At 38.7% G+C, this 51133-nt stretch overlaps 4 protein-coding genes across 4 annotated transcripts; 2 read left to right on the plus strand and 2 right to left on the minus strand.

The window, feature by feature from the left end:
- Positions 1 to 12405: 12405 nt before the first annotated feature.
- ccne1 (cyclin E1) lies at positions 12406 to 24425 on the minus strand. The gene is made up of 12 exons (XM_084722070.1): positions 24250 to 24425; positions 23682 to 23727; positions 23375 to 23462; positions 21638 to 21703; positions 21340 to 21506; positions 20827 to 20962; positions 17507 to 17653; positions 17207 to 17302; positions 16805 to 16939; positions 15415 to 15526; positions 14939 to 15096; positions 12406 to 13573 (listed from the first exon to the last, which is right to left on the minus strand). Exons 2-12 carry the CDS (start codon positions 23693 to 23695, stop codon positions 13388 to 13390), a joined length of 1305 nt encoding a protein of 434 aa, XP_084578196.1. The 5' UTR covers positions 23696 to 23727; positions 24250 to 24425; the 3' UTR covers positions 12406 to 13387.
- Positions 24426 to 24753: 328 nt separating this feature from the next.
- Positions 24754 to 36653, plus strand: LOC146333316 (uncharacterized protein F13E9.13, mitochondrial). The gene is made up of 6 exons (XM_084722071.1): positions 24754 to 25250; positions 26799 to 26881; positions 26971 to 27151; positions 29181 to 29331; positions 30752 to 30879; positions 35876 to 36653. Exons 1-6 carry the CDS (start codon positions 25178 to 25180, stop codon positions 36064 to 36066), a joined length of 807 nt encoding a protein of 268 aa, XP_084578197.1. The 5' UTR covers positions 24754 to 25177; the 3' UTR covers positions 36067 to 36653.
- Positions 36143 to 42715, minus strand: LOC146333317 (tumor protein p53-inducible nuclear protein 2). Its single transcript, XM_084722072.1, has 4 exons — positions 42555 to 42715; positions 40284 to 40427; positions 39623 to 39794; positions 36143 to 38180 (listed from the first exon to the last, which is right to left on the minus strand). Exons 2-4 carry the CDS (start codon positions 40405 to 40407, stop codon positions 37952 to 37954), a joined length of 525 nt encoding a protein of 174 aa, XP_084578198.1. The 5' UTR covers positions 40408 to 40427; positions 42555 to 42715; the 3' UTR covers positions 36143 to 37951.
- A 1324-nt stretch (positions 42716 to 44039) lies between these two features.
- On the plus strand, positions 44040 to 48592 carry LOC146333318 (protein C19orf12 homolog). Its single transcript, XM_084722073.1, has 3 exons — positions 44040 to 44193; positions 46493 to 46667; positions 48043 to 48592. The coding sequence occupies exons 2-3, from the start codon at positions 46508 to 46510 to the stop codon at positions 48306 to 48308; spliced, it is 426 nt and encodes a 141-aa protein (XP_084578199.1). The 5' UTR covers positions 44040 to 44193; positions 46493 to 46507; the 3' UTR covers positions 48309 to 48592.
- The last annotated feature ends 2541 nt before the right edge of the window (positions 48593 to 51133 follow it).

Genomic DNA, 51133 nt, shown 5'->3' on the forward strand with positions numbered 1-51133 from the left:
CCCTGATCGATGGATCTCTCTTTCTCTCTCCCTTTAGAGGCCAGGCACAGGAAGGGGAGGCTGGAACGGGGAGGACAGCGAGGGAGGGAGAGGAGGAGGTGGAGGGGGAGAAAGGCCAAGCAGCTTTAGGGCTTCATAGGTGCACTAACAGTGGGAACTGTCTCTCTTCAAAGCGCCGATCGTTTTCTTCACAAGGGTCTAATTGAACATGTCAAACAGTGCATTTGCATGGGAATGATTATTTTTACTTTGTAGCGAGGCTGAGCCAGAGGCCTCGCATCTGTAGCACAGAACAGCAGAGTGTGTGTGGATGTGTGAACGCTCCTGAATGAAGTCACACACTCTGTATCAAACCAATTTGGCTGATTATTTTACAGCTGTTTCTAAAAATGGTTCCTGACCTCACAGATCCGGGTACATCAGCAGGGCTGGGGAGTAACGGAATACAAGTAATGGAGTTACGTATTTAATATACAAAATATGAGTAACTATATTCTGGTACAGATTAAATGTAGTGGTATTCTGATACACTTACTGCCTTTAAAACAGATTACTTTGTTTTTGTTTTATTTTCTTTAAAATGCATATGTGGCACGAAGTTCCCATAAACAGATTTTTAAAAATGTGCAATATATTTGTGTGTTTGCAGTGCACTTAGCCACACAGCACACAAGAGGACATGCACAGCTAGGACACTGTCAGGAATGTGTTTTTGGCATGCAAATATAAAGAACATTTTACACACATGCATTACAGTGCAGTGCAACCAAGCTGCTCTCTGCATCAAAAGACTCCATGTCAAAGTAGTTCAAAGAAGCACCTAAGGTAACTTTAAAGGAGCAATATGTAAGTGTACAAAAATGAGTACTGCAGTCTAAACAGTGACTTGCAGTCATATATGGTATATTAATTATGTTGAATACATATTTAATGTACGTTTTATGGTTGAAGCGAGTTATTTCCCTCCATCAACTCCTCAACTACTCAAAGCTCAGGCAGGTTGCCTGCAGGCTGCTCAAACACTGAATGCCGAGCGGAAGACGAGTACATTACACTTTGAAAATGACAAGCGATGAGTCCTACACTGTCAGTTGATCAGCTGTTTTAACTGTCCCACTGCTAACCCACTGCTCCGAAAGCACACACTCCAGAGTTGGAGTTCAGTGACTACCTTGTCGATATTTGTGGCCGATATGAGCCACAAATAAAATTTGTTTATTCAGCACTTATATTCACTCGCTTATATTCTTTGGACTTTCAAAACCGTCTCCGACTCTATGTGACCTCATGAGAACAGTAAAGGGGTATATGCAGTGTATAGGGGTATATGCAAGGATGTGTTAACTCAGTGACATAAATAAAGATGGACGCTGCCTCACATTTCCTCTCACTGTAGAAAAATGAAGCCAAAATATCTCAGATACCAGCACTGACATCTTGCGCTGGTGTCTAGTGAGTCTGCAAAGTAGTGATCAGGATTGAAGCTGCGCTTTCAAGTTTCCACCCATACAGCCGTCTGACTCAACTGTGTGCAGAGCTCAGCTGTCAATCATGGAATGAAATCTCTTTTTTTTATTGCATCAAATGACTAATTAAAACCAAACTGATTGGGAAATTTAATACTTGAACAAGCACCGGCATGATAAGAACCATCCAAAATGACACCATGTTAGAGAATAATTTTAAACTGATTTGACGTATACTTTGATGTTTTAATTATCAATATTAGGGAGGCAGGATTTATGACCTGTACTGCAGCCAGCCAGCAGGGGGCAATATAGGTGTTCTGGCTCCACTTTCTGTGAGTTGTCATGTTGTCTGTTTCTATATTTGTAAATGTGTTAACTACATTCAGAATGACCCAGACAAAGGAGCTGAGCAAGACGATTTTGAAGGATTCTAAAAGTATTTAAAATATGTTACTTAAAGCTACCACATAGAACTTTCATATTGTGTTGATTTTGGAGGCCAAAAAGGTAGCATTTCCACCACCATAACCACAAAGTACAAACAAAATTGCCTAAACAAAAATCTTCTCCTGCCTCTTCTTAACTTTCTGATGTACTACTCACTGTAACTTTGCTGTATAAAATATAAACACAGGCTCTTTTCATATGATTTCACAGAGAATCTGAACCGTTGGCAACTATCAAGAATAACTAAGTAGACATAGGCGATCTTGCAGACGGCCTCGTCTGCTTATGTAGGTCCTTTAGAGGCATCAGTAATAAACCGAGGCTGTTTCATAAACCAGTTAAAAACTCTTGTAGTACCTTTAACTTGAGTAATCTAATGGAATACATTACAAATTACCTTTCAGGGCCTGTATTCAGTAATGTGGACTGGAAAACGTTTTAAAAGCAAAACTGTATCAAACCGTCTTTGTGCTGCGATCCAAACAGATCAGCCTGACTGTACTATAGGTTTCTGAAGCATAAGCACTTTTTTGTGAGTGTGTGTATGAACACAGTATCTATTTACCTCTCGTCTGTCTACGTAACAGCCGTTTGGAGTATGATAGAGGTGAGCTGAGAGGAGCGAGTGTATTATCTTTTGCAGCTGTCAGCACTGTTCGCGGTTTTGTGCCGAAGCTCCGCGGGGCTCCCACTAAATGCCATCAGGTTACGACTGTGGTTGTTTGCTTTTTTAATTATAGCAGGAATGCTTTTTGAAGCGTGCGATAAGCACTCCACGGCTCCCCTCCCCACCCCACCTCGCTCTCAGGTTGCGTGCACGCACAGCAGCGGCGCCGTGCACCCACAGACACACACGCGGACATGCAAAACGTACACAAACCCAGTTTGGGTAGTTGTCTCTCTCACAACATGTGCTAATCAATCTGTTGAGAGCAATCTGTCAGGAAATCTTTAGCTTTAAACAACCCACTGTGAATAGGGATGAGGCCCTTTCCATGGGGCAGGGCACTGCAGGGACTTAGCAATAGCTGTCTTTACGCATCCCAGAGTGTCAATAAGGATTATGAGAGCGAGCTTTTATCTCTTCAAACACACAGACCAGTCACTCATTTAAATGGATGAACAATTCAGGTCTGCTCAATAAATAAAAAAAGAATATACTTCCATAAATACATTCAAATCCCAACACCATTCAAATTCCAGCACCATATGCTTAATTTAAGATCTAATCTCCTTTTTTCTATTTCCACCAATTCACGGCAGGCAAATCTTTGTACACATACTTGTTTAAGACCTCAAAGGATAAACACAGACTACCTATTGTTGATGGCAATGCACCTTTATCCTCAACTTAAGACCCACAGTTCCTTTGAGAGTGCTCCTGGCAGATGCCGTATGCAAAGCAGGTGCACTGAGGGAAACATGCCCGACAAAAGAGACATTATTGCATTTCACAACCTCCCAAAAAGACGAGCGGAATATTAAAGGTGACACAACTGTATTTACACATCGTTTCAATAGACCTAAAATAACCTCATTTCTATCTTGCTCTATCAAATAAAAGGAGGCAATAAAATCCGCCAAGAGAAGAACAAATAAAAGCAAATTTTGACATTTTGCTTTTTGACACCTTCCATTTATAGGTCAGAGGAAACACCAGCCGACCTCTCATTGTTTTTAAATGCCATTTTGTAAGGCTGGGAAGCAGGAATTAATTAATGCGTGGGTAGCTGCCACTGTCAAGAGGCAGCACATTAAAATCAATGATTAATAAATTCAAAACACACAACAAACTCAGCTGGGAGATGAAAATAGTATTGTGTGCTCCATAGGAAGCAGCCCCAGTGCGGGTCCTCCCACTGAACGAGGCGTCCACTCAGATGGCTAATGGAAAGTAGCCGGTGCCAGCTGTGTGCCTGTGAATAAAATCACTTTAATTAAAGGAATTACAATGGAAAAGGAACCGGGGATGTGTGGAGTAGTATCGACAGGAAACGGCCTCTCATGTGTGACACACACGCATATACACTCACATCCGCACACACAAACACACATTATGAAATCCCATAAAGACTTAAAAGAACAGAGTGCCTTTGTGCTCGCATTATTAAATAGGCCTAATCCACACATGCTCTATTGTACCATACAGCTCTAAGATCTATTCCAAATATGTCCCCCTCAGTCTAAATTATAAGGGGAGATACAGATACTTCTTTTTATCAAGCATGACATGAGAATGGAGCAGTTTGCCAAGGATTTTTTCAAGTTCTGGATTTGCCACAGACCCACTTGCAGATCTAGAAGAAATTCACAAATGGATCTTAGGTGAACATTACTTGAACAGATAAACATTTGGTCCCAGTGGCAGTGTTTTAAAAAATTAAATTATTATTATTAATTAATACAAAAATATGAATATCACGCACACATTTTCTATGATGTCATTATATAGACTCCAGCATCTCTGGGAGAAGGTTCTATTTCAAGTTAAATAAAAAGAAATAAACAAAATTCAAAAAGAAAAAAAATGGAGGACATGAACAAGTTTATTAACAAGTCTGTAAATTTAGTTCAATATTTAAAATTGTGAACTATAATAGTGAACTACTTCATTTTAATCTCTGTGAAGTGAACTTTGAGTGAGCTCTTAAAATATGAACTTGCACAACACCGGACAGAATACACCGGGCCAAGAGGTACGGTTTTTAACTGGGTTTCCTCTTATCTTTCTGACAGAGTCTTTGCAAAACCTACAAAATAACCTGTGGGGTTTCAAAAGGTTAGATTTTTACAGCCTCTTCTTTTTAATTTGTATATGCTGCCCCTCTGTGATGTCATCAGGAAACACGGCATCTCTTTCCATAGTTATGATGTAGCTGAGTCTCCTGATGACTCCTGATGATGACACAGGACCAACTGATTCCCTTCAAAAATGTATTTTAGATACCAATGTTTGGATGTCATAAAACATTTTGCAGCTTAACCAAGATTAAAAAAAAATTAAGTCATAAAAAAACTGTCACAAAATTAAACTCCCTTGGACTTTCTCCAAACCAACAAGCAAGAAGCATTGGTGTAGTTTTGTCTCAGACCTGAGTTTTAAAGCTCATGTGGGGTTTGTCACAAAATCCGCATTGATTTTAATTAATGAAAAAATATTTCACTTGTTTTTTAAGCATTTAATGGATGATGGGAATGCCATTAGTTTTGTAGGTATTTGACCATAAAGGTGTTAAAGGGTCAGTTCACCCAAAATGAAAACTCAGTCATTATCTGCTCACCCTCATGCCGACTGAAGGTCAGGTTTAGTTTTTTTAGTCCACAAAACACTGCTGGAGTTTCACGGGAAAACTGTTGCAGAATCTCCCAATTTTAGATTAGATAGATAATACTATTAAAATAATATTGATAGCCCTCAAAGGGCCCCCTGTCAGGCCCAGGCCCTTAGAATCGTCCTAATTTCCCCCCCCCTGGCGGCGCCCCTGGCTCCAATCCAAGGATCAGGTCAAAACTGGTCACCATTCACTTCAGCTGTTTGGGAGATTCTACAATGTTGTTTTCCTGTGAAACTCCAGCAGTGTTTTGTGGACTTAAAAACTCAATCTGACCTTCAATCAGCATGAGGGTGAGGAATAATGACTGAATTTTCATTTTTGGATGAACTATCCCTTTAAATATTGGACAAAAACAACTTTCAGCAGCACAAAGCTAAGAGTCATAGTAAACTAGTTGGCAACAGCATGTTATGTTGAGTTATGACACACCTACTCACATTCATATCAAATTCCTCCCAGCATTACATCTCACCTGTCTATCCTGCTTCACTGGGAGATATGTCATGACACATAAGACAGATACTGTTGAAATGAAAGTGATTTAGGGTGCTATAAATCCTACGTTAGTCAGTGTTTCACTTAATGGTGGTTAGAATATAGAATTTAATTTTCAATAATTCAAAATTTAAAAGATTTTGTACTGCAGTACAAAAAACAAGAGTTAAAAACTCATACACTTACATTGTAATGGGCTTTTAATACAGCAGACAGTCTGACTTGCAGGACTTGCAAACTGCTGTTCAGTGGCTTACTGGAAAAGTGTGTGTGTTAGTGGCCTTTCAAGTTTGTAGTAGAAGCTATGTTAGCTGCGAAAACTTGTGTGTCTGGTTTGTCTCTTCTGGGCTACTGTAGAAACATGGTGGCGCAACATGGAGAGATCTTGCTCCATCCGTTGATACAAATGGCTCATTCTAACATGTTGGGTTTCAAACATTTGGTGGCCAAGGCACACCAAAGGACAAGCCAAAATCTCAGGGGAGACCTGTATTCATGTCCATGCAAAACAGCCAAAACTAGCCAATAAGAGGCAGAGTTTCTGGTGGTGGTGGGAGAAAAAATAGGTGTCAATCAGTCAGGGCCTTTAATTTGTCATAAAAATTCCCAGCATTTAGGAAATGCGTGAATTGAGGTTTCCTCTGGCAGAGAATTTTTTAAGGGTATAGAATTTGCATCTGTATTGGGAAAGGTGTAAATGCATTCATATCTTTTTGTATTGTTGTATGTTACAATTAAAATGGATGTTTGTGGAATTGCAGATGTTTGGGGACTGCTGCTCTAAGGTAACAAAAAATTTCTTATGAATATTATCTTCAGTTTCTGACATATTCTGCTGTAAATCTTACACATGTCCTTTAAAGTTGGCTCATCAGAATCCGTTTTACAGAAACATTTTATCATCATAAAATGCACTTCAGTCAAACTCGACAGAAACAAAGTAACAATCACCAAAACTGACTTTTTCTTAGTCTCTCCACTGTTCCAACAATCACCAACTCTGGTTGTGTATAAATCCTTGTTCACTGGGTTAAAAGAAAAAGAAAAAAGCCAGACATTTCACATGGAGGGACTCACATGCACTGACTTACACATGAATTCTGGACCAGCTACAAAAACAAGGACCAGAGTTTACAACAGACACAGAGGGAGTATGACTTCATTCTCTGCTCAGGACTTCATTACTCCACTATATCATTACATAGCAAATAGTTGTTTGAGGCTTTATTAATGTTCACAATCTCGCTTGAAAATGAGGCTCAGTGTCTCAAAGAGATTACCTGTTTAAATAAAGGGTGTATAAAAATAAAATATAACCTTTGCAAGTTTTCATTTCTGAATCTTAAATGTTAGCTAATTAAATACGAAAAAGGATGTAAAAAATTAGTGTAGCATATTCACATTACTCTCATGATCGTGATCTCTGTTTCAGAGTTTGAGCTCAACTGGGAAACATGCACAGGGACAAATTGTAATTGGTATGACTGTCACAAGCAGGCTAGTTAAATAAAATCAGCCGACATGAATGTGATTCCAAAATGACTCATCTTGTGCATAAACAACCTCAATCCAGTGCAGTACAGTTCTGCAAAAACGCAGTCTGTTTTGTTAATTTTGTAACAGAGGTGTTTAGTTAATGGTGTGTTTAAAACGTAAATTTCTCTCTCAGACACATCTCCCTGTCATCATGTGTGTCCTCTCAGAGGAGGGAGCGTGAGGCTCCTGTGAGGGAATCCGTGGTTCAGCAAGTGGTCCTGCATTTAATTAAAGTAGCCACAAGAGGGAGGCAGATGCACGTTTAAAACAGCATGACAGAAAGAAAGGCATGTACATCAAGAGCCCCCCGAGCAGTCCAGCACAGACATGTTCCTCACAGTCTGAGGGCACTTAAGGGTTCCTGGAGGCCCCTAAACAATCACCGGCCCTTCACGAACTCAAAGTGATCAACTGGAAAACATTTTCATACAGTATGAGTTGCCGCCATGTTTGTGATTACCAAACACCACAACATAAACGTATCCCTTTGAGTTTTAAAAGAGTCAGCACTCACGGGCCTTGTTATAGTCGATATCTCACTCCAGTGTTGTGAATGAGCCTAACTCAATAAAATATTTAAGCGTAAGAGAAGAGAAACTAAGTCAGCTGGTGACATCAAAGTGTCTGCTAATATACACTGCAGCAACTTGTTTACATGGGATGGTGGCAAGGCCCTGAGGGAAGTGTGGCCTGGTTCTAACTCTGCTCAGCGAGAGCAAACGTGTTGTTTGGCATTGGCAGTGTCAACATACAGAGAAGAAACTAACCACTGGAGACAAACGAGTCTAGATCTATGCTGGTGGTTAACAAGAAGCTCCGTGTGGTTGATGCTCTAGTTTCTGTGTGGCTATTCACACCCTCCAGTGCGGAAAAGTGTCAGGGCCAGTCATGAGGAAAAATATTTTAATTTGCATTTTGACAAAGTTGAAATGTCAGGAACAAAGATGAAATACAATTTGATGAATTAAGTGAAAATGTCAGGAATTGAGGATACAATTTGCTGATCATAAAGACTACATTTCCAGAATAAAGTTGAAATGTTGAGAATTAAGTTGAAAGGTCAAAAATTATCCTGAAACAAAATTGAGAATGAGGTTGAAATTGTGCAAAAAAAAAAGTTGAAATCAAGAGTACAGGCAAAACATTGAGAATTAAGTTGAAATAAAATATTGAAAATAAAGTTGAAATGTTGAGAATAACGTTGAAACAGAATTTTGAGAATAAAGCTGAAATGTCAGGGAAAAAGTGAAAAAAAAAAAACAAGTTGAATGAAATTGAAATAGAATTCTGAGAATAAAGTGGAAATGTTGAGAATGTCGAAATGTCGAAAATAAAGTTGAAATGCTGAGAATAAAGTTGACCCACAGTTTTGAAAATGAAGTTGAAATGTTGAGAATAAAGCTGAAATTTCACAAATGAAGTTGAAATACAATTTCAAGAATAGTCAAAATGGTATTTCAGCTCTATTCTCGACATTCTGACTATACACTGAAAGTAAAAAAATCTTTCTCCTTTATATTTTCTTTAGCCTGATATAAATTCGACAATGACATTTTTGACATTTCAACTTTATTCCCAGAAAAACCAAAAACTTCCTCCTCCCATTTTTTTCCCGTTATGCCAGGCCCAAGTACTCTTCTGTACTCCAGTGCTCGATTGCAGATCTGATTCTTACATAGAAAAAGATCAGAGGTGTTTCATAAAGGTGGCTCAGAAATTCAACGATTACTGTGTTGAGTCTGTCTTGAATTAGCCACCAAACCAAACCCTGATTGATCCGTGTCATAAAACAACTCAGAGCCAATGTGAGCAGACAAAGTCTAGTCTGCTTCATGTCATAACTTTGAAACAGACCGGAGACATCAAGCATTCACAGAGAGGGAAACTGACATGGAAAAATAAAACTGTGAAGTTCACTGCCACAGAGCACAGCACATACAAAACACATAATCTGAGGAGTAGTATATTAAGAAAAAGATGAAGATATGAAGACAACTAAAATGTAAAAATGAACTCAAAGTGACGAGGTCAGGCTTTGACATAAGAACATGAATAATATGAACTTTCTTTGTACAAAACATATTGGAAATAAATTAAAGCATAGACGTAAGACTCGACACCACTAAATAACTTTGATGCATCAAACGGGAATCCAGTCAGGTGATTTATTTTATACGAAGAAAATAAGATGATTAGTTGCCTTCAGTTGGATTTTGATATTTGCACAACAGGTTCTATTGACTGAAATGGTATTTAAACAATATCAGATTGGCTGTGCTTCCTTTGTATTTTCAAAAACATATTTCAAGTTTTCCTATTTTAATTTCATTTTAGTGACATTTAAAGACACTTATTGAAAATGTTTCTCACTATAAGGCTACAGCCCTAGTTTTACTGGCTTTACTTTAATTTCAGTTTATTCAAAATTGTATATTTGATATATAAATATGCTGTTCAGATATTTATGGCTGGAAAAAGACCTGAGCTTGAATTTTAATTGTGCAGTACGTGCGATTCATTCTTCAGTGATGATTTTATGATCGGTGTTGATTAATTATAGGGGTTGGTCGCTGGCTGTATTCAAACTGGGTGGGACTGAGACATATTAATATTAATTATTATTCATATAAGTTATAATTTTGAGAAACATCAGAGACAGGGTTTCCTTATTGTTTGAAGAATTTAAGAATTTAAGTACACAATTCTTATTATTTGGTATTTTAGAATTCTAGTTAAAATGGCATTAGACGTGAATCTAAAAAATCCATTTGGATACATGTTGGTGAAACACGGATGACTCCACAGAAGAGGAGGTGCTATAAAGGCTTCGTTCTAAAGTAACAGAAACACAATTCTTATTTTCAGGTGGTTATACACTAATGAAAACACTTATGAATATTATGTTACATTTCCATATTCTGCCATTAGGCCTGGATGTACTCCCAAACACACACGGGCAGCTGCAGACACCACAGACGGGAACACAGTGGACCTTCAATTTCAAGAACAAGAGCAAAAGTCACTTGGATTTTTAATGCACTCAAAGCACTATTCTGAATGTTCTTATTCATACTGACTTGACTTGGATGTCTGTTCTGTCATTAAAACACACACCACACACAGGCTCTGCATTCACAGTGTGAACTGAGTGGGAACTTGGTGATATCTTTTTTTTAGTGTGTGTGTGTGTTTCTGATATCTACAGTTACACAGTAGAGAATACTACGTTACTTCAGTGATGGTGTATTTGCATGTTTCTCTTTCTTGGTGAGAAAAGACTGGATTCAAACAGACAGCATCACACTGACATCTAGTGGAATAAAGCCAGTGTGGAAATGATTTCTTAGAGAGTACAGGAGAAGACAGCACATTTAGGGAGTCACACTTACATTAAGATTACCTTACCCAAGATTTCATGAAAACGTGTCAGAATGGTTTTATGGTTTTTAGGACTGTGTATTGGTTGAAAAATCTGATACCAAGGGTTTGACCTCTTCTAGTTATACTAAACAGGAATTTACCAATCTATGACAAGATTAAGATTAAAAAAAAAAAAAAAGTAATTGGTGTAATTGGCAATTTCAAAGGGTGTAATATTCTTGTTAATCTCAACTAAACAGACAAATCCCGAATCTTCAGCAGAACTTATTACATCATGCACAAAATACCAGCATGTCTCTCCCAGCGGCCAGAGATATAATGTGCTTGAGATTTACTTCATATACTTTGGAATTGTTATCTGAAAGAATCTTGGAAATATATTGTTAAAATAACTTCAAATATTATAAAAAACAAAATTCCATCTGACCCCAGGACCTGGATCTTGGTAGACATTTAAAACCTTAACATGAACTATAACAAAAACAAAAAACTTAATACTGCTTGCAGGTACAGCAGGGAGAAAACATCTACAAAATGGGAAATTTGAACTTCCACTTTCACAGAAGCAATAGTTCAATGAATTAACATCCTATGATACAACTGAATCTGTATAGTGTGAGGAGGAAACCAGCCACTAAATGAAAAAATATGGGGCTCTTTCCTGGCCACACTAGTGAATCTTCCTAGTGAATTGGTGTGGAAACATGTCCTCTGTGTTCCCATTATGTTTTCCATGTTGTTATGGTATATACTCTATTAACTTTTCACCATACCACCTGTCTTTGTCATATGTATTTGCTCATGTTAAATTTCTGCGTAAATAAAAATATCTAATACCAGTGTCCTTAAAGTAAAACTGAAACCAACAGTGTGCTTCAACTGATACATTTTTCTACTTCATCTGATACCCATCATGTGAATCTAAGCAGTCCTGAAATAATCCTGCATTTTCTGCTTTTTTGCAGTATACCAGGGTATTAAGAAATCCTGACAGTATGATTTTCAATACCATCCTAAATACACACTTTGCTTTCCATTAAAGACCCTATATTGTAGTGCCAAGTACACACCAGCAGCTGCAGTGCAGCTGAACTGACAAACATGGCTTTCATAGTCAGAAGAAACAGTGTCTGGGATAAAGTTACAGGACTAACTAGTAAAAAAGAAGAAAAATGGCCTAGAAGTATTTTGGATTTAGTCCAGATTATAAAGGTAAGCCAGCAAATGCTGCAGACTACGGACTGGTCAGAGTAGCATATTGCAGTGAGTGTCGAACTTTAACAAGTGTCATACTAATGACTGTCTATGGTGACAGAGAGTAATGGTGAATGTGTGCTGAGCAGAGAAAAAGGTAAGCAGTAAAGTTGTCTTCTGGCAGAGTAAGTACAGCGACAGTGCTGTAAATGTGCAGTTTACGTTTGAGATGGTCAGGAATAAAAGCTACAGCTTCTCAAGTCCGAAGCCAAGCTCCTGTGTGTGTTGTTTTCCAGCTGTGCCAGTTGCATCACTATGCTGATCAGCGCTGCCTACATTAAGACAATACTACAGTACAGTGGAGTACAGTAGAGTTTACACAAATACTGACTAATACCATATACCTCTGAAAATGTTAGGAGGGTATGGAAGGATGGACAAATACATACTTCCCATTTTGGTGGCATTTCAGCACACTGAAGTGCCAACTCCTATCACCCATAACACAATGAAAGCTTGTTTTATTTAGTGAGTCCTCACAAACAGGCTTTAATGGAAAATATGTAGCAGCATTTTATTTTAAAACGTCAAAATAGAAATCTTACATTTTGGTGGTGGGGAAAGCAGGTTGGGATTAAAATAAAAGTTAAATACAATCAACATTTTAGCTTCTCAAGCCTGGCTGGTTCACTTGTCCATTAAGGTAGCCAAGCTACTGGTCCCTAAGCAAATAATGGCCATGTTTTGTCCAAAAAATGGCAAGAATAGAACCAAAAAAAATGATAGCAACACACTATTTCACACACTCTCATATACACACACTCACTCCCCCCCTCCATCATGCAAAGCCCACTTTTATAGCAGCACATAGAGCCGAATGTGACCCTAGGAATAGTTTTTGGGCAAATGAGGCCACAAATAGATCAAAAACATCACCACACATGCACACACAAACACACTATATTACGTAGAGATTCCATAAAATGTCCACTCAGTTTGGCCTCTGCATAGAAAATAAAAATGGCAACCACTAAATGTAGGTGTGGTTGGAAAATAATGCAAGCATCTGGGTGCAATGCTGTTCAAAAACAGAGATCCCGATGATCTCAACGAGACTACCTGTTTAAATAAAAAGAAAAACCAAAAGAAATCTCCTCTTGAGGCGTTCCATCCCGAGCAGTCCATCGCTTTGTGTTTTTTTTTCCAGACTGGAGGGTTAAATAAGCGAGAATCCTGTGGGGATCGGGACCATCCAAACGTGTCAGGTCAGTGTTTCCCAAATTTGGCCAAAGTCCATGTGAGCACCCATGACATTTATAACAATCTGGATCCAAGAAATCAGCACGAGTTTGAAAGGAGAAAATACTCTTTCCATTAATGTATCCCCACTGAAAATCCAAAAATACATGTGTTACTGCAGAGTCGTTGTTCAGAGTCAACACATCCGAGCTGGTTTCTTCCACTTACAGCTAGAACGTAAAAATCTAATTAGGATTTGTTTTCTTCCCGTCAGTTTCAGTGTTGGTTTGGCTACTGTGGAAGAGGCAGCTGTGGGGATGGCGTACGCATCCTGGGTCTGATTTTCAGCACTGCAGTGTCAACTCGGACCAACTCCTCAGTTTTCTCACTGCTCAGGGGTGGAGTCAGGACGCCTGACGGGACAGGACAGTTGCTGTGACGCTCCAACTCCACATCCTGGTAGGAGTAGGCCTTGTCCTGTACAGCAGAAACACTCATTAACTGTGCTATCGCTAGAAAGTAGTGGAGGGGAGGCGGTTTCTCTGTGCTACAGGTGAAACAGGAACTGGTTTCTCGATAAACCAGGCTAAAATTCTCCACGGTTTGTACTACAGTGTCAAATTCTGTCATTAAAATCGTGTTTGATTACCACACTTTGAAAAACTCAAAGTAAATACTGTCCAGCATCAACCAAAGTTAGCAGCAGACTCCCAGACACAGTGTGCAACAAGTTTGTTGTATGTCAATGAAAACACTGATATCGCACATGGACATGGGGCGATTTAAAATTGTTGTGGTTTTCAATATAAAACTTAATGAAATAATTTTGATGTGTGTATCAGGGCTTTTAAACATTTTCAGCACACTTACGCTATACTACAGTAATACTAATCACATGATAATTTTGGTCACTATAATCATGATATGAAATTTCATTTCTACTCTTCTTTCCTGAAGTGAGTTTGAGACATGCTTTTTAGGGGAGTATGGATACATCGATCTGGATTGATATATCAGTTCAATCTTCAACAATTCAATATTATGTCTGTCTTCTATTCATCCATTTTGAAATTTGCATGGCATTTCTGTGTCAAATGTCTGAACAAATTCAGTCATAAAACTGCTGAATCATAATTTAGCTGCTTTTTGTGAGTTAACAAATATAACTGACTGTGTTAAACGGACATATGATATCATCTGATGTTGATCACAGATCACTGAATTAACAGACTGTAAGAAACCATTTACATTATTTTCTTTTTCAAGAAGTAGCTATTTTTTTGATGAGGAGACACCATGTTAGCCCAGACAGCACATGACAACAAACTAGCTAGAAGTGCTCTGACAAACTGCACCAGGCTGCACAGGTTGCATGAACAGTTATTGGTTCTGTGTTGTTTTCATTTTGTAGTTGTTACATTGTGATCAATCCAGTTTTTTCCCCAAAATACTTTTAAAAGTAAGGTTGAAGTTAATACAATCTTTATAGAATTAACAACTTCACAATTCCATCCATTTTAAGACCTGTCAGAATCATATTTAAGACATTAACATTTAAAGTCATTTTCAGGCCTAAAAGCCAGATTACTGAATTTTAGACTTTTTAAGAACCAGTGGAAACTACATCTGGTAGACAGATGTGTTCACGTGCAGGTTAAATGACACCACACACTTAAGTTTATAGAACACTGCAAATTGCAATTGTTTTGACAGATTTGATTTTAAGTAATTTTTTCATGTCTGGCTGATTTTTTGTTTTATTTTCTCTATGTTTTTTAAAAATCTTAAAACTCAGATAAATCATAGTGTTGCTTTGTCATTACTATACTTTACTTTACTTACCAGCCATGTCATGAAGGAGGCATGGGTCTGGATGTTGTGCATGTCATCTGCAGGGATTCCTGGGAATGTTTTCATAGGTGACCCACCAACCTCTCGCAGCGCCATGGCAAATGGCACCATCCACCTCACACACTCCTCCACCTCCACCCTCTTCAGAGCTGCATGGACAAGAGGATGAACAAAGTGTCAGGGCAACACCAGCAAACCTTAAAACATCCTACTATATGTAGGTTTTTACTTTTTAGATAACTTTTGTGTATATATGTGTGTATATATATATATATATATATATATATATATATATATATATGTATATATATATATATATATATATATATATATATATATATATATATATATATATATATATATATATATATGTATATATATATATATATATATATATATATATATATATATATATATATATATATATATATATATATATCCAGTTAAGCTAGGTTTGTAGTTTTTACCTGAGACATTTTCCACCAGCTCCAAGGAGGAGAAGTGAAACAGAGCTGAAGCAGCAAGGACACCATTGGAAAACTCAAGGCAACGCATATCTAGCATACACAGGTCCAACAACTGGGGAATAAAAAAAAAAAAACTGAATCCAAGTGTAATTAAACATCAGAGGATACTTCAACATGAGCACTGGAGGAGGTTCTTACAAAGCAGACAAGAGCATGATTTACAATCAAATACACCTAATTAACCACAACAAAATTATCTGTGGTATTTATGGAAATACTGCTTATTGCAGGTTGTTGGGAGACACTGAACACAGTAACCTCTCAGAGAGCTGTTCCCTCTCCTACTCTGATCTATGCTGAACCGTTACAGTGCATAACCTCTGTCTCCACTTCTCTCAGCAGCAGGGTTTGTGAAAGACAGCTGTTGTAATGTTTCTGCACCACCTGGGTGTGTTTGTGGGTACCGGACAGACACAGTGGGGCATGGACCACATCCTGCTTGGCCTTTACCCCACTCGTAATAGCCTTACTGGGTGAAGCGGACACGAAACAGAATCTGGAAATAAGGTACATAACTAACTTTAACACCTACTCATTTTGAAAGTAACGGCCAGTGGGGAAATTCCGACACTTGGCCTCTACAAATGTCTTTGTAGAGGTATAGTGTTGATTGGTGCTCACTGGCTGGAGCTACATGTGGTCATGTATAATCCTGAGTTCAAATAAACATGCAACTCATGCATGCATTTACGATTCCTGCAGGTCAGTGACGCCATTAAACTGAAGGATGCGAGACACTGAAAACTAACGCTGGCTCCTCAATCAAAAGATAAGACTGCATTTCACCCTCAAGTTTAACTTGGTCACTTGCTAAAGGACCAAAAAAAGGTTGTAATCCAGACAAGTTCTTTGAAATTGGGCAAATGAAATGACTATCTTATCTACAGCCTATCAAATGCAAAATATTTAAGTTGAAATGCTTGGTGCTGCAGCAATTTTTGCCCAAAACCACTGATGTTAGAATTCAAGTAATGACATAAAATGTTCTTTGACAGATTGAACAACAGAGTAAACAGAATGCTGGCCAGTTTGTCTAACATCACAGGAGAGAAATAGCTTTGTACACCACTGTTTAAACTCAATCATACTGAAAGAGATGTAGAAAAGGGGCACCAGTCTGTGGTAAAAAAAAAACTGAAGTACGTTCTAAAAGGAAGCAGGTATGAGGGGTTCATTATTTACAAGTATCTGTATCTAAAGACATAGATATTAGGTGTCTAGAGTATGGCTGAAATATTTGCTGAATGTGGAGACCTTGTCAGACTTATTTCTATTGTGGCTCTGAATTAATGAAGCACCTAATTGATATATCAGTTAACACACAACATACCTCTGCGATCTGTGTGAAGGTAGCCTGGGGGTATCTGGGGATGAGCAGCTCGTCTGTCTCTTTCAGGTAGGCCACCTGCATGTAAACATTGAGCCAGGAGATGGGAGTCTGTGGACTCAAACTCCACTTCAGCTCCTGTGTAAGCAAAAAGAGAAAGAGCAGACAAAACCATCACCAACACAAATACAACTAATTGCAACTTAAATTTTGATAAACGGTTCAGGGTTGAGACAACAAAACAACTACGATTTAGACAGACATGCTCCAAAATCATGCAATAAAAGAAAAAGAAGAGAACACATGCTGTCCACCATTGCCAGGCCAATCATTACAGGATCTTTACTATTTACATACCAGGCTCTAACAAAATTCCATCAACAGGGAGTAGTTTGTGTGTTTTACCTTCATAATAATGATTTCCATACTGAGAATCTCATCTTCAGTGCAGGCTTCGTCTGTAACATAGGCAAACTGGTGGACCTTGGGAGGATACATCTCCTGCAAGAAGCAAAAACATGAGAAGAGCATTATAACAGCGAATCACAGCAACCAACATATTGTACTGTAAAATGTACTGTAAAAGACAGGGGCAATGTACTAAGACAATGTAACTAAAGCAAACGCATAAAGATGAGAAAAAAAGCTACAGCTGGCTTAAATACCAGGGATTTTGGTCATTCTTTACAATCCAGGGCTTCTTACCTCAACTTTAGCAGCGATGAAGAGACAAGTGATGCCGATGAGCTGCAGTGTTGATTTGAACACGTTTCTCTGTGTGGCCATGAAGCGATCAAAGTAGTCCTGAGCGAGGTGGTACGTCTCCCTGTGCAGCTTGTACACTTCACTCACCTAAAGCAGACACAAACAGAACATCACTATACTGATGTGGCCTCCCATGATTTCAAACCATATCCAGCAGTAGGTTAGCTTGTGCAAGGAAATTATTAACATTTTAATAGTACAGTTACAATAATAACAGAACAACGTATTCCATCACTTGTCTCATGGCAAATCTTTAGTGCTATTATTTGACCAGAACGACTTGTGTCTTTGCTAACTAGCACCATTCCTAATATACATATATATCTTAAAGACTGAATGGCAGTGAATGAGTTAGATTTTTCTGTATATTTCTACACAATGTTTCACTTGAAGATGCAAGCAAACGCAAAGTTTCAGAAGTGGTTAAAGACACAGGAGACTCAAGATCGTGACTCGGTGGTGGGTTAGGGTAGGTGTTTGTCATTCATGTTGTCTTGCAATCAACTTGTTAGAACTGGCACCAATGGCTGCTGATTTTTTAACCTACATTTTATTCTGTTTATTTCCTGATTATGATGCTAGGTTGTAAGCCCATTTGGCTCTGTTCAGTCCCAAGATAGAACGGGTCCAAACACTGCTCCACCTTCAGTGGTGGACAATCACAGGTGAAACGACTAATGGACTTTTCAGCATTGAAACTTTGAAACTTGAAAGTTTCACTGTAAATGCTTCTGAAAGGGTAAATCACTAGTATGACAACTGCAAGGTAAATCTTATTGTACTCTTAACTGTACCAGGTCATATTTCACTAGACTTGCACCGATTTCAACTTTCTTAGCCGATTCCGATTTCCGATTTTGGCCGGTTCCGATTTTCCGTCTTTCTAAGAACTGTAATTGACAGCATTCACAAACATTTTTGCAACTTTTCTTGTAAATATGTTCATAATAAGACACTGACTATTACATATTCATTTAATACTTTCTCCAAAATCATCCAGATTACAACCAGGCCTTATTATAATTTTATATTAAGATTATGAATTGGGTGAACGTGATCTCGTGAGATCATCTCGCGGGATTTCGTGGGATGCGATTTCACGTGATCTTTTGTCGAAGCGGATGTAAACAAACCGGAGACTAACGCGGTGCAACAGTTAAAACTTTACCGTGAGAAAAACAAACACAGAAGTTATTGAGTCTGGATGAGAAAATGTTTGAGGAGACGCATCAACACAGGTTGTTTATTCTTCAGCCAGAACAGGAGGTGAGATTTTAACTGTCCCTCTGTGAACAGCAGTCTGCTGCTAGCTTGCTAGCATTAGCCTGAAGAGCTAGAGAGTTTAAGGCTGTTCTGAGACATTGTCAGCTGCTCTGTCTCGTTGTAGACTGTCTGTCTTCTCTTTATCCTGTTCTTGGAATCTGTCTCTGACACCAGCTTCAAGCAGACGTGTGTCAGAGTGTGTAGCTGTTATCAGCGCTGTGTTGACGTCACGGTCAGTTTGTCTGCTGCGCGCATGTCGTGACCATCGTGCAGAACATGTGTGTGACAATGACGGGCACAGAACCGGATTTGTGACGCTGACCGGCCGGTCACCGGTCAAGGCCAGTCACATGAAAACCGGCCCGATTCCGAGCATTGCCGATTAATCGGTGCAAGTCTATATTTCACATAGCACAGAGGCATTTCAGGAACATTTTATGTGCAAAGCTGGAATTAAAGAAAAAAGGTTTTTCTCAAGCAGGCCTATATCAAGTATTATCACTTCTTGTAACCAGCGTCAGACATGATTGGCAGTGTTAGAGTTAGATGTCCATATGACGATGATTTTATCAGTTCTTTGAACATTTTGGTGTAACGTATCAAGCTGCAGCTCTCCCCCTCACTGTGGCTTCACACACATGGAACGAAGTCAGCTTAGCGGGCGTGGTACAGACAGTGAACCAGAAAGAAGAAAGAAAACTAAAGAAATGTTTTAATTTGCTCTGTCGGCAAGCTCTCATCCACCACCGCTGTTTTACACAAGCACAGTACACCGGCTTGACTCTGCAGTGATTCGTTTCCAAACAAAAGTAGTAGGAGCTCATGTTTTTCAGGTGATTAGCTGGTGCAGGCTGATGATTAATTAAGTGACGTTTCAACCGGTCAGCATGGTATAGTCCAAATTCATACACTGAACTTTATATACTGACCACCCTTGTGTGCACAGAATGAATAAGCAGCACTTGATGCAGAACAAACTGAAGCTGTAACGTGTTCCGGGCAGGTGGTACCACTGCTTTTGTTGAGCTTTGTGGAGCTCAGGAATTGGTGTTTTGTGTGATGCAACAGTAATACATGTACTTGATACATACAAGTTTTACTGTTACAGCTGTTGCAGCGCACATGTAAAGTTTAACAGCTGTTACTGTTACAGTTGTCTGTAACCCCCCCTCAGCTCATTCACTCTGCGGTGTTGCACAATGTGAAGCTTGATTCATCATTTTTGGGTTGTTGGGTGATCTGTGTATTGATAATCAGGCTATTGATAATCCAAAAACTAATCATTTACTTTCTTGTTAGCATGAAGTTGGTGGAGCTGCTCTGTATTGTTTTTCGGTCTGGTTGTTGAGGACTCATCCTGTTTTGATAATGAAGTTTATAGCCCTAAGATACCGTTACCTTTACACTCTGTGCCATGTTTTGTGCATTGTCATCACAATTTACAGCGCAAGGCTTTGTTGTTCTTGTGGTCCCTTTAGATTTTTTTGGTATTCAACTGTAAGTGATGGCAATTTTTACCAATTACTTTACATTTCCAGTTACATTAAATGCTTTGGACAGTGCGTCACATTCATACCTGCGTATAAATATGAAAGAAATGCACCAACCGACTACATTAAATAGAGATAGACAAAAAGAATCGTCTCAGGTTTTAAACTGTGCTCTATTGAAACAGATGTCAGACCTCATATCTGTCTGATCAGGCCCCACATTACTTCCATGCATCTCTTATCACCGTTACTCAGAGCAGTTTATAGTTTGATATGAAGAACCCGAATCAAAAGGCTAAAGCTAATAGGGTCTTTACTGAGTGTGATTAGGCCAATTCAGACTGGTTCATCTCTTTCACAGACACAAAAACTCATAACTAACTGCAGCTCATCATTTACCTTTAGTGCAAAGATATTAAGAACTTAATGTTTTTTCAAAACTAAAACATTTAAGGCTTTGATGGTGACAAAAAGTCACCATACTAGTCACTAAGTCATGCTACAGACCTCCATGAGCCAGTCCAGGAGGATTGCCCTCATCTTTGGCTGCAGATGAGGATGCTTCTTCATCATGTGGATGTCTCTGGTGTAGGTCTTATCCTTCTCCAGCATGTTGTTCCATACCACATCCTTACTGGCCCAGCTGAAAACCAGACAGAGACAGATGCAATGGTAAGTCTTGGCTGTGCCCTTGTTGTGCAATACTTGCAAAGCTGTTAACACTTGAATTTAAAGCAGACAGAAATCCTGAGTGAACACTTCGATCTAGTTTGTACAGGGCTTTATGGGGCTGTATTTTAGCTCTGGATAGGGGGATAGCCATTTAAAATGAAGCAGAAAGAACACTAGCAGCTAAGCCAAGCCTATGCCTTGTTGGATATGCTTAGCTTAACGCATATAAGCTATGTCTTGTTTATTTTTTTAATTTCAAACCCATCAGTATGTGTTTGGAAGACCACAGGTGGCTGCGGTGACAATAGAGACTAACCTAGGTAATCAACACGCAACAGCAGTACTCACCAGAGTGCGGGAAGCGGGGCGCAACGCACAGGGGTGGCAAATATGTTATTAAAGTTGTAGTGTGGGAAGCCTGCATTTATCAGAGAAACTGGTTGGTCCTCTTCCTGATCAGGTGTGGGGATCCATCTGTGTGGACTGGTGTAACCAGGATCGGGACTCCAGGCAGGCTTCACAGGAAAGAGGGAGAGCAGAGAGATGACACAAAGAAACCATGAGGGCAAAGTGGGGAGACTGGTACACAGATCCTAAGATGTAGCACACGTTTTCACACCACGTGTTAAAAGGTAACCAAGCTTACCTCACAGTCGCGCTGCTTCTTCTTTGTCATCTCTGCTACCTCCTCATCATCCAAATCTTGTAAATACTACAGATCAAAGAAAGAAAATGATGTTATTTCTTATGTGATTCAGTTCACAAACACCACAGACCTGGTTCAATCAGATAAATTCTCTGCAGATGAGAGTTAAAAGTGTAGAGATTTCTGCCTTCTCTCCAATAAAATGGAACTAGATGACACTCTGCTCTTGAGTTCCAACGTGTTGGTGCTTTGAGCACCACAAGCAATGCCTCTTTCCAGAAATCATGACCTGGTGATGCAAGATAATCCACAGACCTTATTGTGAGCAGTTTCATGTAGGCACTATTTTCTTTCTACCTAACCCCAACAGTATCACGCATGCATCTACTCATGAACGAGAGGTTACAGCTCAGCTGAGGAGGATGCCATTAATGCTCAGATCCCACACTGTCATAAGCTCCACAAGCCGAATGCTGCCTTGTGTCATTATTAGGGTTGGGTATTATCTAAAAAAAATTTACAATATCAATACACTTGTGACAGACACTAATAGAACAATTAATGCGATACCTTTTTTAAAATATTGTTTTGGGGCATTTCAGCATGCTGAACTGCCAACTCTGTCAAAAACACCAACTTCACCACCACAGACTGTACATAGCTGCTGAAGACATGTAATATGTAGACACTGCATTGATCACTTCAGCCCATTGCTGCAATACATTAATGTCACTGCCATTGTGGTCCAGACAAGATCGACCTGAAACAAATACAAGTAAACGCAGAAGATGTTTTTCTTATGGATTAAAAAAAGAAGAAGAAGAAGTTACAAGCACTATAAAATTTACATTCCTCAACTGAATTTTCAAGTCTCATGTCATACTGAAGGGAGCAGGACAAAAGGTATTCTTTCTAACTTACTCCATGTATATAAAAGAACCATTGAGTACAAAAATGACTCATTGAAATCAGTTCAGCAATGTAAAAATTATTTGGAAAAAACACAGCTCTCTGTGAACATGTATGTGGTTATAGTCCAGTGTTGACGGGAGCAAACTGGCAGCAACGGGGACTTACATCGCTGCCATTTTGTGTTTTGTGTAGTGATTGAGTAGTACTTTTTTTAATGAGGGAAAGGACAATGCAGCATCTACATATACATGACTGTTTAGTAACTATAGCTGCAGACACAAGCCAGTCGCATGTCACATTAAATTAAGAATGCCTGCAGTGACTTGACTGTAAGCAAAACCAAATACTCATCTTTTTCTAAACCTGTGGACAAAAAGGAATGAATGCTGGTATCTTTTGATTGGAGAAGTTTTGATACTACTTGGTATTGGGTTAGTTCGGTCTACTCAGCACCTCAAAAGATATTGAGTGCAGATAGCCAGCCCTATCCATTATATTTGAGAGAAGGCAGACATCTCTAAATCTCAGTTTCTCAGATCAAAACAATCTAGATAGATTAACAGCACTACAAGTAAGAGTAAAAATATGTATTTATTGTTTGGGGTGAAATGCCCCTTTAATAAATGCAACAATAATCAATATTAGCTGCTCTGATCAGTAGTTACACTGCACTGCACACTTGAACCTGCCAGCAATGATGAATATAATGTGACACCAGTATTATATTTTGGTTATTCAATCAGGCCTACATTTGCATCCCAGCTGCAGCTGAACATGGGCTAAAGGCCACTTAAAGGCTCGTCTGCTGCCTTTCACACTACTTACAATGGCAACATCTGCCTTCCTCTTTCTCGGTCGGACTGTAGTTTCTTTGGGCGCCTCGGGAGCAACAGACTTCGGTTCTGTCTCTTCCCTGGAACACCACACAACAAAAATAAGTCTCCATATTCAACATAAAACACCTAAACACGCTTGTAGAAACCTGTTAATGTGGTCAAATTAAGCTCCTATAGCAACAAGCTAGTTAGCTCCCCGGATGGCTAAAGCTGCATCAAGTCAACTTTTCTTTCGGTCGTCACACACTGTGATTGACGGGCTAAACAGAGATACAAATTAAATAAATGTAACTCACCGTTGTCCCCGCATTATACTGAGAGGGTTTCAGCTTTGGAGTAAACCTGTGAATGAGAGGTGTTTTTTTTAAAGTTTATTTTGGGGTTAAAGAAAACACATTCATACACTCCCAACCCCCACTCTCAACTCCCTCCTTCTGACAAAGCCCAACTCAGCCTGGCGCGGGTAAATGGAACAGCACGCGATGTTAAAAGTCGCCAAAAGGTGCCTCACAGTGCGAGAATACCCACGAAACTAGCCAGTGACAAAGAATAGAAATTATATTAGCTGCTTAACGTTGTTATGTTGCCTATTTTTACGTGGAACATGGTTATTTTTCCCTACTAACTTTGGGCAGCTGGCTTGCTACATAATGGCCGAACACAGCTACAGGCACAGCCAGGACGCCTATTTTGTCAATTCACCATTTAACGCAGTAACAGCAACAACACACAACACCCAAATAACACGCGCGATATTTTAGTCTGAGCTTCTTTACAAAGTTTTAATTCATTATCAGCAGTACAACTTGTTCTTTAGCTCATCTTACCTCAATGCAGTGATTAAGTTTAGTTTAATCCACTCACCTCAAGATTGTGCCCTTGAAGTTCACTCTTATCCACGTTTAAAAATAAATTAATATTAATAATAACTTCTTCAACTTCTGTTGTTCACGCTCTGAGCAGCTCTCTGTAAGTGTGTGCGACTGCAGGCCGGGCTGCTTCCTCTGAGCTCGCGCCTTGTACGGAACAGATGACTCGAAGCATCAACGTCAGGGAGGAGCAGCTTTAACTTGGCGCTAAACCTCCACCTTCACCGCCTCTTTATTCACTCATTTCAACTCCATTCACCTTAGTTTCACGCTTGTAGAGTTTATAGCGCACACATCCTTTATACAGTCGGTTTGTATTGCTCTAAAGAAACGTAAAAATAAGTTTATAAACGGGAGGCGTGCCTGCTGTTAGTGACAGCTGCGGGGGCGGAGCTTACAAACAGGAAGCGCTCAGGCACCGCGTGGCTAGTCTGTCAGATGTAAACAAAGCCGAACTCCTGAGGATTAAGACTAAAATACAACAGAACACGACCACATTATGGCGAGGTAAATGAGCCCTTTCGTTCTGTGGAATCGATATATGGTTGTCACTCGCTGTCACCATGGGCGCATCCATTATTCAGCAAAAAATTAACTATGTTAGCCTGCGGATGCTTCTGCCGGGGCGCCCATTTCTCGCATGGGTTGCCATGTAGCTAAATTATCCCCCACTGCAACCACTAAAACCTTTTTCATAATCAAACTTTCTGCATTGCTAAAAATCCAAGTTTTAAATCCAGATGCTGGGTTGATGACATATGAACAGTTGTTTTCTATACTACCAGCTTGATACTGATTCTGAAGACTGCTTATTGTTTGAAATTTTGATTGATTAAGCAAAATTGAACTTTGACCGGTCACGTAATCCCAACGACAGACAAACAACAAGATTCTCTCAGCGATTACTTCACAAAAACGGGAACATGAAGTTTTTGGACCTTTTTGGGCGCCTGAAATCCGTGGTTATTGGAATGATTCATGTTAAAGCCTTACCAGGTAAACTAGTACTGCACTGCAATGTTAATATGTGGTGGAAGAAGTATTGGGCTGTAGTTAACTAGTACAGTCAGTTTAATTATAACAGGTCTTTCACAGCAGACATTTTGACATGAAATAGTAGTGCAAACTAATTAAGGCTCCTTTCCATACAGGTTAAACAGAGTCAGTGTGCAACTATTGGGCTACACTGGACAAGGAATGGGAATGGGAATTAATTAGTACCACTACTAACTCCTGTGTTTACCCCACTCTTTTATATCAATATGGCTGCTGTGAAAAAGGTCTAGTTGCAGTAGTTGTTAGTAGTTGAACAACTTTCAAATCACAGCGGCTTTTTCAGTAGTTAACTACTTCAGGTCACGTAGTTTAGGTAGTTAATTACAAACTAGGCCTATATATGACACAATTTCACAGGTCGCTGGTCATGGTTGTTATTTAATGACAGTCACCTACTATTTGATTAAAACCACCTTTGTTTTGTGATCAAGATGTCTGTAATTGGATATTCTGAATTTCCTTAAAGATTTAGCATTTTCTTAATTCCACCTCAATAACTGCTCTCTATCATCTTGTTAAAGATCCTCAGGCTGCCCAAGTGAGGACTGGCCTGTTCCAGTCCCTAAATCAAACACGCCTACATTTTACTCAGTGTTAATTCAGTTATAGTTCGTAGTTGAACTACTTTTTTAAAGTAGTTTTAGTTTTACAAGCAGGTTTTTTGTGCTTAAGATGCAGTTAAACTACTCTTTATTTTGAATTAGGGAGTAGTTTGTTAATCTATAGTTTTAAAGGTCGCAGTAGGGGTATTCAGTTTCTTAACTTATTCAAAGTACCACACTGCAAAACACCCTATTATAACTGTCCTGCATTGAGAATGTTACTTCAGTAAAAGCACAACAAAGTGTGCTTTAAGTATAAAAAAGTAAAAGTAGTAACTGGAGACAAATGGCCCCTGTAAATGTTACATTGTTATAGTGTTGTTATTGGCCTTGCCAGGCAGCTGGATTCGCGAGATCACGTGAGAATCCATCTTGCCAGGGTTCAAGTTATCCGCTTGTGTCTGCACCAAAAGTGGTGCAGCCAATCAGTGTCCTAAGAGGGAATAGGAAAAGGGAAAAGTGCCTGCACTTTTCCAAACAGTTATTAAGGACGACTTCCCAGATGGTTCTGTGCAACAAAACATCTGGTGTGTCAGGTTATCACTAATGTGTGAATAGCATTTTGCTGTTACACTGAAGCTAATTGAAAGTACTACTGTTTGGTAGTTCAATCTAAAACAATACATCATATCTTAATATGCCGATCAAATGTTTTTCTTCTCAAAAACTGTGACTTGTTAGATCTAAATAATTAACCAGTAGCTCTAACTGTCAAATTAACATAGTTGAGTAAAATGTACAGCATTCTCTCTGAACTGTACAAGTGAGGTAAAGTGTGAAGTGGAATGAAATTTAAATACTCATGTAAAGTATAAGTATTTACATTTGTGAGCTATAATTTGTGATATCTCACACTGTTTGTAACAAAGTTTGTTGTCTATCTCAGGCACCCCACTGGGCTGTATGAAAATGTCTCAGATCACAGAAGAAGCCTGCAGGGAGGCAGCGATCTACCGTGATGCAGGGGTCGTAAGTTACTTCACACTGTGTGAATTCCTCACAGCTTTCAAGTCTTCCCAGGCGGGCCAGTAACCACTGCTTGTTAACTCCTCCTTCAGGATGGTGTGATCATTGAGAACATGCATGACATCCCATACTCCCTCTCTGTGGGCCCTGAGGTGACTGCCTGTATGACGGCAGTGTGCACGGCTGTGAGAGGCGTCTGTCCGTCCCTGCCGCTCGGGGTGCAGATACTGTCCGCTGCTAACCAGCAGGCGCTGGCTGTAGCTCTGGCTTCAGGTTCACTTTTTGCATTGATTACATTGTTGTTGTGCTGGAATCATCTGCAGCCACAGAACAGAGCAGAAGTCATGTGTCATCATGGCCAAAGTGTAAACAGATTGTCGCACCAAACACTACAGCATCTGATTTTACTCACTGGTCACCCTGTACTGTTATACAGTGACAGAAAGTAACTAAGTACATTCACTCAAGTATTGTACATAACTTATTTACTTGAGTATTTACATTTCCTGCCACTTCATAATTCTACTCCACCACAGTTCAAAGAGAAATACTGTACTTTTTATACTTTACACTACATTTATTTGATAGCTTTAGTTGTGTTCTAGATTCAAAATATAATCAATAAATAAATGATATTGATATGATATTGATAAAAATAAATCCAACCTTTGCCTTTAAAGTTACACAGGGTGATATCAGCCAAACTGGCTACTTTTTGGTTAACTGCTTGGGACACTAACAAAAAAAATATGTATGGCATTTAAGTGTTTAACTTATTATGATCAATAAGGACTGTTTTTCAGATATTTTTGTGTTGAATTGATGTAATAAAATATAACAGTTCAGGCCTCATAGCTCTTTAATCATCAGCTGTCCCACATTTTTGAGATGAGCAATGTTTAAGTAAAATGCTCCAGATGATCAGCAAATATGGGACCAGTCAAACTGTGAAGTGAAACTGAGTCATTTCTGATAAAACAATCTAATTAACTTTGAGTTCAAAACACATCTGAAAAATCTAACAATATAACATTACTTTAAAATTATATTTAAATAACAATTTCATTAAAAAAAAAATTTAGCAATTACACATTTTGAAACTTTTTCATAAAAGTTCTGGGGTTTTTTTTAGCAAGCAGCATTTTATCTGACAGAGGCCATCAAGACATTAATTATGAATCATTACTTGTAGATTTGCTTCTTATTGCTTTATCAGCCTCATTATTGACCAGTAAGATTTGATATGTCAGGCTGCTCACCATACAGTTTTCTGTAGCAGTCTCAAAATGAGGCATTGCCCCGCCCTCCTTAGCAACCTCAGACCAATCAAATCACTTGCTACACGTCAAGTACTGTTGTGACAACAGTTTGAAATTGTTTGCAGTCATTGGCTGTTAACTTTTAAATAAAATGAGACACTCAGATCTTAAGTGACCCAGTTTACCTGATGACCTAGTTTTGCTGATGTCACCCTAAACATCAATGCATCAATAATTAGAATTCAGTAAATCAATAGGAATATAATCGTATATTGAATATCGTGATATTGCAGTAAAAAAAAGTCTACATACCGTACTTGACTGGGACAATTCTTACCATGATATTACATGGTTAATAATTTTATTTAATTATTTTTATTTTATTTTTTAAAATGACAGCATGTGACAGCTGTATTGTTTTTATTTTGCTGTTTGTACATACATTATTCAATCATTCAGTGGTAAAGACATTTCATTTTTTGTATGCTTAGGTCACGACTGACTACTTTTATTTTATCAAATTGAGTTAAAAGTAGGGTTGCAAATTTTGTGTATTTTCCTGAACGGATTGTTGAAAACTCTAAATACTCACTAAAGATTAATAAGATACGTGTTAATTAATACATTTTTAACTGGTTGAATTCTTATCACCAATGAATGGATTAATGATTAATCATCCCTAGTGAAAATTTTCAACAGACAACACACATGAGATTAATTATTCAATAATGGGCTTTTTTTTTCTCAAGTAGTAATTTTTCTTTGTTTTTAATATTGTGATAAATATCATATCATGGACTTTTTATTGTGGTATTATCGTACCATGAGCTTTATTGTTACATCCCAACAACACAGTATACATCACTGTAGTTCTTTGTAATTGAAGGTGTGTTTATCAGTGAAAGAAGCTGCTGTGTGTTTGGTCTTCAGTGAGAAAACTCCACAAAGCAGAACAAAGGTCAGCTACTTGTGTGTCAGACTGAGGCGACACAGTAGCTACTGGTGAGTCATCCATACATTATGATATTACTGTACGTTCACAGGTCTGGACTTCATCAGGGCTGAGGGGTTTGTCTTCTCTCACGTGGCTGACGAGGGCCTCCTGAACGCCTGCGCCGGGGACTTACTGAGATATCGCAGGCAGATTGGAGCTGAGCATGTGCAGATCTTCACCGACATCAAGAAGAAACACAGGTGAGATCAACATCTGTACACTCTGTACGGTGAGTAGAACCTGTTGCGCCACTAATATGCAAGAAAGACCTAAAGGCATTTTTGACATTTCATATCTTTGAACACAACTGTGGTAAATGAAGATTCACACAAATAGTTTTGAGGGAACTGGACAATAGGGCTGCAACTAATAATTATTTTCATTACTGATTAATCTGCCAAGATTGTTTATTCTTTATAATGTCAAAAATTGTTTGTCCAACCAACAGTCTAAAACCTAAATATTGTTCATTTATTGTCGTACATGACAAAGAAAAGCAGCAAAACCTCACATTTGAGAAGCTGGAACCAGCAAACATTTAACATTTTTGCTTGAAAAATGACTGAAACGATTAATCTATTATCAAAATGCCTGGTCACTTATTTTCTTTTGATCAGCTAATCGATTAATCGATTGGTAGTGTCAGCTCTACTAGACAAAAATATCAATTAGGGAGATTTAAGGTCTTTCTTTTTGTCAGTAGCCTCAAAGTTAATTTGTTTGACCTTAGCTGCCAGTTGGGTCTTACTGGATTTGAGCAAATTTAAGTGTGTGATTTAAAAAAAAAATCACATCAGGACCTGTATTTATCAAACTGCTGAAAGTGAAATTTTGGATTTAAGCAAAAGATTAAAGAAACATCTTTCATTACTCTCACTCACAAACTGTCCATTAAAGGCAAACATATGAAAAAACAATCTGCAACACCTCATAAGAAGCGTTTTGGAATGACTGGACTATATACATGTTATCTGAAGAAATATGACTGAAATAATTCAGAGTTAGGTAGTTTTAGCCACCTATTTGTAGCTGAGTCTTTCTTTTAAAATATTAAATAACACACTTTTGAAGTTGAACTGCTCTTTTTGATTTTTGTTCTCTTGGTTACAAATGATGACAATGAACTTAGCATTTATTTTGTCACTTTCCATTCATTTTCATAGTCTGTACTTACTGTACAGTTTCTGCTAAATGCAGCTGAATTTATCCCTGCTACAGTTTGGTTTTCTTCTTGTTTTCATGTCAGTCAGTTTCTTATAATTTTACCTCTTTATATTTATATATTAAATATATATAAATACAAAGCTTTGCATGTTAAGTATTAATGTAAATGTAAAGGATTTCACACAAATGGAGTTGACTTAATTAAAGTTGAAATTAATTCATATAGGCTTGTGGAGGATAAGTTTGTATTTTGAAATAGAATACTTTGTGGGTTTGGGAGCTTGGTGGACTGTCAGGGTTTCAGGGATCGATGCCCTGCTGTTCTTCTTGATCCCAGTTTTAAGTCAGTCTGTTTTCATTTTAAGTAACTTAACCCTGGTTTCAGCCTGCTGTTAGGAGTTTTATCCTCACGTAGTTTTACTTGTGTGTTTGTATGCTATATGTGTGTTTTTCCAGCTCCCATGCTGTGACAGCAGATGTGAGCATTGAAGAGACGGCGCGTGCGGCCGAATTCTTCCTCTCTGATGGAGTCATCGTCACAGGAGTGGCCACTGGACTGCAGGCTGACCCGCAGGAGCTCAGAGGTACAAATGACACAAACGCTCCACACTTTGACACTTAAGTTTGGATGGCAATGAAGGGCTACAACTCACAGCTATTTTCAAGATTGATTTGATTGATTCACCGCTGATCTTTTTAATTAATCATTTCATCTGTAGAATGTTAAAAACTCAAAACTATACAGTTAACCATGAAGTAAAACTGAGTAACTCCCCAAAACTGAGAAGTACCACATTCTTACAATGTCATACATTTTAAGTCACTACCCTGTCTGTCCACTAGAGGACACCCTCACCTATGTTGATACCTTGTGACAGTTCCTGACAGCAGCGTTCTGTATCCTCTATTGGTCAGGACAGCGTACACTCAGACCAGTCACCCAATATGGCAGCCGGCTGCACCGAGGCTCACTTCAGGAATGTTTGATATGCTCACTCACTCGCTCTGTCTCTGTCTGTCTCTCTCTCACACACACCATATACAGTAAAGTGTTAATGGACATTAAGTAATCTACACTGGCTGGGAATGTTTCAGTGAGTTTTTGTTGAATTGTTGACCCACATTTTTAAAATCATGGTTACAAGGTGCTTCACAAAATAAAATACCTTAACAATATAGGTGCAAAGTTAGTGAATCATAGTGAAATAAAATCACAAATTTTATCATACACAGAACATACAATAGAAATCAAGAGGCAGTTAAACATGGTCAGATAAAATAAAATATAAGAAAAACAGCATGAAAGTATTTGAAAAGAGGTAGATGAAAAATATTGTACAAATGTCAGTCTGTGCGGTGTGTTTGTAAAAGCTTGTTGGGGCTAAATGGGTCAAAGCATGATCCCCATTAGTTCTAAACCTGGACTGTGAAACTTTTAACAGCATTTGATTCTCTGATCCGGTTGGTCTCAAAGCTGAGTAAAGAGTGTAAAGCAGAGCCAGACCATGCAGGGATTTAAAAGTAATCAATAGGATCTTAAATTAAATTCTGTACCAAATGGGGAGCCAGTGTAGTCCAGCTTGGACCAGAGTGTGTTCTCTACATCTAGTGTTTGTGAGGAGTATTATTTAGTGGAATAGAATAATATCTTACAATAGTCCAGGCAGGAGGAAATAACTACATTTTTGTGGAGCATTAGTTTAACCTTTTTATAGTACCAACTGTTCTTTTCCTTCATGACAAAACGTCTGCAGCGAAGAAGGTCTACCAACAATGAAAAAGATGTCATGCATGTTGTATGATGTGTAATGTGAAAGGTGTGGTAACTGCAGTTCCCCTCAGTCCTACATAACCTCGTTTTACAGTCTGCAACTTTTCTGGTTCTTGTTTCCACCTGCACTGTTCAGTGAAAAAGCTCTGATAAAGCCATTGTATGCTAGAGACAAAGGTACAAAGACAAAGGTAGTGACTACTTGATGAACATGGTGGAGTATTGAACAGTTTAAAACATTCACCATATCAGCTTACATAGGTGAAAATATGTCCGAGTTGTGTTTTACGGTCCCTGTGTGCAAAAATAGTGCAGCGATAAGTGAGCTGCTTCAGTAACAAAACAAAGAAATACCCAAGAACTTTGTGTGAAATGTCCCTTAAAGCCAGAAGCTGTGACGATATGTTCCAATTCCATATTTGTCCTGGAGTGTGGCCCAACGTTTGTATCAGTTTCAGCAGGCAGCTGTTGTCAGCAAACAGGCTCTGATAAACCAACTGTACACCCAACACTGAACAACAGACAGACAAAGTTAGCTGGTGAACATCGTGGAGGCGTTTGGTGGTTTTAGTGCCAGATATTCTTTCTCAGAAGCTGCTGGAGATTAAAGGAGAGCTAAAAGGAGACAGACAGACAGAAACATGACAAAAAAATAACACTAATATTACTCTATATATGCTGTCAGTGTGTCAATATGTGTACAACTCAGGGACCTGACATTTTGAGGGGCTGTTGCTGTAAACTAAAAAAAAAAAACCCGAAACCTAACCACCAGAACCTAACCAGCTACAACTTCAGGCTGTACACTGTAAAATAAATAAATAAAACTTTTGAAGTTGTGAAAACTACAAAAGACCTATAATTTTTAGTTGAGATAGTTTACTTTTCTTCTTGAGACAAACTTGAATCTTTGAGTTGCAAAAACCACAAAAAGTGTATTTCAAAAACTGGTCACAGTGAGCTGTGTGCCTGAAAAACATGCTGCCTATATTTTCACCAGCTAGCTAGCCAACTGAGATTGGTTCATGTGACAGGAAAATATATGGCAATATTACATAACGTGATGCAAACACGACAAACTGTGTATTTGTCAGAAGCACAAGGACCAGTTTGTAGAATTTAGTGGCATCAAGTGGTGAGCTTGACACCTTGTCTCACCTTCCCCTTCCAAGTGTAGGAGAACCTACCCAAAACACCCACAAAAGTTGAAAGGCTGTATCTGGAGCCAACGTTTGGTTTGTCTGTTATGGGCTACAGTAGAATCATGGCAGTGTAACATCTGTAATAGAAGTTGTGTCTAGAAGGGAAAGATCCTCAAAAGGACTTGGTAGAATGATCATTTTAACCCAAAACGTGATCCTTTCCTAACTATAACCAGATGTTTTCTACACAAAACCTAACCACAGTGTTGCCACATTACAAAATGTTATTGATTTGACTTTAAAGAAACAATGCATACAACTCTAGGGTTCTCTTTTAGACAAGACTCTAAGAGGACCCTTGCCCTCTATAGATGTAAATAGCTCATCTAAGGTAACAAAAACACAACAATTTTACCCTAATCAAAACATACTTCTGAATATACTTATAATTTCTGCCATATTCTGCCTATAGATCCTCGTAAATCTTACACACAGGACCTTTAAGTAAAATATTACTTGTAATGGAGTTATACATCGCGGTGGTGTACTTCCGTCAGTGGATTAATGAGTGGCCAGGCAGGCTGTGATGAGAGGCACGCAGGTCTGTATCTGCTGTGGGTCAGTGGGTTTGAAATCCGGACCGTGTCTCTCCCTCAGCAGCACCAGGGTTTCTATTTTAAGCACGGTCTCCAACACGACATACAAGACTGTAAACACTGAGAGCTAAACAGGCACGCTGCCACAGGTTCATGTACTGTACACATGAGACCAAACACACATACACACACACATCCCCCGACCTGTTTCTCTTTCCCTCACACACGTGTACCCTGTCTCCCATTAACACACACATGCAGCCACCGGTCAGACAGAATGATACTGGAGCTCACATGCCAGTGTAGAGGTTGGTCTCTGTCCAAAGTTTGATCTGTAACCTATATTACAGCCTCTCTTAGTTCACCCCCCTCACCCATATGGAAAAGATACTAAATGTTGATATATATTTATCTGAAACTTGTAAGATATATGTGCAATATGAAACTTATATAATTTGTGAAGTTATAATACTATATTTGACAATAAATCCACTTAAAATAGCTATAGTAGGTGTGTTGTATCAAACTATATGAGTTGGGCAACCATTAGTGAAACTGAAATCTTGTGTTGTTTAAAAACCTTACAAGACATGTAGGACGTCACATATATGAGACAAAACACAAAAAACACTGATATATTATTATATATTTATATATAAAAAGAATGTGTCATAACTGAGGCATGTTTAAATATTAAACTAGAAGAGGTCATTTATTGCCAATGTTTTGATTAGCAACTGCAATTTAATTACAGTAATCAGTAATAATTACATTTATTATATGTGATTTAATTATATGTAACTAGTTACTCTCCAGCACTGCTAGTATCCTATTAAATTGTTTTGTCATAATTAGCAAATTAATTCTTGAGTTATGGCCAAAAAGATGTTTTGTGAGGTCACAATGACTGTTTGACATTTGATCACCAAAATCGAATCAGTTCATCTTTGAGTCTGTGTGGACGTTTGTGCCAAGTTCAAAGAACTTTACTCAAGGTGTTCTGGAGATGTCATGTTCACAAGAATGAGATGACCCAAAAACATGACGCCTGTGGTCACGGCTGTCGCCAGCGTGGAGCCATAAAAAAAGGTTTTCTCAAAAATTGTGAATCACAAAGGTCCTTCAGCATAGAGTCATGAATGTGCACAAAAATAAATTTAGGCTGATCGGTCCATATGTGAGATTGGCTGTGGACAAGTTCAGTTTCCATTGATCACACGCGCACAAGAGATTACGATTCCCCCCCAGGTGACACCTGGCAGCAGAGGTGGGTGACTTAAGACTTACAAAAACTGATAAAAGCCTTGACTTGACTTTGACTTACTAATCATGACTTGAGACTTGAGATAGAACGTGAATATTTTAATTAGTTATTTGCATTTTTCAAGGCAGACCAGTAGAGACCAGCGTACGAGGCATCTCGATCATATAGAAGCACTTTAGACAGATATATTAAAAGGCATCAATGTGTTAACAATTTTTTGTGTCAGACTTATTATTTTCACTTTAGAGCCCTCATAGCGCTAAATTATAATGTCAGATCCCACTTTCCATTGTTGTTAATTTTGGAGGCTCTATTGCCTCAAAATGTCAGTAAGATTTATAAGGTGGAAACAGACTGCAACGGTTTTCTTTAATGTTGAAAATAAAACTTTTTTTTATGACCACACTGTCTTTGACCTTATTTAAGAATTTAGTACAACTCCAGACTTGCTTGTGACTCACATGGATGATTAAAACCCACAAACACAGAGCTGAAATACCCATCCCAACCTCACTTAAAAAAAAACTACAAACATTATATAGAAGACATGCGGTAAACCTTTTTTTCTGTGCATTTTACTTATAAATATGATTCATGCTGAATTATTATGATTATGTAGTATGAGAAAATTGTGAAAGTGGCCACTTTCATGAGTAAATCAAAGTACAATTGTTCTTCCATACTTTTCCATACAACAGAACGTTACAACTGATACTGTGGGTGACATTTGTTAACATTAGCATCCATGAACAAACATTTCAAACATTTGTTTACAACTGCTTCTCTGCGGTTTCTTTACTTTTGCAGACGTCTCCCAGTCTGTGAGGATCCCAGTGCTTATAGGCTCCGGAGTGACCTACGACAACGTTGAACGCTACATGGAGGCTAACGGGATGATCATCGGCTCTCACTTCAAGGAGGGCGGCCACTGGGCCAATGTGGTTGACCCGGAGCGAGTGAGGAGGTTCATGGGAAAGAGACGTGACCTTTTAAAGTGAGAGGATTTCTCTCATCGCTAAATCTGTGGTACAGTTACTGTATTCTTGCCACATTAAAAGACAAAGAGCAACCAGATTAAGAAAACAAGATTTATTTGCAATTTTTTTGTACATTTTATAAATACACTCAAATATAAAAACATGATATTCAACTGCATTTACACTCGTGGTTCCAGAATAAACAATCTGAGTAACATGAAAGAGTGAGGACCTGCTGAAAAATAAAAATGATGGACTCAATACAAAACATCAACAGTGCTTTTCTCTTTTTTTGTCCTTAAGACTCAATTAGAAACAAAAGGAACATTTCTCTTCAGAAAATCAAAAGTGTCATTGTGTTAATGCACAACATGAATACTGTACAGCTCAGTGTGGTATGAAATCAACTGTTAATGTACTCAACACAAGAACATCTAAAGCAAAGGCACGTAATATAATACAAACTGAATACAACCAAGGAATAACCAATCCAAGTGTGCCACAATCAAACAAAATAGCATCATAATTTAGATCGAAGTATTGTACAGATTAGAATTTCTCATATCTAGATCAGTATCACACACTTTAACAGTAACAAAAGCTTTAAACTTTCACACACATAATGAACTAACTGCCAGATTTACTCCTGCTAATATGTAATCAACCTAAACAAGTCACACCAATCAACTGTTCTCACTTTAAAATGTACAAAGGCTTTAAAGGGATGGCTTGGACTTTTTGAGGTGGGGTTGTAAGAAGTACTTATCCATAGTCAGTGTACTACCTACAGTAGATGGCGATTGACGCCCCCAGTTTGGAGAAGCAGCAGGAGCACTGGTGTAGGAAGCTAAGCCATGTACTGGTGTGGACAGGGTCAGCAGCAAAACATACAAAAATCCGGTATCACTTTAAGCGCATGTTATATTCAGACTATTTTCAAAGCTTTACCTTGTTGTCAGACAGCTTTTTCTGATGGTAAACTGCCGTTACATGAGCCAATTATTGCTCTCTCCAAAGCAACCAAACTCCATTGGTCAAAACAGTGATTTTTACCTTGCAGACCACAGGAGTTGCTGGTCTACCACCTGCCTTGCTTGCTTAGTTTTTTGTGTTATTGTCTGACTTCTGTGAATCCAAACTAACCCTTTTTAAACAGCAAAGTCACACAAGAACACAAATTAACTAACCAATAAAGGCAGCGGTAGACAAGCAACTCCTGTGTTCTGTGAGGTAAAATGACTGTTTTTGCCAATGGAGTCTGGCTGCATTTGAGAAAGCAATATTTGGCTTATTTAATAGCAATTTTCTGCCAGAAAAAGCTGTCTGACAGCAAAATAAAGGGGTAAAGATATTCCAAAGGGTCTAAAGGTGTCTCAAATATGTTCTGCTGCTGACCCTGTTAACAGCAGTACATTGCTTAGCTTCCAACACTGATACTCGTACTGCTTCTCCAAACTGGGGGTGTGTCAACCACCATCTACAGTAGGATTCAAATGACTATGCATATATAACTCATACAACTCCTCTTCAAAAAGTCCAAACTATCTCTCTAACTTGATAGTAACTGAGTTACTAATGCTTTCCAAGCTGAGGGACAGACAGCGTCATTCATGATGTCAGGAGATCAAGGTTCGTTGTTCTCAGTGGTTTCAGACGTGAGGATTACAGTGCAAGTTGCCTATTTTAACATCAAAATAAAAACTTGTGTTGCTGTGGTTCATTTGTTTGATCATTTAACTGCACAGAAAGTGGTGAATCTCATGATGTGCCATGGTGGATATGCAGAGTTAACTGTGTGAAGTGTAAAAACCTGAGTAATGTGGAGTAAAGGCACTGTGCTGCACACTGGACTGTGATGGAGGCAACTTGAGACGCACCCTCTCTCGAGCAGATACATCCCTGCTGTTCAGTAGTTGTACAGGCGCTGGCAGGGCCTCTTGTAGTGGCCGAAGCGTCTCTCTGCCGGGGAGAACCGCGTCTTGGCCAGGTTCTGCCTGTTGAGGGCGCTGCGGCTCAGCTTCTTGCGCTCGGCCTGGGTCCTGGCCCTCTGGACGTCCAGCAGCTGGACGTTGCAGGGTAGAGGAATCCCCCAGGCAGCCAGACGCCAGGATATGTGCCGCCTCACTGCCACGGGCCTGAACACACACAGAGGAAGTGTTACAGAGATACATTATATTAAGTATATATAAAAGAGAAATAACACTGTACGCCAGCTCTGTGTGAATGGTTCTTCTGTTCTTATGAAAACCAATTTAAGATTTAGGTTCCAAATGTGAGGATACTTTTGACAGTATCATGATCGGGTATTAAAGTGGCGTCCTCGATAGGCTCAGTCATTCTCGAGCATGGATGTTTTTTTTTCTCCAAGACTGTTCCACCACAGTCCACCTTTCTGTGCTGTGATTGGCCACTACTACTGTGCTCAGATTGACTGTGTAGACTGGCACTTTGGAGGGGAATTGCATGGTGATTGCGTTGAACACAAACAGGACTTTCACCCAGGAGACAGGTCTTTTTGTCACTGTAAATGTCACTAAATGATTGCAAACAGGGCATTACTACATGGGCTCAGGAACACTTTGTAAAGCTTTTGTCGGTCAGTACACACTGTGTTTGCAAATGATTCCACAACTTGTACAAGTTGGCCATTGTCACAACAAGTCAAGTGGCCCAAAATTGTTTCTCAGCTAAGCACGAAAGTTCATTCTTGATCTTGAAAACCTTGAACTTGCTTGAGGACTTCTCAGAATTTTAATGAATAGTTCAGGGGAAAGTGCTTTCCTTCTTTTTGCCAAGAGTTAGATGAGAAGATTGACTCAACTCTGGTGTCTGCCTGTCTATTAAATATCAAGATACTAATTAGTTTGCATCACTCCAGACCTTCAAATCTGCCCACTCCACTGAGTTTATTAATTCTCTGGAAATTAAGTGTAATGAGTTGACATGTCAGTCTGATATCAGGCTAACTAATTAGTATCCCTGGTAAAATCTGTTTTTGTGTCATTTCATGTCAAAATGGCTTTTCAGTAATTGACTTAATTGGCTGCTGCAATAATAATAATAATAATAATTAATAATTCATTATACTTATATTGCGCTTTTCAAAATACTCAAAGACGCTTCACAAAAGACAAGAGAAAGAAAGAAACAACATACAGAAAAAAAAAAAAACAAGGGATGAGGAGAAGAAACTGTCAATGGTTGAAAGCGGTGTTGAACAGATGAGTCTTGAGCAGTTTTTTGAATATGGGGAGAGAGGGCGAATCTCGGATGGCTAAGGGGGCTCTGTATATCTTACTGTAGCTTCTATTACAGTCTGAAATATTTCCAAGTTCCATTTTAAAATCTTTGATAACATAACAGGTTGCATTTGTGACTTTCCATCTTGGAAGAAAAGTCTTACAAGTAAGAAGGTACATATTGGATTCATTGGAACAAGCCGTTTGTCATTTGTAAGAGTCACAGAGTACAGTCAATGTCCATCTTCACTTATCTTACAATGAGTGATGTGATCTGGTCAGCGGACATTAAATATTAGACAAATCTCTGTGAGCTGGAGGTTGAGATGGAAACTAACCTGGGGGTCTCCTCTTCATCTTCATCAGAGCCTAGCTCCTCCTCCTCCTCCTCCTCTTCCTCCTCCTCTGCTCCACTCATCCTGCGTCTCATCTGGTAGACGGACATGCTGGGGTGTTCAATCAGCAGGTTCTCCAGGGGGTCCACCTCAGGGGCTGACAGCGGCCCGTTCTCTGTACGAGGAACATTGTGGTCCAAACACATCAGCTTTCATCCCAGTATAAGCTGCACCCTCACTGAGCCAAGAACATTTTCAATTATATTGATTAGGGTTGTGAATTTTGTGCATTTTCCTGAAACAATGGTTAACATGTAAACATCAATAATTGATTAGTCATTGATAATACAAAGATACAAAACACATGTCTTTTTCTCAGTTTAAGTTTTATTTAAACTCAGTTTAAAACTCTCAGTTTAAGTTTTATTTAAACTGAGAAATAGAGGCACATTAGTTACGTAAAACATTAATTTATGCAATAATAAAATAATAAAGCTCTCACTCAAACAGCTGCTTGCCTGAAAATCTGTGAGCTTGTACACCAAAAATATATTATTGGTGAACAAGTTTTTAATCGGTTAAATTCTTAACAGAGATTAATGATTAATCATCAACTTGATGTGAATAACATACTGCTATAGCTCTTGCAGGGTCTGTCTCTCACCTGGGAGTTTAACAATCACCCACTCTCCCTCCTCAAACTCCATCAGCTCCTCGTAAGTGTCATCCGCCGCCTCCAAATCCTCGCCAGCGCTACCAAGCAGGTGAGAGAGAATCTTTCCGATCATCTTCACGCCTCTGTTGCAATCTGTAAATAAATGAACAAGAACAGCAGGTGAAGTGAAAGAATACAAAACATCTTCAAAGGAACATATCCAAATGCATTTAATACCAAGTGTTGGACAGAAGTACATGAAAAACAGAGTGTGAGCACTACATGATGATGCAGTGCACAGACACTGAGCAGTGGAGCAGGTGGAGTAGTTGCACCCTGGTGGAGCAAACGTGCTTTTGCAGCCCGGCTTTCTGATCAGACAACTTTGCTATTTTTAAACATTTAAGCAAGTTTGGATCAAAAACAGTTACCATTAATAATATAGAGTTTGTACAGACATACAGTTTCTTTAAGGATTATATTGACGCCGAATTGACAAGAAGGCTGCCAACATTTGATGCCCTTTATTTTGTGTTTCTAGAGTTGTGTGTTTTTACAGACAGATTAAGAATTGTTAATCGGTTAGATTCCTCCAAGGGAGTTTGGTGTAATATTTTCCCCAGAGAGCATAATATAATATAATATAATATACCATCCTTAACATTAGTATGTTTTAACATTTTTGTCACCTAAACAGAAAAAAGATTCCTGCATCACCTCCACTTGGCTGTCACTAACTAACCTTGCACTTTTAGTTAGAACTGCACACCCATGCTCCCATGAACATTTACTCATATACCTCTGTAATCTGATTACTTACATTTACATACTTCTTTGTGTAACTGTAATGTAATACAGTTACCTTTTTTATGTATCCTGCTCTAGTAGTCCTGTTACATGTAATCCATTACTCCCCAGACCTGTTTAACACAGCTCTGAGGTGCTGGAAAAGCTTGACAATGCACCTCGAAAAGTACTTGAAATTTGAAATGAACCCTGGGAAGTTTTGTATCAGCTGAGGACATGACATGAATCCACATTTTAAAAATGAAAGTGAGCACTAAGTTAGTCTAAATAAATTCCTCCTGATCCTCCTCCTTGATTGAGTCTTTTGCAAATGAACGAATGGCTCCCCCTCGTGGCTGTCCCACTCAAAGATCCCCCAACGCCTGCGCTGCATCAACAACTGCTTCCATTACGCCAACACAGAAACCTGAGCAGCCTGAGGTGTTACGTCTCTGTGACGTAGGAAACAGCTGAGGGAACAGGATGGCACAAGAGACTGAAATTACACTGATTTCAGCAATATTATATAATCTGTCACACTGGGTTAGATTTCCTCCATGAAGAAGGGGGAGTGAGTTTTATATGTGACTGCAGCTGACTAATGTTTGTCCCTGATCATCACTCCTTTAATCCTTATTCTAACATCATGAAGAACTTTGTTTGTCAGTCCTCCGTACAGATTCCAATGTCACTCTTGAATCAATATGTTTCAGTCTGTTAATATGACACATTACCACTGTAATTCACTGTATTAATATGACTAAAACTGAGAAATCTTAGTCAAAATGTGTGAAAGCAGTCAAAGAAGTGATCATAAGAAAGTGGCCTGATGCTATTTATCAAACAGTATGTGAAGGGCTAATGTAGGTACAACAGTATCACATTCCTGTCAGCTGATCACAAAAACATTTTTTTTCTCCTTTGATTTTGAAAGCATTATCAGCTATATTCTAAAATATATTAAGGCTATAATAATCTATGATATAATACACATGTATTACATATGTTAATACAGTTAAGCTATTTAAGACAAACAGAGATCCATAAATAGACCTGTGTTTTTCCGCCTGTGTCTGGATGCCTTCCTGACTGCTTGTCAGGGTCTGCCAGCAGACTCTCCCTGTAAAGACAGACATACTGCAGGGCTGTAGGACACTGTCCCCTCACCTAGATTCATGCAATAAACCCTGTTAGTGACATAACCTCAGCAGGCCTATTGCACTGTGTGATATTCACAGAGCAAAACAGCTGACTGATCATAGCGTCGTTTCTTGTAATCAGCTGATTGCACTGTCAGCGGAAAACGTAGTCCTGTTGTTATATTACATTATGATATAGACGATATTCAGTCCAAATAACAAAGCAAGTAAAGGCTGCAGAGACACCACACAGCCAAGAGGATTGTTGTCAGAGAACAAAAGACAGATGAAATCCAAGACTCATGAAGGGCTAGTGTTTCTTTATAATAGAGATTTATCCTCCATTTTGACTCACCTGCCGGAATAAAAGTCTGTTTTTCTTCGGGTGTGGTCGGTGCACAGAAAAAGGCTCCAGCTGTGTTGCTGTTCTTCAGAGATTGTTTTGATCTCAAAGTTGTTTATCGGCGAGAGTCCTCACACTGTGTCCTCAAACGTCATCAAACCCCGCCCAAGCGAGGCGGGGCGAGCGTGCGTCAGTTGCTGCGTCACATGTCAACAAACCCACTTTCTCGGGCATGTCTAGAACATGTTCATTATAAATACAGCTATGGTCTAGACGGGAACTCCAGATCCGCAAAAGATCTCGCGAGAGTAAATATTTTAAAGCAAACCATAATAATTGCCAAACTCTAACCCGGAGTTTTGTGACATTAAGCATACTCAAATCTTATCCACGGCCTAGTCAAGTTATTAAACACAATTATTTTGTACAACGTGCACAACGACGAAACAATGAGTCATATCTCGCGAGAGTTTAACAACGCTAGGATTTCCTCCTTAATACGACCAACTTTTCCGCTGCACACAGTGAAACGCTAATGTGGACGTAAATGTCACATTTAGGTTTTTATGTTTACTCACATTTGTATGGACAAGGCCAAGCTATCAAAGTCGAACCGTGACCGAGTTTTTATGTGGTCTGGTGGTTATGAAGTGTCTGTTCATTACTGTAAAAATGGACAACAACCATTCCAACATATTCACTGGAAGAAGGACAGAGGAACACTGGGAAAACGTGCGTGTTTCTCTGAAAACTGCGCAATTAAAAGGTAATTTATGGTTAAACACAATAATAGACGAGTGGACTTGGACAGAGTGACGATAAACTGGCCTAGACCTTTTTCACGGCAGCCATATTTATATGACAGAGCAAGATAAACACAGGTGTGACAAATGATACTAACTGACGTCCCGTTTCATTAGTGTAGCAGCTCCCTTCTAGAGAGACAACAAGCACAACAGCAGCATCCGGACTCCGTTTGACCTGGATGGAACCAAACTTTAATTAGTATCATTGGTGACATCTGTATTTACACTACTATTTCATGTCAAAATGGCGGCCGTACAAAAATCTATTCAATCTATAGTTTTTAAAGAGTTTTAATTTTTTTTCTCGGAGACGCTACTTCATTTCCAGATGGTTCACTTCCTACTATAAAAACACCAGCAGTTGGTTTACATGGTGCACATGAGCAAACCATATTGCTGTGGAGGGACACTAAACCCCACATAAAGTCAGTTTTTATTTTCGTATTTCCCAAAATAAAAATTAGATTACACAAATAGCCGTCACTTCCCCCAGCTGACCATTTCAAATATGTTGACCGCGCTACTCACAATGACTAAAGTAAGTAATAAAGTACGCCATTAGTATTGATACATATTGGCATTGTACATGTAACATTGGTACGATTTGTAGCATGAGAGCAAATTAACATAAATTGACATTTTCCCATTTGTTTTGTTGAAAGGCATCATCTTGTCTCGATAGTCGGCTATATACTCTCTGTTGTTGCAAAGCAGGAAGTAGACCATCATAAAGTTCAAAGATCACATCCGTTTTGAGCAATGACTGTATATAAAGAGAAAAGCCGACTGAGAAGAGCGAAACTTACCACTTTTAGGAGAAGGACACATTTAGGAGAAGACAGAAGGTAACTCTAACAATTACATAATTAGTTAATGAATTGTGGAAGGAAGGCTGGTGATGGCTGTCTCTTATCACACGTCTCATCTTAAATAGAAACCAAGAAATTAACTCTTGAAAGTATGTTTTTTTAGGTAGTGAAACAGAAACAAAACTTGTGTTAAATTTTTACCGAAACCATGTTCATTAACCCTACTGCCTTCATTGTCCATAAGTTATCTTGTCTGAAAAAAAAACATTATAGACACACCGTCATTATGCATACTTTATATTAAGTTAGTTTACATGGACCTCTGCAGTTTGTACTCGACTGCTAATTCCTCTATGCAAACTGTCACGAACTCTGTTCAGAAACCGGTTAATTTAAGAAAATTGTGGGTCTTGCCTAGCATTAATAACCCGTACAATTTAATCTGAGATATTTTCTGAATTGACAGCTAGCATATTACCATTCGGCGTACACGCAGAGCAGAAGCAATACAATAATTGAATAAAAATAAAGATTTTTTTCAAACATATTTGATTTTGGTGAAAATTGTCTAAATTATTTTGTTACTTATTTCTGTGGTATTTTATGTTACTTAGGTTGAACTTGAAAGAAAAAGTGAAGTGAAATTTCCGTATAAGAGGATGTACCTTCTGGTTTCTCTTTCCCCGGTTCGTCCGCAGTTCACTTCTGACACTTAAAGGAAGTTGGTCACCCAGGTGTAACACGAGCCTGGTGTTTGTATGTGGCTATCATCACTATCACTTTCGATTTTTCCCTGATGACTTCGAGCAGTAGAGTCTGCACTGTAGGTCTGTCATTTTTTGCTGTTAAGTTTCTTCTAAAAGTATGCATGTCTAACCGACAGAAGAGGGTCTATCTGACATTTATCTGACAGCAGATTAGCTCTGGAAAGCAGATGTCAGCATTATCTTCCAGTGTGTACAGGGTTCAACATTCATGCGTTTTTCCACTTGCTTGAAATCTGCTTGCCCAAAGTCAGTTTTCAGCTCTTGCTCCTGTACAAAATGTTTTATTTATTGGCAGGTATCAAATAACAACATAGATTAAAGTTAACTGTCATGTTTAAAATAAGGCTGGAATTTCTACAAAATGTCTGAAAATAGTGAAAAATGACCATGCCAGTCTGTAAAAGCCCAAGGTGGTGTCCTTAAATGTGTCATTTGTCAGTCCATAATTCAGTTTTATATGATGATAGACGAGTTTGAAATCAGACCAGAAATTTCTTCCATTTTTGCATGAAAAAATTAAAATAGTTCAACATTTTAATTCTATTTTACCACCTGCCCAGTTGGGAGAGTGACTTGCCAGATCTAGTAGCCCGACCAGGCATTTTACTTGCCCTGGGATTGTCAAACCCTGATGTAGACTGCTGTGTTAACAGTAATATGCAGAATATTTGTATTGTTCAGTGTCTGTTGTCAGGACCCCAAAAGCTCCAGGGTCACTGCATGTCATTGCATTTTGGTAATTTGTTTAATTGCAAATGTGTTATTTGGAATTTGCACAATTAAAGTACAACATCAGGTAAGTTGGTTGTTTGTTTTTTTTACATTACCACCTAGTTTTGTGGCCCTGACTTGTAGAGGAGACTTTTGACAAAATTTAGATTATAGTTTAGGTTATGTTGTGTTTAACCACATTTTTTCAAACTAACTGACTAGCAGTTTTCTGCAGGTGCATCTGTATGAAATTAAGTTAAAGCGGCTTTTGTGTAAAGCACCCTTTTGAAGAAAAAATAATACATTAATGTAGTGCAAAATCTGATATTTGAGTAATATAAAGGTTCACTAACTTGTCAGTGCTTTCACTGATCTTTTTTAAACATTGAACATTGAAAATGTGTCCAATGGTGTGACATTAAAAAAAAATTGCAAAAGTCCTAAATAATGTACAAATAACACGAGACAAAATTATCTTCATTGTTTTACATCTATTTCAATATACTGTTATTGATTTCATATGAATAACATTATTGTTTTCCCCATGACTTTTTCAATAAATTCAAGTCAAATTTTGTCATCCTTTCAAAGTTGTTGAAAATGTTTTGAGTTAATCATGAGTGATGATTTTATCTCCCATAATGCAATACTCAACTTTTTTTAAAAGATACTTTGACATTAAAAAAAGGAGATCATTGTGTGTCACACAATTGGACAAACTAATAATGTTGATGTGAATATTCATCTTAGAAATGAATTCTGTGCTGCAGCTGTAGGGCAAAATGTTCTGGTCTTTCTTATTTTTAGGGTAAAATGCTACAGTAAAGTTAACTGTCCTCTCTTTTCTGTCACGCCAGTGTCTCGACGCAGAGATGGCTCCACGAATAGATGATGTCATGCGTCTGTGCTCTGAAATATCAGCTCACGATCAGATCAAGGTAGCGGTGAAAAACTCCACTAAAGGAGCGCTGGTGGCAGGAGGAACAGCCTTTGTAGGCGGGCTGATGGGTGGACCTGCAGGGATCGCTGTCGGTAAGAATAAATCCTCTGATTCTGACCTAGACTTTCTAAAGCAGACATTACAGCTGTCTGATCAGTCCACACTGACAGACACCTTTGTAGTGTCCCATATCTTGAAGGACAATACAAAACTTTGAGTAGACTATCACTGACAGATGAGACCTTGGACTGATCCAGAGGACATTTTTAAATATTGCATAACTGCTGCTTCTCCTCCTACTTCTTCACTGTTTGGGTATTGATCAGTAGAAAACTAATCAACAGTTGCTTTTCTCTGTTTTATATCATTTTAAAGGGACATTTCTCCCAGCCTGCAGTGCCATTTGTCTATCTAGATAGTTTTGGTGTGAGTTGCAGAATTGTGGCTGTAGAGGCGTCTGCCTTCTCTCCAATAAAATGTGACAAAGTGGCACAAAATTCAAAACAAGTGTCTCTTTTCAAAAATCATGACCTCATGACTCAAGGTAATCCACAGACCTTGTTATATTGTATTGTATATTGTTTTATGTTTCATACATAAATTGTGTTTTTAATTTCTAATTATTAATAATACCAGTACAAGTTTACTTTTTCAGTGGCCTCAAGTCATGTGACAGTAAATTGTCAAATTGTAAAATATCCACAAGTGTCTGATGAGCACATTTGATGGATAATTGTGATATCAGGTGATATACCAATATCAGAATGTTTTTTAACTCCCTGACATTTTATCAGCTCCAAAAATCCAGTATCTGTCAGATAACCTATTTAAAGACAGATCACACATGTTGTTGTTTTTTTTGTTTTTTTTTAATCTGCTTTTCAGGAAACATGTAAACACAAGATCATTAATTTCAGAGGAAGATGTTTTATATTCCATATTCCATATTATATTTTATATTCCATGTTAGTTGGTTTGTGTCTTTTTTTTTATAACAAAATAAATATATCAGATATCACCAGACTTGTCCATTAAAGGATTTTTCTGTAGGGTTTAGTGGCATCTCACAGTGAGCTTGCAGATTGCGACTAACTCGCCTCACCCTTCCCCTCCAAACTTGTAGGAAAACATACAGTGGCTGCAAAACTTGTACAAAATGTGAAAAGCTGTATCTAGAGCCAGTGTGTAGTTTTCTGAGCTACTGTAGAAACATGGCAGCTTCTGTGGAAGTGGACCTGCTCCCTCTGTAGATCTAAACGTCTCATTCTAAGATATCGACAACATGACTCTGGTTTTCAGGTGATCATACACTAATGAAAATGTATAAAATTGCATTTCATTTCTGCCATTTTCTGCCAATAGCTCCATCTGAATCTACCACACTGGATTTGGATTTCTCATGAGTTGTGTGCTCAGTTGTCTTTGATGCAGCTTCATACCGTGTGTCCTCTGTCCTCTCTGTCCCAGGTGGAGCAGTGGGGGGTATCCTGGGCAGCTGGCTGACCAGCGGGCAGTTCAGGCCGCTGCCTCAGATCCTGATGGAGCTGCCACCCAACCAGAAGCAGAAGCTCTATCAGGACATCATGGCCATCTTAGGCAGCCTGAACTGGACGGACGCCGCCCAGCTCATCGCCCTCGTGATGGGCAACGCCACCCTCCAGCAGCAGGTCACTGCCGCGCTGCTCAGCTACGTCACAAAGGAGCTCAGAGCAGAGGTCCGTTATCATGACTGAGTTATGGTCACACATGGACTTTACACACAAGCACATCATGTTTTTGTATTTCACAAGAAAAAAATCATTGTACAGTCATCATATAAATCTGTGTGTGTTCCTCAGTGATGACAGGATCGAGGCTTTGGTTTGAATAATGTTTTGTATGACAAACTGACATCAGTTTTCTTAACGTGTGCCTGGGGAGTCATTTATTCTGGATTAGTATCATGCTCTGTATCAGGGTGTTTTAATATACCTCTGCTTATCAGTTTTACACAAAATAAAAACTGGAAGATACTGTGCTTCTGACTGATAATTTGCGTACTAATTTTCAAGATTAAATCGAAAAGCAATTCATCAAATAATAAATCTAGCATTTTTTTGAGAAAAAAACAAACAAAATTCTCTTATTTCAGCTTCTTAAATGTGAATATTTTCTGGTTTCTTTGCTCCTCTCTGACAGTTAACTTTAGTAAACAGAGGTCAAAATCTTTCAGCATCTTGTGACATTTTTTAGACCAACAAACTAAATGACTGAATTGACAATGAAATGGAAAAACTGAATCAATAAATTCAGTCATCATCTACTCACCCTCAGGCCGATTGAAGGTTGAGTTTAGTTTTTTAGTCCACAAAACACTGCTGGAATTTCACAGGAAAACAGTGTTGCAGAATCTCTCTAACAATGGAAGTGAATGGTGACCAGTTTTCAAACATAAATAAAAAACCCCAAAACCAATAAAATGCCTCTATACTGCTCATCTGGTGTAATCGGAGTCTCCTAAATCTCCAATATGCCAAGTTGACTTAAAAGACGTCACTTACACCATGTTTTTAGCCTGAACCTTCACCACAGATCCTCATCTTGGAGCCATGTTCATGTGTGTGTGAACACCGTCTGACCTGGGTGTGTGGTGTGTGTGATGTTGTGCGCACACAAGTTAACAGCATATCTGGGCTTTTGGAGACTTGGATTACACCAGGCGAACAGTATGGAGGCATTTTATGTCTTTTTTTTCTTTTCTACTAGAAAGAAAGTCGTTCCTACATGAAACTGCTCACAAGGAGTGTGTATTATTTTGACTAACTGGGTCATGTTTTTTGGAAAGAGTCTTGAGAGTCAAAAACCCAAAGATTTTGGATTTTAAGGGACAGTTCACCCCAAAATCAAAAATACAAATACAAGTTCAGAATGCAGAGTTTTGTAGAAACAGGGTGTAGTTACTTTCATCTCTGCAGTAGAATTTACTGGAACTACTTTCTTTTAAATGAAAAGAACATTAGAAACTGCTCACAACATGGTCTGTGGATTATCCTGAATAATGGGGTCATGCTTTTTGAAAAGTGACACTTGAATTTTTCAAGTGTATTTTTTGACACTTTGAGCACTACAAGCCACTTAGTCCCATTATACTGGAGAGAAATAATCTCCAAAACTCTGTAACTCACACCAAAACTATCTAGAAGGATAAGTAGCACTACGGGCCAGGGGGAAAACAGGCATTTTTGATTTTGATTTGCCCCTTTAATGATTTACTTGACGCTCAAGCTCTGAATAAAGTTGGAATGTAGCGAGGGTGATGAATTGTGTTGCAAGTTTCAAGTGTCCTTAAAGAAACCGGCACCAGCTCGAGTGTATTAACTGGACTAAAGTGTCAGCTGTGGTGCTGAAATGTTTGTACTGTGACCAGCAGAGGAGCTTCATTTAGTCATGACAACGATGAAAAACAGGTGATGCGCAGCAGATAAGTTAACAGATTGTTGCAGCTATATTTGGCTCAATTCTTCAAAAGCAAAAAAAAAAAAAAACACACTGAGAGCTTCAGCCACCAGAGGGCGTCACTCAAACAGGACTGTCTTCTTTTGAGTCCCTGCAGTCAGCTGTACACACACTTTTAGTACAATGTGGGATTTTGAGAGTTGAGTTACACTGAACACATGGAGTAATTATACTGTATGATTAATGACTTCCATTCAAAAGCAAGCAGAATTTTTTTTTATTTGTAAAAACCACCTCTGGATGTGGGCATTGAGATGACATTACATTTAAATAGCAACAACATATCCAGCCTTTTTACTTTTTTTTCAAATGCAGCATAATCCTGTGTAGACCAAACGAGTCTTAGAAGGCACAAAAGACAACAGCATTGTTAGAACGGCAGCTGATAGTGAGCACTGAGAGTACTGGACACAATACCAAAGACACACACTGGGTCTTTGAGAGACAGTTCAACCAAAAATAAAATGTCAGTCATTATCTACTCACCCTTCAGTCCACAAAACACTGCTGGAGTTTCACAGGAAAACAGTGTTGCACAATCTGCCTCCATACTGCTTGTCTGGTGTAATCCAAGTCTCCTAAAGCCCTGACATGCCAAGTTCACTTATGTGGACTAAAAAACTAAACCTGTCCTTCAATCAGCACAAGGTTGAGTAGATAATGATTGAAATTTTCATTTTTGGATGAACTATCCCTTTAATGTCATGGTTTAGGCCCAAATATCTGCAGTATAGTTCAGCATAATCTTGTCCCTGTACTCCGCCTGAACAACAGTTTCATGTAGAATCCAGCGAGTCCAACACAAATGTGACTCTCAGTTGCTTCAAGTGTGAACTGCACATTTCAACAGTTAATTTGAGCTTTAAGAAAAGATGAACAATTTAAGTGTCATTTAAATTAAGTGTGTGGTAGAAACAGTGAGGCTGGTGATTGGTCAAGATTTGAGTTTTAGATTTGCCTTCTGTGGCTTTTATTTTGGAGACCCTGATATAAAGCTGTGGGCCAGCTGAGTTCTGTAACAACAGAGGGAAGTACAGTGCATCAAACCCTGAAGTGAAAATAC

The sequence above is a fragment of the Lutjanus erythropterus genome, chromosome 1 (genome assembly GCF_056507025.1).
Source record: "Lutjanus erythropterus isolate fLutEry1 chromosome 1, fLutEry1.hap2, whole genome shotgun sequence".
NCBI lineage: Eukaryota > Metazoa > Chordata > Actinopteri > Lutjaniformes > Lutjanidae > Lutjanus > Lutjanus erythropterus.

Coding starts and splice junctions, on each gene's coding strand:
- ccne1 (XM_084722070.1), bottom strand. Junction 17,654..20,826: donor TCCTGGACTGGCTCATGGAG/GTCTGTAGCATG, acceptor TGTCTGCTTTAG/GTGAGTGAAGTGTACAAGCT. Junction 16,940..17,206: donor TGGAAATCATTATTATGAAG/GTAAAACACACA, acceptor TTGCTTACACAG/GAGCTGAAGTGGAGTTTGAG.
- LOC146333316 (XM_084722071.1), top strand. CDS start 25,178: ATGAAGTTTTTGGACCTTTTTGGGCGCCTGAAATCCGTGGTTATTGGA. Junction 25,251..26,798: donor TCATGTTAAAGCCTTACCAG/GTAAACTAGTAC, acceptor TGTCTATCTCAG/GCACCCCACTGGGCTGTATG. Junction 26,882..26,970: donor TCTACCGTGATGCAGGGGTC/GTAAGTTACTTC, acceptor CTCCTCCTTCAG/GATGGTGTGATCATTGAGAA.
- LOC146333317 (XM_084722072.1), bottom strand. CDS start 40,407: ATGATCGGAAAGATTCTCTCTCACCTGCTTGGTAGCGCTGGCGAGGAT. Junction 39,795..40,283: donor GGTGATTGTTAAACTCCCAG/GTGAGAGACAGA, acceptor TTCCTCGTACAG/AGAACGGGCCGCTGTCAGCC. Junction 38,181..39,622: donor GATGAAGAGGAGACCCCCAG/GTTAGTTTCCAT, acceptor GTGTGTGTTCAG/GCCCGTGGCAGTGAGGCGGC.
- LOC146333318 (XM_084722073.1), top strand. CDS start 46,508: ATGGCTCCACGAATAGATGATGTCATGCGTCTGTGCTCTGAAATATCA. Junction 46,668..48,042: donor ACCTGCAGGGATCGCTGTCG/GTAAGAATAAAT, acceptor TCTCTGTCCCAG/GTGGAGCAGTGGGGGGTATC.